This window comes from Psittacula echo (genome assembly GCF_963264785.1).
Source record: "Psittacula echo genome assembly, chromosome: 1".
In the NCBI taxonomy this organism is placed as follows: Eukaryota; Metazoa; Chordata; class Aves; order Psittaciformes; family Psittacidae; genus Psittacula; species Psittacula echo.
In genome coordinates, this window is record NC_137735.1 from 124683736 (window position 1) to 124744683 (window position 60948).

The window sequence follows — 60948 nt, forward strand, 5'->3', positions numbered from 1 at the left end:
CAACTACTTTTAATAAGAATTGAACTGAGTAACTCTTGTGTCACTCAAGCATACTGTAAACTATGACAGTTGTTACCGTTAACATCTAAAAACCACGTAATACTTCAGCCAACAGAACAGCTACGTTATACTAGCCTGAGTAATCTTTCAGCTGAATTAATGGCAAGTTAGTCATTGCAATGATAATCTCTTATTTATATCAGCTGTGTGTCTTAGGGTTTCCAGTCTTGGAAGACCCCACTGGTTCTTGACATTTCACATAGTGTAAGAGACTATTTTCCCAGTAAAGGTTATAAACTCTTTGGGAGTAGGACAGGCAACTGAATTAGTATTGTTTCCTCTTTACAGATGGGAAAATGATGCTTAATGGTATGAGGCTATTTTAACAAGAAAGCCTGATTCAGACCTGGAGGCAACACAATTCTCTTGAATTATACTATCCTAAGCATCCCTCATCTCCACATATATGCTAGACATTACCTTGCTAGTGTAAGGAAATAAAGATATATGTGAAATTCTGTAAAATTTTTATTTTGGTTTAAGGATGCTTTTGTCATGGTATGTTTTTTGTTGTTGTTTTAGGCGCTTAAGAAAAGAACATACTGGTTGTAAAATACCACTGTTGAGACACTGGGTCAGCTTTAATTTCAAGGCATTTACAATAAGGTTGTCCTAGGAAGTAGAAGGGAATTTGGTGTATGTCAGCTGAATTTAAAGATTATCTTTGTGGTTATTTTAAACCAGGAGACAAGAAGTTAGTGAAGTCGTTGTTAGTGAAGTTAAGTTCAAAAGGACTAGACTCAAAAAAGAAGTAATTGGGCTCTATGAAAGCAAGAGCTGCAAGAGTCATGCCGATTGCTCTGCAGAACAGATGGTATCTAGTCTTCCTAGTCATTTTCCTTTAAAAGGATAACTTCAAAGATGTTCTCTGCAATGACAGTGCTTCAGTGCCAAACTGCAGCAACAAGGAAGTATCAACAAGTTCTTTATAGGCTGGAGCAGTATTTGTACAAAAGCATCCTCCACTCAGTGCTTAAGGGAAGTCCTTAAAAACATCCATCACTTTATTTGTGCTCAGATGTTAGCAGATGTTAGTGCCTTAAGGTTCAGTAACAAGCATAAAAGCCACAAAACCTTAAATAAACCCATCAGTGGGAGGGAGAAATGCAGAGATGGACGCGCGATGGCTCTTTGAAGCACTCCATGAGCAAACTAACCTCCTGACCAGTGCTAGTTAAAATTAGTGTGGTTACCCTTCCTTTTTCTCCACTCTCTTGACTACGATTTCTTTTTCTAGGACAGACAACTGAGTGAATCCACAACTGTTTGCTATATAATTCATATTTGTTATTCTTGGCCAAGACCAAAGTTGTGGCTTCATCAAAAATACCTCTGGATTTTTTTACAGCTGTATTAGGTCAGATTCTCTTTTACTTTCTGCCTGAGGAAAGCATTTCATGACCAAAATTACAAATCACCACAAAGTTCATTGGAATAATTCCTTTACGATCATGAGAAATGAGCACTTTAAGTTCATTTTCTTCAGGGGTGGAGGGGGAAAAGGGGGCAATGGCTGGTTAAGACACTTGCTGTCATTGTATATTTGCAGCAAAGAGTGATGTTTCTCTATGCAAGAATGTCTCTGCCTGGAGAAACCATCTTCAACACACCTGCATGAAGCATTTACAGTATCAGCAGAGCAGCTGCTTTTGAAGGATTTTGTGTTTTTGCAGGGGTAGCTGAGTGTGACTAATAACAGCCTTTTAATCATCAGGCTTGATGACCAGAGCACAAACACCTCAAACCCTATTTGTTACCATTGTTTTTTCTCTGGTAGCAATTCCAAGTCAGCAATTTGCAAGGAGAGCCCCTAATTTTCCTGAGCCTGATTGATGGCCCACTGTCAGTGGGCTCAGGGTGTTTACATTCTGTTTGCTATTCAGGTCTTTTAAGTCACAAAGAAAAGTACAGGCTAGCCCCAAAACCCATTGTCTTATGCCTCACTTAAGCCTATGCTTATGATACTTGTCCTATCTTTCTCCCTGCTGAACGGAGGGTAGGACCAGTGTACAAACCCATTGCTACCTTAATAAGATACTTAAATTTCTTTGAATGGGATTAAGCACAGTATGTAGGATTGATTCCCTGCGAAGAAACCACCCAGCTGAGTGGCTGGAAGAGATATCCCCAGTATCCCCTGGCAGAGGATGTAGTTTAGTGACTCTTAGGGAAGATTATTTCCTCTCTCTTTTGTCATCTTGGGAAGCATGGGAGACCCCTGCAAGTTGGCTGCTTTATTCTCTTTGGGAAGGAGCCTGGAGGTTCCTATGTTGAAACAAGAATGAAGGGGAAGCACTGCAGACCTCCATCATCACCAGCACCATAGGGGCTGCAGTGGCAGTGCCCATGTGTCCCTCACAATCCCTTGCTGGGGAGTATAGCTGTACTGTGCAGCTGAGCCAGAGCAAGTGGAAGGTGTCCCCTGTTACATTGCAGGCATGGGTCAGCTCTGCAGCATGCCCAAGCTCTTTTCTCCCACTGTTGGGACTTCATGATTGTACAATGGCATTGCTAAAGGGATTAAATACTTCCAAATCATGTCAGCAGCACCTGACACTGCTTCCCAATGCACAGCAGCACAGTGCTCCCAGAGCACAGGACAAAGAAGAAGACATCAGTGACCAGAGTATTAAAATCTCTGTTACACGCTTCTGGGCCTGGTTGGTGAATGCACTGCGGAAATGGTGGGGAGAGAAATCTCAGAAAGGAAAAGGAGAGGATAGAGAAGGAGTGATGTTACAATTATTTTGTTAGGAGTTTTAGGACCCAACAGATCTGAGATGTAGCAGTGGTAACTAGATCATTGAGGAAATAAATAGGATGCTGTGGAGATATGAGTACAGAGAAGAAAGGAATTGGTCTTGTATGTTGTAGATAAACTTGAATAATGGGGTCACATGCTGCAAGCTTTGTAGTACAATTTTATTTCCTTCACACATCATTCAGTTGTGTAAAACCTATTAATCTAGTTATCTCATTCTAAATATTCTTCTACTCTGCTGCAGCCATTGATGGATGGTTTTTATCTCATTACCATATGCTTCTCTTTATCAGGAACGGTTCTTTATGAGCAAGATTACCCTGGTAACAAAACAAAAACAACCGAGAAGGGAGAAAGATTTATCATTCAACATGGCTTTTTCAAAGATAATACTTGATTTTATAAATATTTCCCCATCTAGAACAGTTTTCATTCTCTGCACTGAAGAAGAGAAGGTAGCTTCTGGTTGGGAGTTGTTACATGGTACAATTCCCAAACGAATATTCACAGAAAAAAGTGGGTTTGTTTCAGTAAGTGCAAGAAATGAAAGCTTGACTTTTCTGATGATTTTTCTTTCCTCCCCATGCAAAGGAATAATGAAAAAGAGACTCCGGCACCAATTCCTGTAACTACACAAAACATCGAGTTAATGCCACAACCCTTTTTTTTTTCCCTACCTTTTTCAGCAGAAACCCTGAGTCTATCATGTTACAGTCTGAGGAGTGTTTACACTGGTAGAAGTTCTCCAATGAAGGAAAAATATCAGTTCATTTATAGGCCAGGTAATTAGCAAAACCTGAATCTGATCTTGGCTAAACATCTACCCCATCAACATAAAATACCTTCAGATTTTTAAGACAGCAAGCTTTCAAAACAGAAACAAAGGAAATGTCAGTGACAATGTCCTTTTAGACAACCTTCAGGACTGAGAGCACCATTTCTGAAAGTCAATTTAAATTCCTGTAAGCACCTAAGTGACAAGGGGTAGAGCAGGCAGAGGGACAGATAGCAAAAATCAATACAGGCTTTTAACAAAGGACAGTTGCAAAGGAGAAAGAATGTAAAAATATTGTAAGGACAGGAAATTGCTGTAGCTCTAGTAGTGTTTCAGTCACTTTCACCTGGTTCAACCTGCTGTTCAACCTCCCCTAATTAAGACATGGGGTTGTTAAACCTCTTTCCAGCCAAGGGAAGGAGCTGAGTAGAGATGGAAGAAAGCAGCCTGCTTTCTTCTGTAAGCCTTTCAAAAGGCAGAGGACAATTACATTAAAACATTTAGTCATGGTTTAAACCAAGACACACTTCCTGCCCTTTTCAGGTTTCAAACAGAGGCTTACTGGGAGTGTCCGTGACTCTTCAGCAAGAGGAAGCCAGCAGTTAAAAACTACTGTATGTGTAGAGCAATGCATTCACCTTGTGAGGGCAAAAAATAACTAGTGGCTCCACGGCACCCTTTATACTGTTACTAATTGGAGAGCAGTTCTTGTCCAGGACTTCCTGAGCATTGACCTCAGAGCTCATGATGAAGAAGGCTTGTAGTATTGCATAGGTGTCACTTGAATAAGAATGAATCTGCTTTATAATGCAGTTCTGCAACTGCTTAAATACTTTAAATATTAATCATTCAGACCAAGCAGGACAGAATTGTGAGGGAGGTGAAGACATCTTGGCTTCTGAAAGTCCCTGCAGATGAACTCAGCGCCATAGGCTTCTGCAGCTGTAGGCTGCTGAAGCGCAGCCAAGTCCTGCTTGGGTTCAGGTGTCCATGGAGAAGACCATAAATTGCATTTATGCCACTGCAGAATCTTCCTCATCTTGGGATCAGATGGAGATGTCTTTAATCTTGGTGCTGCTAGTGAAGTAGACCTCTGGACTGACCAAAGTCAGCCACCAGTGCGGAGGTGCTGTGCCATGCAGCTCCTCACTGAGCATCCTCCACACTGGAGTGGGACGAGACCACAGGCAGGCTGTGCAGAGCTGTGCAGAGCCTCCCAGTAAATCCACTGCCTGGTTTGAAATGAATTTGTGCACTTCTCCTGCCAGATTAGAGCAATAGCCCAGCAAGAGCCTCCTGCTCTACCTTGTTAGGCTGCATGGGGCTGCTTCACTGTCGTGGCTGCAGAACTTTGGGCCTACCTCTGGAACCTGCTCTTACACCATGCTCAGTTCTGCTGCCCCAGCACTTCCTATGAGCATCACCTCCAGGGCTGCGTTGGTCTGGCTTCCACTGGAGCATGAAACCAGACTTGTTTTATTCCACAAGAACCAGTAGCTTAAAATCCTGTATAACATGGTGTGTGTGGGGCAGGGCAGGAAGGGTGGGCTCCAGGGATGTGGATTTTGTCTGCATGAGCAAGGAAAAAAAGCATTTTGCTCCATTAGTCATCCCATAATGAAATGTCTGGCCTCCAGAGGCATGGAGGATGTCATGATCTCATCAGAGTTGCAAGGTGGGCTTCTCCAAAGACAGTTAATAGGATCAGCACCAGCTGGAAAAATCTTACTGTACAGCCTGGAGAGCAAAGGCACTGCAGCAACTCAGGGGGATGTGATGCACCACTGCTGCCTAAATACATGATATAAATTGTCCCCAACACTAACCAGCCCTTCTGCTCACTGTCAGTCAGCCAAACAGAGAAAGAAATAATTGAATAGTTCCTGGGTGGGCTGGTGGAGCTGACCCCTACGCTGCTCATGGCCATGGCTGCATGGAGCAAGCCTCCCTGTGTGTTTCCAATGCGGGCCTTGTCAGCAAGATGCTGCAGGCTCCTCTCTCCTGCACACACTGCTGTGGGTGCTGTGTCCTACCTATAAGCAGCAGGCAAGCTTCAGCAGGGACTCCCTTCTGGTATACCACTGTTATTGATTTATTCTCACTAACTGTACTGAGAGCTGCAGCCCATGGGGTTCATCCCTCTCCGTAAGACTTCTCCTGCCTGCGGCTGGAGGGGCAGCATGCTGCCAAAATCCAGGCACCCCAGCTATTGAGGAGCCCATCAAAGGGCTTGGATGGTATCGGGATGGCTGTATGGTGGCACAGGGTAAGCCAGCTCTGGATCCCGGCTGGAAAAGGTGACAGTCCCGCTCTGGCTTTTGGCCATGTCTGCTGCATGAGGTCTGTGACAGGAGGACAAGGCAGCACCGTGGTGGACAATATGGCAGAGGCAGGTTGATATCAGGCTGACTAAGGAATCTCCAGTGGGATCTGTCAGGTTATTGCAGTTTGGTGCCAACAAGGAGATGTTTTGCAGGTTTCACATGAGCAGGCATACCTAAGTACAATTACAGCATCAAAAGGCAAATTTCAAGTTTTAAAATGCTCTTCATAGTTTGGAAAGCCACAGTTACCAAGCTCATAGCAAGCGCCAGAAGGATAAGAAGTAATCAGAAGAAAACTATTGCTAAGCATATGCAATTTCGTTTGCTGCATTCACACAGCAGGGCTGTAGCAGTGCTTTCCTATGAAATGTCAATAGGTGGTCAACATCCCTTGAGGAACAAAGCAATGGGGTGTTTTTATGCTTTAACTTCCTTTCCAGTGTTTCTCCTAGATACTTCCTTGTGATTAAGCATTCTCATTATCTAGAATCGATCCTTTGCAGAGCTAAACTTAATCTGTATGTAACCTGGTGCATTTGCTTATTACCATTCACTGACAGTTTATAGTTCAGTGGCAATGGATCTGCAGTTTGACAGAAGAGAAATTGGGAAAGAAGGGATCCCTGAACAAAAAGCCAGTGCTTGTGCCTGTAACAGAAATATGATCCTTTGTTTCAAAGCAACATGAAATAGATCTTAAAGCTTTGTCATCTTCCTGAAGGTTGCCAGTGATGTACAGATAGGAGAAACAGCAGACGAGGCACAGACAGGGCAGTGGCAGGCAGCAGACTGCATCTCCTGATAGTCCAGCTGCTGTTAAAAAACATGTAGTTAATGCAGCCATGCTCAAATCCAGACGCCTGAGGAGATGGGTGCAGAGCATCCTTCTGGGGGAAAGGCAGCGCTTCCTCCCAGGAAACTGTGGCAGGCTGGAAAAGAGCTGGAAGCCATGCTGAACATGAGCTGCTAGCCCAGCCCCTTCTGCCAAGTGATTAAAGGCAGGGGAATATTGAGTAAGTAGGATATATTACCTCCATGTCTGGAGGGAGCACACTGGCCAAGTAAGTCCATTACTGGTGTCAGCAATCCAAAGAGGATATTGAAAAATTGGAGGGGATTCAAGAAACAACTACCAGGATGTAAAAAACCCCAGAAAACATGAGGAAGCCTCAAGGAGAGGAGCCTGTTTATCCTATCGAAAACAAGGGTAGGGCATTCTGTGAATGTCTACAGAAGAAACAAAAATTTATTAGCAAATAGTGTTTCAGCCTAAGAGACTGATAGCATGATAGACTGATAGGATGATACAGCATCATCCACTCAGAAGAGCCAAAGACAGAAACACTTCAGATTAAAAATATGGTGCAAGCATCTAACAAAAAGAGCAATAAGCAATTAATCTCATTAATAACTACTGTAGATGGCTTTTTTTTCCTGGTGAAAGAGATGCTCTGGTTCCAACAGGGGTTAACATGGAAAACTGAGGTCCATGTTCTGCCAAATGTCAAACCAAATGATCTCGTTCATCTCTTCCAGCTCTGACACTGAATCTTGTAACATATTCTGTTCCTAGTTCAATATGGGAAAAAGGTTTCATTTCAGTATCTTTAATTTCTACCAAATGCTTTTTGCATTAATTTTCAGTATTTTCGATTTCCTGTAATGAAATTTTGGCTGATCTTTAGCTGTGTGTATAAACATTGCTGGCAGATAATGGGTAAGGACTTGTTTCACAATCGGGCTGCAACATCCAAAGCTTCATAGGAGCACTCCATAACATCACAGGCAATTATGAAAATAAATGATTAGATTATGAATCTGCTTCTGTGCCCTGAGGGAATTTCAGCCAAAATCCCACCCTCTTTATGAAAGAACAGTCAGGCCTTTTATCAAGGGCTTGCAAAGGGGATTGGAAAAACAATTGTTAGAGCCGTATATATCACCCCTAACTGTATTTTGTTGTACTTGCGTATTGCAGATGTGTATTCAGGAGTGCATACTTTAAAAAATAAATCTTTCATTATAGCTTGTGTGAGATTTTAATTTTTCAAGCCTTTAACTCCATTTCTTCCAGCAGCCACATTGTTACAGAGCTGAGAGTTCAACATAACTGTTGAGATAATGTGGCCAGATGCTGCATGTAAAATTTGAGGAAAGAAGGTTTTATTAGGAAAATTCAAGGTGTTTGTTTCATGTAAGATGTCTGTTTGTGAATGACTTGTACAACTCACTCTTCTGCTTCTGAGGCAGAGCAGTCAGAAGCTCTTCTAGTTTCCATTTTTAAATAGTCTGGTATGTGCAGGCACACACTGATAACTGAGATCAGGCTGATGAATTGGGGCACTGAATTCAAATGAACACATTTTCTCCATGAGTTTGGATGGGGCAGGCACACTCGTTTGACCTGTTAGCTTTGTATCTTTTTCAATGAAAATAGAAGTGAAATTCCAACGCAAACAGCACGGATTACTGCCTAGACTTTGAGGGCACTCACAAAAGCATTTGCTATTTACAGGGGCTTAGATTCAGCATTTCAGTGCTATCAGCTCCATTATTAAAGTCAAACATTGGTTTTGGATTTACCATGCACAAACATACCGTTAATACAAACCCTCTGTGTTTAAATAACAATAATGTGAAGCACCAGTAAGCACAGACAAATTCTACTGAGAAAACTTCAGATCCTTTTTCCATACTTGCTTTAGAAATCACCCCGAAGCCTCAGCTCGGACTTGCATTTCTGTTCCTTTGAGAAGCCTAACACACCATGTGTTCAAAACATCCACACCTAAAATGCAAATTTGAGGCAAATTTGGCCTACAGACATGTGGAAGCTGAGGCTGAATCTGCTCCCAGAAGAAAAGTCAGTTTGGCTTTGTCAGGTTAGCAGCCAGACCGGTTTGTGTTCCCTCAGCCCTGTCATATGAAGGCAGGTGTGGGTTTGGTGTTGCTTCCGTTTCCTTATTTTTTTCCTTATTTTCCTTCCTGTTTCGTCCAAGGTGCCTCATGTCCATGGCTGCATTTCAAAGCAACACTCCCCACTACAGGTCATCACTGAGAAAGAGGAAAAGCCATGGCCATCCTGTGAGGAAGGCAGATAATGATCAAATGCTCTTACCCCCAGTACAACTGACCCACTGGGAACTTAAATCAGACAGTCCTGTGCTCTTACTAATTCACAAGCAAGCCCATTTACTAGTAAACTTTTTCTAGGTCTAACCCTCTAAATGTTTTTGAGTTTCTAAGTTAATGCTAAGCTTTGGATGAACAAGTGTACGCTGCAGAATTAACAGGGGTAAGAGATAAAGTAAATAGCTGCCTGTGTTCATTCTGCAAGTTATGAAATACTGAATTCTGAGCTCTGCAGGATAAGCTGTTCTTATTTCTGAATAAGAAACTTATGGGGGTGTAAATTCATTCTCAGCCTGCCTTCCAGGCAGCCTCTCTGGTCTGGCCCTGGGCACTTTCAGTGTCCCTGTTATGGCAGGTAGCTTTATACAACTGCTTTTATAACCTTCATAATGCAATGATAAGACTTGCTTTGAGTTTGAATGTGTATGAGTCATTAGTCCAAAGCCAACAAGCGTTTGAAGGAAAAAGAAAATGCCAGGATGGGTTTTTGTATGCTCCAGCCATTGAAATGTGAAAGCAGGAAGAATAGCAGGAGCAAACAAAAATGCCATCCCAAGAAAGTCCAGTCTGAGAAACCCTTTCAGATAAAGTGTAGGAGTATTGATGAATGTATTTCTGAGGTACGACTTTGCACAGGACTTTGTTCTGCACGTGTGAAAATTGCTCTCATCAAATTTCTGCTGGAGATGCTGTCATTTGCTGTGAGGGTACCTGGGAAGTTAAGTTTTTCAGCCTCTTTTTTTCACTTGCGTCTTCCTAAGACTTGTTAATATTTTAGGAGTTAAATGTATACAGGATGAAAGTGGGGTTATTTCATCAGGACTATCACAAAAATGTCTTCTAAGGTGCATTTAATGCTCCTTGGAGCTTCCAAAATCAGTATAGGAGTATGATAACCAAAGCAACGATGCGGTGTCTGTAAAAACATGACTAAGCTGTTACTAAGAGGGTTATATATCTTAAAACCAGACAGAGTTCAGAAACATGGCTTTGCTCTGTGTTCGTGTTCATGTTGAAGGAGGCTGAGGTAATTCAGAAGGGGGCTTTATTTATCCAGTAACGACTCAAGACTAAAGAAGGGTCTTTTAATTACACCTCAGGGACAGAAAACTATGAAAGCACTATTCATGGTACCCTGGAGATCACGCGATATCTTGGTGGCAGTTGTTCTGTCCAAACAAAATTATACAAAGAAAACTATTTACATTTTGCCTAAATATGCTCCTCTGAGGATTAATATTTGCAGGGGATTTGGGAAAAATTGGTTTCATATCAAGACAGGTTATTTAAATGAGAAACTGAACATTACAGTAAGGGAAAAGGATCCTCAAAATACATAGGACCAGTGGCTGTATTTGCTAAGACAGAGAAATACAGGTGTTGGGACTCAGCCTGTAAGTAACAGGTAAGGACTCAGGGGCTGGGTTTTGACTGATGCTGGCCCCACTGAGGGTGCAGATGTGGCATAAGAAAGGTGGCTGAACCCTGGGGAAACAAGGGGCTATGGCTACCCTCTTTGAAGGTGCATAATGCTTGTTTTTTTGCAGTTTCTAGTTGTGTGGAGTTGCCTCATTCCTTTGTTTCAGACAAACAAAGATATTTTGAATGTATATACCTGAAATCCCATTGCTCATAATTACTGGCCTGGCTGGCAGCGAGCTGCAGCAGCCCACAGAGATGGGCATTTGTTTTGTCACAGGCACTTTTGGTAAAACACAACACCGATTTTCATTAAGAGAGGGGAAAAAATGATCAGTGTTATCTTTTATGTTCCTCCTCAGGTGTGCGCTCTGCCCTCTGGGGGTTTTGTATCTTTTTCATGGGGAAAGCTAGGACCGGTCCCTGCTGCAGACAGGGCAGCACTCTACAAGGAGTAGAGGGGTGAGCTATTTCTGTCATTTCCCATATTTAAAATGTGTAGCTTTGTCCATGTGGGTTTTTCTGAAGCCAGGGGGAGGGAGAGCAAGACAACCACAGCCTTTCAAGGAAGGAAAGCCAGTGGCAAATTTTGGTGTGCTCCCAAGTCATTAATTAGCATCAGCGGATGAGTAAGAAAAACGTGGCTGTCTGCTGACTTGTAACGTGTCTTAGTAACAAAAAAGGTTTCTGTAGCAGCAGTTCACCGTTACCAATGCAAAGCGAAGCCCTCTGTTAGCCCCACAGCCAAATAAGGGGCTGCCTTTTTGCTTCCCGTTTGCTTGCCTGATCTCTTGGTCCCCCTACCGACCTCTGCGGGCAGCCTCGCGAAAACACTGTTTATCAAACTCTACAACATGCTGTGTGTAAATATAAATATATTCAAAATGAGTCAATAAGGATACTAGATTGTGTCATATTCAGTGAATAAAATGGCTTTCTCCATGTTTAAGACTGTTTGACCCTCAATGCTGAAAACTGCAGGGGTTTTACAAAGCAGTTTCAGGTCACAACAGAGGGGAAGCACTAGAGGTCGGCACTGAAGGCATCCCTTACCCTAGCATGATGTCTCCACCAGCAACCTAATGCTAGTTCTCCCTGCCCGGAGAAGCAAGCAGCATCATCGACTGGGATATGCTGCTGCAGGGACCTGCCTGTGTCTGCTGGGAGGCAATCTGCTCCTCCGGGTCAGCTGTGAAGGAACAGACCTAGGGAAAGGCAAAGGCAGACGGCAAACAGGCTGATCCTGTTCTGAGTGCGAGGCTGGGCTATAGCAATGATATGCTGAGGTCCCTTCCTTACCCAAGTCACCCTGTAACCCTCTGTCGTGGTTTAAGCCCAGGCCGTAAATCAGAACCACGCAGTCCACTTCCCCCCCCACCTTTCTTCCCTCCACTTCTGGAGGGACGGGGAGGAGAATCAAAAGAATGCAACTCCCACGGGTTGAGATAAGAACAGTTTAATAACTAAGGTATAACACAAATCACTACTGCTACCACCAATAATAATAATGATAAAGGAAATAACAAGCAAAGAGAATACAACACCTCACTGACCGATACCTCAACCCCACCCTGCAGCGTTCTAGCCCTTCCGGGAACTCTCAGTTCTACCTCCTGGGCATGACGTGCTGTGGTATGGAATACCTCTTTGGCTAGTTTGGGTCAGGTGTCCTGTCCCTGCTTCCTCCCGGCTTCCCCTCCTCCCTGGCAGAGCATGAGACTCACAAAGTCCTTGGTCAGGGTAAACATTCTGACCAGCAACTGAAAACATCGGCTTTATCAGTATTATTCCCAGGCCGAAAGTCAAAACCACAGCACTGCACCAGCTACTAAGAAGGAGAAAAACTGACTGCTGCTGCTGAACCCAGGACACCCTCTAACACACACCAGGACTGCTCAGGATTAGATACCCTCTACCCACTTGCCTGTGTCAAATACTTGGCTCTCTGGCCTGTTTTCAGCTTTGGCTTCTGGCTACACATTTATATCTGTATCATCATTTTGTGACTTAAAATTCTATACCGCTCCTCCACATCTTCTGCATGTGCACAAAAGGAAAAAGACAGAGAATTTTAGGTTAGGGAAATTATCCAAGGCTGTGTTTTCTGGTGGATTTTTATGGTCTGAGATCCAGTTTTGCTATCTGCTACCAAAGCTGAGAGACAAGCTTGTCCTAAGAAACCTTAAGAACCAGGGCAAGAGGCATTCATGGAGCCTGAGCCGGCAGACACTGGGGTATTTGTCCTCTATGCTGGAGCATGCCACACTTTGGTGCCCAAGACACGAACTGTTGTGGCTACACTGGTCAGAGCCACACTGTGATAATGTCACTGTAAGAGGAAGGGCACAGTGGAGCTCCCAGCCTGGGAGCCAGCAGTGTCACACCCTTCCTTCCAGAGTAGCTGGGAGGTTGTGCTGCATGCAGGGGCTGGAATCAGGGGAGCACACCCACTTCAGGTACAACTCAAATCCATCACTCCTTCTCCCGTGTTCAAGCAAAACAAGCCAATGGCCTCTGCTTTGGTATTGCTCCCAGTGGTCAGAGTTCAAAAAAACACTAGTGTTTGTTTTTTCCTAGCAAACTGGGGACTGAAGGAGCTCGGAAAGGCACATCCAGGCACATCCTTGAAGCTGCTCTTTCACCTTCCCTGCTCTTCACCCAGAAGTTCCAGGATAGACTTTCTTGCACAGATGGGTTGGTGCAACTTGTGAACTATCCCCCCAACCCCAAAGTTTGCCAGTGGCTGAGCAGCTTGGACACCGACTCCTGGTTTCTGTACCGACGTAGCTGTTCCTCTTCCCAGTGGTCTCCCATGCCCCTCGGCTGCCAGTGTGCTTGGTCCCCAGCACAGTGCCTGCTGTGGAGAAACAGCAGACGGGGATCAGCGGGAACAGCCCCTGTGGAGCTGGACATCCCTGATCACGTGGCAGGTCCCAGTGTAGGAGTCCTGCTGTAGGAAGAGTTGGCATCAGCATCCAATGGCTGCTGTGCTGGGAGGGGGATGAAAAACCTACAGTTCCTTTGCGAGTGACTTTTAGGTAGTGAGGCTGATCGTTAAAGCCCCTTTTGGGGACAATCTCTGCAGAGCTTCCTCCTCCTGGGGAGGCAGCAGCTCTGTGCTCATCACCAGCTGCTGCGATGCAAGGGGAAGGGGAAGGGGAACCACCACCTGCCACCACCGCACTTGCCAGGAGGCATCTGAGCCATTCCCTTCCACTGCCTTCCTGGCCCACCAGTTCCCACCAGTGACACAGCCTGCAGGTAGCTCCTTGTCCATCACCCCATGCATGCCCACTGTTCCTCCTCCCAGCTACAAGCCCATGGCAGCCCAGTGGGCTTGCATGAGGTTGGGAGTGCTTTGGCCAGCAGCTCATCTCTCTTAACCCAACCTATCTGCTCATGGAACTGTGTTTCGACAGGAAACCACCTTGGCCACAGTTTAATGGGGGAAATGGAAATTTCTAAATCTCTGCCCACAAGGTACGACCTGTATTTCACCCTGAGATTCTGAACTGCAGTGTCCCCAGTCAAACAAAGTCGCCGCAAATCTGTTCACTCCTTCATATAGGGCAATGACTGCACATGACATATCTAAATTACTTAACAGCACCGATCAAACATATTTATCTGCTAATGAAATAAACAATCGCTGGGCCACAGCACCATAAGAGTGATAGCTTAGCAAAGATAGCTGGGTTTCAGGCACCTGCCAGTCATTGCTAAGATTGTTTCGAGACCTAACTGGCAAACGAATTGTGTTTTTAATGTGAACTGGTTTTTGTTGTTTGCTTGTCTGATTAGTCTTATTTTCCTCTTGGCAAAGTTCTTGCTATATGAAAGCCAGTTAAACTAAAAGTCAGCTTATGAGACGGTTCTGTTTAGCTTCATAAGTTTCCATCTTGCCTTTTTCCTAGCTAGCTACATATTTTTAATCACTCCTGTTTGACAAGCTCAAAGGTAAGGACCTAACTGCCTTTTGTTCACGTTCAGCAGAAACTCAGGCACATCTCAGTTTAATCATGATCTTTGAATCTGGTTTGGAGAAAAAAGGCTGCTCGGAATACATACAGCGTCATGATGTGTGGATTGTTTCCTGTAAATATAAAGTGAACTGGGGGAGAGGGCAGGAGGGACAAGAATGTTTTGACACAAATAGACACACAAAACATTTTTTTTCTGGTGGTTAATTTTCAAAACAGAAATCACTTCTACGTAATTAAATCTTTTGAGAGGTCCATCTGCATGCTTGTCCCTGCCGCGGGACTGGTGTTTTGCTGTCCATAATTAGGCACAACTGGTCCCTCCTGCAACTCCCCAGTGAATTGGTGGCTCAGTCAGCAGCTCCCAATGTGTTTGTGGAGAAGGCGGCCGCAGCTCCAAGCCGCCACGTGCTGGGGAGGGGAAGGGCATTGGGAAGAACCAGCTAAAATAATGACAGGAATCATCAATCCCCCGGGCCAGGGTTTCAAAGATAAGCATACAAGCCCTGTTTCCAGCAGGCGTGCACATGTAGCCACTGTTGTCCACCCAGTCTTTTAGCCTGGAAATACATTATCCTGACGTAAAGAAAACAGAAATGATGAGCTCTTACTGAGATTTATTGCCCTCTCTGCTTGTACTCAGGGTGGGGAAAAAAATATGCCTGCAAATATGAGTAGTAACAGGTTTTGAGCAGACTGCTTTCATATGTGCGCGTCTCCTCTTTCTTCCTGTTTCTGTCATTAGACTCCATGCACTTCTCTGCACAGCAGAGAACAACAGCCTGTTTTCTTTCAGAGTGCCTCGTGTTTAAGACCTCAGCTGCAGGTATCTTGGGTATAAATTATCCCAACACACGGTGCCAAAGCCTGTAGAAGCAATGCAAATGCCCCTAAGCCAAGCAGTCAGCATCAGGGTGATGTGGGAAGCCATTTGCTTCCATGGATGGGGTGACTGCTGGCAGGCAGCCCTCATCCCCCATGCAGTGGGGGGGAACAGTGGCAAGATGCTTGTGGAGGGTTGGCAGGACCCTACAGAGTTTTCCTGCATGCTCCAGGAAACACGTTCCATGCACTTAGAGATAGATCAGTGCTTGCAGGGAAGCTGGGGAGAGGGGAAGCAGCCCCCACGCCCAGCATGGTTTCCTGTAAGAACCTTAGACCTGGGCTGAGCTGCTGCAGGGGAGGTGGTGGCTTTATGTATGCAAAACTGCGTTGAGTGTTTCCTAGCGTGCTGAGTGCTGGACCTTCCCAGGAGGAGGAGAGCCCGGGTGCCACCAAAGCACTGATCTGTGCCAGTGTTGTGGGGAGGGGGAGCATCAGACAACCACAGTGCTGGAAAGCTCATGGAAACTTTCCAACATGGGGATGCCCTGGACACTCCTGGTCCCCCTAGAAATCTTCATGGAGTTACAGAATCACAGAATGGTTGGGGTTGGAAAGGACCTTAAGGTCATCCAGTTCTAACCCCCTGCCATGGGCACAGATGCCTCACACTAAACTGTGTTACACAAGGCTCTGTCCAACCTGGCCTTGAACACTGCCAGGGATGGGGCATTTACCATGCTTCTCTGGGCAACCTGTGCCAAGGCCTTACCACCCATCTTTCCTCAGGTCAGCTCCACCAAGGCGATGCCTCACTAGCACCACCACACACTGGCTTTCCCTGCTGTGCTCATGGGCAGGAAGGAGCTGCCCTAGCACCTCATGTCAGCGCAGGGCTAATTTTCACTGGTGCCTTTTACATGATCTGGGAGCTCAGGAGTAACAGATGGCAGTGTTTATGGCGCTGCGGTGGTGTTCCCTGCCAGCTTCACACTGATCCAAGCCCAGCAGGGCAGGACAATCCCTTCCATTCATAAAATCCTGGGATTTTTATTGTTTCCTTTGACATTAGGTTTTTGAATGATACTGATTTATGCACATGAACATCCTAGTGATCTTGTGAAATATCACACGGTGGCATGGGGTCAGGGGCAGGGAGGCAAAAGCATTATTCTTTTTGCTCCAGTTCTCTCCCAGCCTGGGTTTGAAATATGGTCTGCAGTTAATGATGAAGTGCTGAGGCTGCCAGGATATTCTGCTTACCCAACAAAAGGAACAAAGCACATCTTTTAGCAAAAAGGAATATTTCTTCGTATCTGAACGACTGATAGCACCCGCAAAGCACTGAGGCTTTGAAGCTGGTGTTTGGGGGGAGGTTAAATGCATACAGCAGTAAAGCTAACTGACAGCTTTAGAAGTAGGGACACCTAAAACCATTCTCAAATAGAACTGCAATGCATATAAACTGTCCTAGCTTGGGTTTTCATCTCTTTGTGTGCTATCCTTTTACTCTTGTACTTGGATTTGAAGCTTACAAGTAAGAAAATCACCTCTGCTGCCAATGCTTTTTAAGCAGAAATTAAAGATTATATTAACCATGCGTACAAAATATGAAGGCTCATTTCAAGTGTTTTCTCAGAGATTGCTTGAAACATCCTCTTTAGTAGTGCGTAGGTCTAACTCCTGCTCATAGATGTGGTTTCAGCTGAGAGTAAATGACTGACAGAATAAAATGCTATTATGACACAGTGTTTAAATGATCCCTTATGCAGCTACAGCACAGTTGTAACTTAAAGTCCTGGTGAAAAGGGGATTGTAAATGTCAAGACCAAAAGAGTAATATGACAATATAATGCAATTTCTCAGTACAAATGCTTTGTATCTGTCCTGGATTTCATAAACATGAATTGGTATCTTCTGGCATGGTAATTCAGAGAAACCCTAGGCCATCAGGCTTCTCAGTGGGTAGCAGGAGCCTTGGATGCAGTCAGTATCCCCTGTGCCAGCACCTCACAGGAAGTGAGCGTCTCACTCCCTCTGGGAAAGCTGCTTCCCCCCACAACATGATAAATCCCATGTCCTACTCATTCAGCATCCTGCACATGGTCCCTGCTGTTACTGCATATCCAACTCTCTCACAGCCAAACCCTGTCCTCCATTCCCTGAGCATGCTGGGTCATGAATTTCATTACATGGCCTCAAGCAAATGCAGTGGAGATACATAGCACTGTGACACCTACCACAGAGGGGTAATATGTAAAATCAAATATGATTTATGATGTAAGCAAATATGGCATATTGCTTACCAAGTAGTATTAAATATAATTTTCAATTCACGTATTTACAAACTCACTTTTAACTTCAGTTTTTTGTTTTCTTAAAATCAGTGTAGATTTGAAATTTAATTCACAATCATGATGCCCTATTTTAAAGTTACTGTAGGATATTAAAATAGCATGAACTGAATAAACACTGATAGATAATATTCAAACAATACTTGTTTGCTGTCAAAGTCCTTGAGACAGCTGGAGCTCTAGAAGAAGGTCACTCACAGCTGACCACTTTGAACCAGAGGTTTACTGAGGAGATGTACTAGCTTTTGGCAGCATCAGCCTTTTATTCAGGTACAGAAGGAATATCTGCTTTGCTTTGCTTTAGTTGTTTAAAATCCTTGACTATGGACAAGGCTGTCAGTAACAAGCTATTCATTTCCAGTGCATAACATAATTTGAGAAGAGTAAATGATACATATAAACCAAATCTACCCTAGTTTTAAATTTCTGCACTTTTATAAAATTTCACTTTCCATCCAGAAACAGCAGGATGCAAAAACCAGTTGGCTCTTTCAGTTCTCATTTGCTGTTCTCTGTTATACAAAATGAAGAACCTAAGCAGGATATGTTAAGTTGTGTAGTGGCTTAAATATGTCAACCATGTGTTCTCCTGGACAGCAAAAACAAACGCCAAATTCTGTGCAAAGACCATACACAACTCCAAATCAATACATCTTTCTGGCTAGTAATCTGCAAGGTCTTGCTGCTAATTCATATTGCAATTAAAGCCACTGATTCTAACCACTTTGGCTGAAATGAGTCTATTCATATGCCCTGCACTCTGAAGATGCCTCTCACTCTCTCCCACAGCTAGAAGTCACAGATCTGGGTGGACAGAAACTTTGAGGAAAAAGCAATTGCCCCTGAGCAATGCAAGTGGAATAAAGGACCAAATCTGAAGCAGGAACCACTGGCTAGGCAGGGCAGCCAGACCTGTCCTCATGAGAAGAAATGTTCTTGCTATAGGAGTGGACAGGCAGTCATGCTCTCTTCTCCTACCTTAAGGACCCAGTAGGAAAATGTTCCTGTGCCAAAATGTTGTCTCATTGCAGCTGTTGATGACTTCTTTTAGGCAGAGATAAGAGCCTCTGTGGTCCCTCTAGAAGAGATAATTGAAAGGGTAACATAAAATATCCTTACTGCTCCATTGTGTGCTACTGGAATTATTCATGAAGTGGTATCTGCTCAAAGGTTCCTCATTCCCCATAGAGATGTCACAGCCTGCTTGCTACCAAACACAGTCTCATCAATTATAAAGAGAGAAATTTCCTCCTGGAAGAGAAGGAATAAATGGCGCATTGCGGTATTCAAAACATGTAACCATGAAGAGATTTGTCGAATGGGATGATGTTGCCTCACTGAGATTTCATAAAATCCCTTTAGCAACTTGGGGTCCCTTTTCCAACTTGCATTGCTGTATGCAAAAATCAGCCCCATCCTGCCTCTTTGTTCACCAAAGGACCAAAAGATGCTGAAGTACTCTGGAGACTCAGTTACTGCTGGCTCTCCAGGACACCATTTCACCTGGGCTGCCAGTATTTGCCATGATGCTTATCCCTCTGATTCTGCAGATTCTGTGGTCTCATTGGCTGTGTGCATAATGCAGTGTCTGACCTGAAACATGATGCTTTCTTGGACTTTTAGGTGGGATACTCAGAGCTTTGCAAAGCTGTCCTAAATGTTGAACTGATCAACATCTGAAACCAGAGGAATTTTGCTTTGGTGTGGGAAGTAGCAGGGGCTTGTGAACATTTTGGATAAGGTTGTATGTAGACAGCCATGTTTCAGCCAAGCTACTGAAGGAGAATTTCTAAAACTGATTTTTCCTTTTAAAACTGATAAGCTCAAATAACTGTCACAGTACCTGGTGAACTGCTTCTTCTGATACTGAGCAAGCAGCAAGAAACTGCTGGGGTTTGTGGCTTAATGGGAGGCATTGCTTATGTGTTAGCAGTGAATAAGGGGATCCTTAAGATAAGGGAAGAGCATCAACCCTAAAGCAATACAGTACCTTTCCCTACACTACAATTTGGTTTTGCTCATTCTTCATTCAATTCTAAGGATTGCCTGATCTAAATAAACAGTTAAAATTCTTTGACATCTTTATCCCATTCCCATTTACTCTTTGATACAAGATTTTACATGTTTTGAGCACTTTTTATCACTATTGTTTAGCCATTCAGCTCCTATCATCTTTTGACCACCACCCAATTATAGTCTATTAGATTCCTGCAGGGTAGATTTTGCAAGTATGTTTGACTTTTCTCATTAGAAAAATGAACCTCTTTGCAATATTATCTTCTTTTTTATTTGTGTTTTATTCTGTGTGTGTGTGTGAGTGATGATGAAGCAGCCTGTGGTGTCAATACAAATGCTGTGACATTTATAGCAGTTCAGCTGGGAACATGCTGCCTGCCTGTTCCTTTTATACCTAATTTGCTGATGATTTCCAACAGGGTATGAGCACAAGCAAGCACTCTGTTCGATAGAAGTGTCTGCTGACGCCCTTTTCTTTTTTTTCCAACCTTTATCTAATTTTGGCAGGACCACAGTTCCTGCTCTTTAACCTGATAACAGGGTCAGCACACAGCCCAATCCTACAGTAAAAGGCTTTGAGACCACTTAGGTGGGATGTCTCAGTCCAGCACATGCTGAAACAGGGTTATCTGACACAGGAGATTGGCAATGTCTTCTGGTCCCGGTGAGCTTGCTGGGTGCCAACAGCGCTCATAATCCCAGCACTTACTATTGCTATTGGCGTGTCTCGACTTGCTTGCATATTCCCTTTGTTTCCTCTCTCCTGATTTGAAAATGGTCTCAAATCCTAAGTAAAAAGCGCTACTTAACCACAGTGATTTACAAGGTTATTTTCTACTCTGTGCAAGCATTAACGTGCAGAACAATGTGAGGAAAGAACTGGGAGAGCCACAGATCTGAAGGCAATAAAGGACAATTAGATGTAGCACAATCACCTGCAAGGAACAACTCACTAGATTTGTTTGAATGTCCATATACTGAAGTAAATAACTTGTGTTTAGACTAAAGCATATCACCCAGAAAGGCACCAAATCTTCAGCTGATGCCATCAAGAGGTGAAGAAACCATTTATATCTCAGCCCTTGGATAATCACCCTTCTTTCTGAAAAATGGATTTGTGTAAAAAAATGCATTTCTTATTCTTGCTATCTAAAACTGATAAGTGTTACCTTGATGTTGATTATGTTGGTAATTTGAATATTACCACTGAATCCTTTATCTGAATTAGTACCTCCTTAATACTAGGCATTTTGAGACCCTATAGAAGCATTCTCTACATATTTTGACAAGCAAATGGCATTATTTTTTTCTGAGCTTTTGGCAATTTCCCTATGTTACAATTCTTTGCTGGGTCTCTTCCACAAGTTAATTTTATTCTGCAAGAAATGTCAACACTAATTTGACACAGGTTTCCAGGATCACCTCACCAATGTTGTATATAAGCACCTGTATCACTGTGTTGCTCACTATTTTCTTGTCTGTATATTTAATATATTTTTATATCTTTTTATATATTTATACATATATTTATATATCTTTTTGGTTTGCTTTGTTTTGTTTTGGGGTTTTGCCACAGCATTGCTCAGAACACTCCAGTTCTAGTCCTTGCCCTCTTTTAATTCCCAGACTCTACAGAGTCATTTCTTTCCAGCATCCTATTTCCCACCACGCAAGTCCAGCACTCATCCTTTCCAGATGTGTTAAAATCCTTTGCATCGCCTTGTATTAATATCCGTCTTGTTTGGGTGACTTGAGCTGAGCAACTGTCCCAGCTCACTCCTCATGACTGCCATATCATAGCATATTTCCTTTGCAACCTGGGCATCTTCCACTCATTGGCTTTGTGGTGTTCCTGTAACTGCTTTCAGGTGCTGAACAAAAACGCTACCTTGGTCCTACACTGACTGAGTCAGAAATCTGGCAGCTTATTTCATGACTGTTCCTCATTGTTAATCTTAATCCACTGGCTGTGCCCTGTGTTATGTAATGGGGATATTTTGTTGATGTTGGTGAGGTTTTTTTGAGATAACACCAGATAACCTGTTTCAATGACTATGGGTGGCCTGGGTTCAGCAGTAGCAGTCATTTTTTCTCCTTAGTAGCTGGTGCAGTGCTGTGTTTTCGACTTCCGGCCTGGGAACAGCGCTGATAACACCGATGTTTTTAGTTGCTGCTCAGCAATGTTTACTCTGACCAAGGACTTTGTGAGTCTCATGCTCTGCCAGGGAGGAGGGGAAGTCGAGAGGAAGCAGAGACAGGACACCTGACCCAAACTAGCCAAAGAGGTATTCCATACCACAGCGCGTCATGCCCAGTGTATAAACTGGGGGACAGTTACCCGGAAGGGCTGGATCACTGCTTGAGTCAGGCTGGGTATTGGTCAGTGGGTGGTGAGCAGTTGTATTCTCTTCCCTTGTTATGTCCCTTATCATTATTATTATTGGTGGTAGCAGCAGTGATTTGTGTTATACCTTAGTTACTGGGCCGTTCTTATTTCAACCTGTGGGAGTTACATTCTTTCCATTCTCCTCCCCATCCCTCCAGGAGCTGGGGGGGAAGAAGGAGGGGGAAAGTGAGCGAGCAGCTGCTTGTTTCTGAGTTATCAGCTGGGCTTAAACCACGACAATGGGTTAGAAGTCTGTGATGTGTCCACAATTGCCTTTCATTAGCCAAACTTGTAAACAGGAAAAGTGAAAGATAGGTCAAATTATGCCAGTTTGTTCTTATAAAACACTGGTGCCAGTGGTTAAACGTACATCTTCTTTATCAATGAACTAACTGCACATCAAGCTTGTCCGTAGTTTCACCTATCATGGAAATGAGCCAGTCAGTCTACAGCTTTCAGCCAGGGACTTCCTACTTGTCCTGTTCAATTAGCGCGTCACTATCTTGCTTTAAATTTTCTGTAATTCTCCTGGAACTTAGGAAGCTACTGAAAAGCCATTCCCTTCTCAGCCAGCTCTTCTGGGACACTTGGGATGCACAGGACACAGTCTGCTCCTGTTACAGAAGCCAGCACCCTGCATATTCCAAAAGTAGAGAAAAAAAGCACTTTACTGGATTTTATGCCCTTTTTTTGTCTCATTTGAAACATTCTTCTATCCCCAAGTTTTGAATATATTTACATGTAATAATTTTTCTTGAACAAATGATAGATTCCCAAAGTAAGAAGATGGACCTATCTAGCATTTGCCATGAGGTTTACTACTGCTTGCAGGATGCCTGTCCTTCTCTGAGTTTCTGGAAAATCCTAGCATGTCACTCATGCGGCTGTGGGATGATGGGACTAATGTATTGTTTTGGGGTGGGTGCAACTGTGACGCTTTGCATGGGAATCTGTGTAAGGTCCTCCCTTCCCTATAACCCACAGGTTGTGCTAAAGGAAGGCTGGAGCCCAGCATCCGCTGCCTACCCAATGCCCACCAGCTCATTCCTCGCTTTTTGTTTGGAAGCTGCAACAGCAACTTTGTGCTTTACAAGTGTGAGTTCATTTGAAAGATTTCCAAAGCAGCCTGCAGCTTTTCCAACCTGCTCAGACTTGGAGTCTCCTTGTATGACAGCCTTTTGAAACGGCCACAAATATGTTTTCTCACTACCCATTCATGTATTAAATAGTCATCTCAATGATTAAATGCTTGCCTGGGTCTCAGTGAACAAGTGTCAGATGTTTAGCACCGGTAGACTTTACTGCTCAAAGGCAAAAGTTTCTTGGAGCTCCTCTCAGTCACTTCCAGCCCTGTCTGACTGAAATAATGGGGAGGGGGGTGAGAGAAAGGAAGAGGCTGTCTCTGTCAATGGGATTCCAGCTGGTTTGTATATGAAATCCTTCCAGGACACCCAAAACGCTTCATTCAGAAGCATTGGACGTCATATTCTAAATAAAACCAATTATTTGGTTGACATCTACAACCCTGCTGAGGTATGTGATAATGGTGCCCCTTGTCTGCTAAGACAAACACACGCATTCTCCCCGCAGCGAGCAGCCAAGTGGCCCTCGCCAGCCTCAGTGGCAGAAGAATGCACCCCTATTCCCTGCTGCTTTCCTCTGTGCCTGCCTGTCCCGGCAAGCCAAGCCCGTGAGAATACCCTGGCATAAATTCCTGGCGAGGACCATCATTTTTATGTTGCTTTTGGGTAAACTTCAATGACTCATCTTGTATTCATGGTCCTCTATGGTTGGCTTTTTTTATTTATCTGGTTTTTTTTAACTTTGAATGCTCTGATGTGCCAAGTTGCAAGAAGTTTGCTTGACAATGTGCAATGCTTGGGGAACAGATGGGCTCTTTCCTTCCACCCGGTGGCATGCAAAAATGAAATGTTATCCATCAAACTTCAGTCTGTGACATTTTATTCAGAATGGTTGTTTTAACACCTACTGTGCCACCCACCAGCTCCGTTGTATTTCCTTCCGCATTGAATACAGCTTTATGACCAACTCAGTGTTTGTCAACTCCAGCAGTCTGCATTGCACCAGTACCTTGCATAGGATCATCTCAAATTCCTCTCCTCTACAAACACATACTTGGAGAAAGTCCCTGCCCTTGAAAACTTAACAGTTTAGGCAAGGAAAGTGGTTTGTCAAGCTTAATAGCAGCTCTGGTAATGGATAGAGCTAATTACACCGTCTGACCTTGCCTTTGCCAGGGCTGGTGCAAACTCACTATTATTTAACCTACAAACTCTATTTAAACCCAGACAAAACATCTGTGGGAAATAACGGTTTGTTTTTCCATATACCGTTTCTTGAACAGCTGAGCAAAAAGATGAGAAGGAATGTTTCATGCTCTGCTACTCCACTTGTTCAGAGACGGCCTTTCCACAAGGTTGACTGGTATCATTTTTTTCACTGAAACTTTGCTTGCTGCCATTAGGAAGCAAATGGCACATCACTCAAATGCACACTGCCCATCTCCATGAAATCCCAAGGGGAACAGCTAACGTAAGACACCACGATGATGCAGAAAGTCAGATCAGTGACATACACTCAGTCCAAAGGCCATCTGTGGAAGAAGAAAGGGTTCACTCCTTGGTTGACTGAAAGACTTATCTCCCTGTGGATAAAAGAAAATGCATGTAAGAGTTTGGACGTTCCTATATGGAGCTGGTGGAGCTCAGCTTCTTGAAGCTGTTGATGACTGGCACAATGCTTGCCTAGAGCAAGATCAGCACACGGACATGCTAGGCTTTTGCAAGCTTTAAAGATGGATTAAAGCGGAATATTCACAAAGGCTAATTAAGCAACAGCAGCTGCTCTTCACAGGTCAGTCTGCAGGCAGTGGAGGGACAGAAGGTCCCCAGGGAGAGACTCAGAGCACTTCCCTGCATTAAACTCTTGTTCTGAATCACCTCCTGGGAGAGCCTCTGACCCCTCACAAATGCCCCTCTCCACTATTTCGTATGTCTTACCTTTCCAGCTGGGTTCCCTGGGCTCCTCTGCTGGTACCAGAGATACAGACCAAAGGAAATTGCTGTAAAATCTGTTGCGGGTGGAAGGATAAGCATGTTTTAAATGACTCCACAGGCTTGAATGGGGTTTGATCTTTCCAGTTATAAAACACAGCTTGCTAAATTCTGAGGTTTGAAGCTCTCTGCTAATATTTTAAAGTGAAAAACAATAACCAAATGGGATTTAGCAAGTCACAAGCTGGGTTATGATGAGCTGCTTGGTTTGTCAGTTCCCAGCTGCTACTTTGATAAATCACTGGGGGATTTCCTCACTGGCTGTGCTGCCAGCTCTCCCAAGATGAATACAGAGAACAAGAAGTTTTGTATTAGATTTTATGGGCTGGAGCCTTCAGCATACCGAGTTCCCTCTGAGCCACATGGATGTGAACCAAGGACAAGCTGACTGCGCTGTATCTCTGCATTTATGGGGACAGGGTTCCCCATGAGCATAAAACTGGTGGAAACGCTGCTCCAGCTCTGGATTTCAGATACACTTCCTCTGGCACAGAGAGGTAGAAGCAAGGGAGATACATGGGAATAGGGCTCCTCGGTGTCCATCCTCTCCATGCTGGGTTCCTCTGAGCCTGAGTTACAGCTGCAGCAGAAACTGCAGGTTTACAGCTGCTCTTACCACTCCTAGGGCCAGCTGGCCAGCACCTACAGCTTTGCATAAAGACATTCACTGATACATCTAACTAGGACAAGAACTGAGGTCTTACATGTTCTCTGGCACAGAAAGTGTGAGAGTATTTCAGGGTGAGCCAGCTGATTGCTATCGTGCCCTTCGCACAAGAGAGCCTTATCAGACTTTGCCCCCTGAAGCATCTGGCACCGTTGGTAGCAGTGAGCTTGCCGCAGAGCTCGGTTGGACTCAGTGTGAGGAGCAGCCCTGCAGTTGGCTGTACGAAGCTCTGTATCTCAAAATTAATTTGCCTGTGGTTCTGCTGACACCTTCTGATTATGCTGCTGTCCCAGTAAAGTAAAAGGCATGCTGAAATCAATTTCCCGCCCCCTACTTCACTGCAGATAGAAGACAAAAGATATATTGCTAATTAAAATGTTCTTATCTGCTGGAAAGCAGTTTTTAGGATTGATATGAATAAAACTGATGATGCAGCCCACTCAGATCACTGGGAAATGACCTCTCTATTATGAAGTCCCAGAATAACACAGCAAAGCAATCTTGATTTCCTAAAATCTGTCAAAGGAAGAACTTCTCAGTTAGTTACAGCATATAATATGGATATTCCTGAAATGTCCTTTGCTTAATGAACAGCTGATATTGGCTAACCTCATGGAAATAAGAGAGAATTAGTACCAGCTGCAAAATGTATTCACTGGATAGTGAAACTGGCAGTTGGTATTATGCCTGCTATAAATATTTTTAATTAAAAACTGTTTTCTGTCTCTTCAATTGGTATAATAACGATAATGCTTACTGAGAGTTACTGAAGATGTAATAGGATTCCCCTTCGTGTACAGAAAAGCTATTTATTCTGCTGTAATATTGCTATAGTGGAAATCTGCATAATAATGTCCAGATTCTAGTACAAGAGAAAAATCAACTGAGGGAGTGTTTTATCTGTGCATTGGTGAATAGCACACACAAGCAATGTTGTGAAATCCCACAGGAAAGCTGTGCTCAAACTCTGGTTGTTAACGTATGACTCTAAAATTATTTTAACAACCTTTTTGGGGAAATTCCGGCTTCAATCCACCAACCCATGGTGTCGTTGAGATGCCATTGAGAAAGGGTCTGCTCTTTGCAGGTTTACAGGGAGCAGCACAGCAGATGCCCTTCCGCTGCTCTGGAAAGGCCCTGGCACAGGGCTGTACCAGGGAGGACAGGGCTTGGGGGCACTTCTCCTGCCCTGATTCAGAGAGTAGCAGCCCCTTTCCCCAGGGCTCCCCAGGCACCTACTGCTGAGAGGCTGGGAAAGGAACTGACAGAAGGGACCCTGCAGTGCTGCCACAGACCTGAGCCTCCAGGCACCCGGTGCCCATGTGGTGCTCTCTTGCCACAGCTATCCATGGGTGAGGAGGGACACCTTCTCCTCTGGGGAGCCAAGAGTCATTAGACCAGCTCTGCCCTGGCAAGCACAGGCCATGTTAGGCATTACCTAAATAGGATGGAGACTGAGACAGCTGGAGAAATACCTGTTAGCCACCCCTGCTGGGCCTTTGGGAACATGTGATTGCTCTCTGTACTATGTGGGATACTTTCTAAAGCAGGTGAGAGCAATCACTTTGTAATCCTCCCTTGACTCTCTTCCCCTCTGAGGCTTTAGAACAATATTCTAATTCAGGCATTTCCTCCCACCACCTTCCTCAGCTTCCTGATGTCCTTCTCCCCAGCTTCCAACACACCTACCCTGACCAGCACTCACCTTCACCCTCCCATTTTTAATCTCTTGTGTGTGGCACAACTTGCTACGGTGTTTGTTTTCTGACAACTCCCAGAGTCAAGACAAAAGCCTCATTCTGTCAGTCACTGCATGAATACATGATTAGGCACATCCTTTGCTCCAAAGACCTTCTGATCTAAACCTGCTGCTTTGATTTCATAATGATACTAAATTCCTCTCCCAGCTTGGCTGTCATCGCTTTCTTGTCCCCAAATTGACAGCAATTTTATTGCAAGCGAGTTTTTCCCCAGACAAAGCCATCATTTTTTCTACTCATTGGTTCTTCCTTCCTATCTTGGGTTTTTTCTTCTGCCATAAATTATCTTTGTTTTGCTTTGCCAGCTTGCCCTTTGAGATGCTTTTTGGTTTGCAGTTCTCTCATTTTCCAGCTCTTTTTTCCTCTTGGGGTTTAGCACGTGCTTTCTTCTCTGCTCTCTTTCAAAGGAACGCCGTTATTCTCACAAACTCAGCTATCCTTCAGCTGAGCTGAATTTATGATGGCCACCGTATCCTCTTATCTTTCCATGCCTAACTTTACAAGTGTCTTCACGGTAGCTATATCTGAAAGCTTTGCTACCACATCAGTGGTTTTCCTCTCCATTTCTTGCAAAATCTTCTTCCTGTCTTTCCAGCTTCAAAATATGAATAGATATCTGACTGGGTGAGTGTTTGTTTTCCTTCTAGGTTTTAAGCTCACTGACAGCGCGGGTGAGTTGCTATTCATCCTGCATGTCCTTGTGGTAAGATTCAGATTTATTATATGGTGAAAAGATCACCTGAAAGGATGGGAATTAGCATATGATCCTGTGATGATAGAGTAAGTCTCTTTCTTTCTTTTGAGATTCATGTTTTTTACTCCCACTTACCTGTTCTCACCTCTGGTAAGCTCTGCCTGCTTGGGTATTTCCCCAATTTTCCACAGAGAAGGCAGCAGCACTACTGCAATGTGGTTCTTGCCTGACTGGGTTTGCAATGGGCACCATTACCTTCATCTATCAGCACTTCTGCACATCACTGGATTTGACAGCAAAGACAAAACAAAGCCAGAGAAGGGACTTACACTGCTGCCCAGGGAGAGAAAGGCAGAGGGAAGGAAGGAGAGAAGAGAGAAATGAAGACCACAGCCCCATACATTTGAAGACACAGAGGTCACATTTGCCAGATGGGGAACGAAACGAAAGGGGCTTTTCTGGAGGTAGCTGGGCACGGCGAGCTTCTGTTTGATTATTTTCATTCTGCCAGGGTACCTCCCAGTGTCAGGTCACTCACAGACATAATTTTGTTCCAATAATGAAAGAACTCTATATTAACAGAAAAAAGGAGGACAGATCTGTGATTATTTTTCCTCCATCCAGCCCCATTAATAGGCTTTGGTGGTCAGTGTGAACTATATTTTGATCACTTCAAAGGTTTTCTATGAAAATTGTATATAAGAGCCAATCTCATTTGCTCGTGTGCCTGTTTCCTGCCCTGTTGTAAACTAAGAATTAACAACACTGTATGCTAAGATAAATTTGAAATACAATTCTCCAGTTGTTTGAATCAAAAGGCAGTATTGATTATTTAATTACATAGAAATGATCCAGATGCTGAGCATTTACCACAGATTAATGACTGTCCCAGAGCAGTTAACGGCCCTTCTCGCTGCCATCAACACAAGCTGCTTATTAATCCCTGGAAAATGGCTTGCATAACAATCATAACCTGCTGTTAAAAGTTTATAAATAGATAAAAGTGTCACATGGATTTACGAGTGCTGAGGCTGAATGGGATCTGTGTGGCGTTTCTAGTGAATGAATGCCATGTGCATGAGCTCATCTGATTGCTTGAATTATCACAAAATCCCAAGTTGCTCTTTTGGATTGGAAAATGGCACGTTAAGAAAGTGCCAAGTGGCTGGAGTCTTATCTACTGACTGGGAAATAATTTGCTGCATAATAAAGAGGCACCTTCATTCTAACAGCAGTGTTCTATACTTTTCATCATATAGCCTGAAATGCATGTAAGGGAGGATGTGTGGCTGTGCTGTTTCACTCCTTTGCTTTATTTTTAAGAGGAATTAAAAAACACTTGCATGTATGCACACACACAGAGCTGATCCAGGTCCACTGAAAGCCCAGCGATGGGTTCAGCAGGCATAGGGCTTTTGCTAGGGTAGGATCTGTATTTTTCACACAAAGGTCTTCAGCAGAGCCCTTCACACCTGAGTGTCTCCTTCTCATAGTGGGCTGCTCTAAAATGAACACAGTATATGCTGCCAGTGAAAGCTCCTTTCAGAAAACACATTGCCTCTTGGTGCTGGCAAAACTGGGAGTGCAAACAGACCTCAGGGTGGTGGAGGGCAGGGAATTGCAGTGGCACTGTGTCCCACCGGCTGTGCCCCACTGCCATGCTGGCACTTACACTCCTCTTCTGCCTGGGAGCTCAGCTGCCAAACCAGCATGTGGGAAATGCCGCTCCTGTGGGTCTGTCACAGCACAGCTGGAGTCACCTGGGCAGCAGCCTTTAGTCCCCAGTCCCCTTAGCAGCCACTGTCTTTAAGCTAGCTGTCCTCACTCTCCTAACCCCACCAGGCAAGCAGTGGCTGGTTATTGCCTTTGAGTGGTGACTAATTAAAAGGCTATGGCTGGAGCCTGAGAAGTCTTGCCCAGAGGAGCAAAGCAGATCTGTGGGAGCATCTTGTCCCTACCAGGAATTAGGGAAGTGGCTTCCCCATACCCAACCAGACCACAGATCCCGAGGTAAGAGGAAAGATGAGCATTTAATGTCTCCTTTAAAGAATCAAACAGGAGGAGACATGAGGGACCTTCCTGAATCAGTTTCCAAGCCTGTCAGCATGACTGCCTCTGTTTTCTACTACTTCTAGTGGGTCTATCTCAATTGGGCAAACACATGCTTCAGTGCAGCACTGCACCAGTCATGGATCCTTTGAATTGGAGAGGTTGGGTGCCACAAGGCCCTAGTCCCTTGCCCTTTACACCCTGCACAATACACCTCTCTCCTTCTCCAGCACAGAGGATTGGGGCCTCTGTGACCCCCACACAGCAGCAGCTGGCACAGACTGTGACGCATGAGAGAAGTGGGCACATGGGCAGGCTGTCGCTGCCACTGCAGAGGTGTAAGATATATACCTAGAGCAGAGCACTGCCCAACGGGGCAGCAGCAGAAAAAAAAAGATGTATCTCACCCGAGACCTTTTCTCTGACCTTCAAAACTGCTCACAGACAGAGAGCACACTACTGCAAAGACCTTCTGCCTCATTGACTGCTTTGGCCGTGACACCTTCTCCCTGAACCTCTCCTTTGGGCTCCCTCTTCTCTCTAGCTGCAGCCTATAATTTGTCTTCTTTTCTCTGACGCTTCACAACCTACAGCCTCCCCACCTCTCTCCTCTCATCCCAGTCAGGAAGCTGCCAGCATGCCACAGCCCATTCCTTTGATTTTTGGTGGGTTGCATCTTACTCATAGGAGTCAGGCTACAAACAAGTACTGAACTAAACTACTTATCCTCCCTTAAACCCTTTCCAAATCTGCTTTGCTGCACTTCCACAACACTTGGCCAGTTTTCAGGTAAGATTAGCACTGTGTACTTCGTGTGCTACCTCTACAAGGCGAAACACCTCCTTGGGTGGCCCATCCCTGCCTTCGCATGGATCGGGTGCCTACAGCCAGGAAGGACCCCCATCCCGAGCATATAGGCAGTGCAGCGCTAGGGGATATCAGCGCAGAAAGCAAGAGCTGAGAGAATGCCTCCCTGTGCGCGCCGAGGGCACTGCACCCTTCTGTCAATGTCATACAACATCCAAAGCCCGCTGTCGGCGAGGCGGGAGAAGGACCTCGGTCTCTTCACACAAGGCAGGGCAGCGGGGCAGCGGGAGCATGTTCCCCATCGCTTCCATCTCTCCCCATTTCCTCCTTCAAGCAGAAACCAAAGGGCGGGCTGCAGCTCCGTTGGGGATGCTTCCCTTAGCATAGCGGTCCTGCCATCTAGCGGTATCGGGGATGGATAACCCAAAACGGCCGGAGGGACCCCCCAGCACCCTTCTGCTTTCCCCTCCCCGCTTTTTTCCCCGTTGTCCTCAGAGCAGAAGGTGAGTCCTTGGAGTGCCGTTCCGGAGCAGAACCCCCGCAGCCCCACGGTGGGATGCTCTGTCCTTCACAGGCCCGCAAGCGCTCCCACAGCTGCCTCCCTGACTGAAGTACATGGGCAGGCAGAAATTGCAATAAATGTCTAAAACCATGCCTGATCTCGATGGCAAACTTGCATGTGGGAGGGATCCTGGTGTCCCATTCACTGTGGGAGATGGAGCAGCCTAGGAAAGACAGCAATCAGTTTCAAAGACAAATTTGGGTGAGGGAGGGGTGTAAAAAATGATTTCTGAATTAATACTATATTTATGTGTAGATCAGATGATAGGAATTCCTTTCTCATCACGATGGTAATTAAACAACCTAGAGTGCAGGCTTTTATAAACAGTTCTGATGAACACCTGCCAAGGACAACACCGTCCTGCTGCAGAGATGCAGGTGTTTTTCCCAGTTCTTCACTCTATTGGCTTTTCATGATCCCTGTAAAAGAGTGAAGAAGGCGCATTCTTGCTTTTTTTACTGAAGAAAATGCTCAGTCACACGTACAGGAAGGGGGAGAGAAGAGGATGCAAAGCATCCCCCTTAGGACCTCAGATTCTGTTATTCAACTGCATAATTAGGTCTCATCAGGAACATGTTTTATTTAGTTCTGCACACTCAAGTACCTCAGCTATTTATCACTGTGCTCCAGAGTACGTTTTGATGATGCTGAATCTTTTTTCCTTTACCTTGCATAATAGTGATAGAAATTGAAATCTGAAGAATGTGGCTGGAAAAGATGTTTCACATGAAAGAGGAGGAGGGTAAGAAGAGACTTGGTATATGCCTCTCACCTCAACCAAGGCATTGAGTTTCTTAGGGCCTGTGCCTGTAATGAGTCCAAAAGGTGCTGCAGAGGCCCCCTGGGGAAGCAAGAGAGGTCTCCATCAGTATCAACCCCACCAGACCCGCTGGCTGGCAACAGACCACGCTGCACTCACAGGAGCCGCTGCTGCCCAGGCGCAGGCACAGCTTGGGGTAAAGCGACCCTGAAGTGAGCTGCGGCAATCCTCTGTGCTCACAAGCAGCAGCGGCCAGCACTGCACCTCGCTGGGGGCAGAGCGCATCCCTGCCTGTTCGCACCCCCTACATTTCCACTCTTTTGCTCCCAGAGAAGAACAGCCCGGTAGGAAAATGCGTGTTGTTCTGCATGCAAACCGTAAAGCCACTCTCAAACCGTAGCAGTTGCCACTGAGCCACTGCAGCGCGCCCTGATCGCCCATCCCGTTCTCCCTCAGGCCAGCTGGGACTACCGCTCCCGGCATGCACCGCAGCCACGGTACCCGCTCCTTCCGGTCACGCTGCTTCCGGTGCCGGGTGACGGGAGGCAGCGTGTGGTCAGAGATGGCGGATGATGATCCTGAGGTGGCCGCGCCGAAGCAAAAGGAAAAGCCGAAACATAGAAGCAAAAAGAAAGCAGCCGCAAGTAGGAGCGGGGTTAGCGGCCGCGCAGGGCTGGTACCTGGTTTTCTGGGAAGCCTGAGGGCTGCACACCCCGTGGCAGCGGGCCTGCTGCTCTATCCCGGCGCTGGGGGTCCCTCCGGTTTCCATACACAACCGGGGGCTGAGGAGCTTGACTGCGGTTTCGTGTAAGCGGAGAGGCAGCGTGGGGAAGGCAGGCTGCTTCCCGGCCTGCCTGGCACAGAGGAGGCTGTGGGTGTAAGGGCTGCACAGCGGTGGGGCCTTTTGGGGATGTGCCTCTCCTTATAGTGCTCTGGTTGTTCGCTTCAGCCTAGGTCTCCTTCTTATGTAATATGCCATCCACAACGCGCATCTCAGCTGAGAAAATTCCTCTGTTAAATAAATAGCTTAAAGCAGTAACTTAACTTTAAGGTCAGAAGAGATGCAAAACAACCTCTTTTTTTTTTTCTGTACTTATAGCAGTTGATGAGTCTGAACTTCTCACTGTGCCAGATGGATGGAAAGAGCCAGCCTTTACAAGAGAGGATAATCCCAAAGGGCTGCTGGAAGAAAGCAGTTTTGCAACGTTATTCCCAAAGTACAGAGAAGCGTACTTGAAAGAATGCTGGCCACTGGTCCAGAAAGCGTTGGGTGAACATGTATGAACATTTACTCATTGTGAGACTATGTTTTATCTTTTAGGAGATACAGGCCTTACTTAAGCTTATAAAAATAGTGCAGGTTGCTTTTCTGATGCAGTATTTGTGTATATTTCTACTATGCTTGCATTTAGAATTGGTAGTGTAATTTTTTATCGGCATCAAGATCAGTGAAGGTCTGTGTAGCCATACTTGCAGTTCTTTACATCTTTACAGATGCTGGCAGCAAAGTTTTCTGAAGCAGCAAGTGTCTCAGCATCCAGACACTGACAGCTTTGTTGTACCTGAATTCAGAGAGACAATGGAGGTGCTGGTTTGGGCCTTGTGATGCCTATGTTTGGTCTTTATTCATAGAATCACCCAGGTTGGAAAAGACCTTTAAGATCATCACGTCCAACCTTTACCCTGGCACTGCCAAGTCCACCACTAAACCATGTCACTGCGGGCCTTGCCTACACAGTTTTTGAACACTTCCAGGGATGATGATTCCACTGCTTCCCTGGACAGCCTGTTCCAATGCCTGAGCACCCTTTCAGTGAAGAAATCTTTCTGAATATCCAAACCTAAACTGCCCCTGGTGCAGCTTGGGGCGGTTACCTCTTGTCCTGTTACTTAGGAGAAGAGGTCATCGACCTTCTCTCACAAGGAGTGTGTGCGAATTTCCATAAGCTGAAAGTCATTTAAGAAATTTTGGAAAATGGATCTATATTCCATATGTAGCGTTCTGTTTGTGAGCATCTTACTGCCAAAGATGAATTCTGAGGTTCTTATTTAGAGGCTGACTCACTGTTTCTGTTCAAATATTGCAGTATGTGAATGCAGCGCTGGATCTAATTGAAGGAAGCATGACTGTCACTACCACTAAGAAGACTTTTGATCCATATGCAATTATCAGGGCTAGAGATTTAATAAAACTTCTGGCAAGAAGTGTTCCATTTGAACAGGTCTGAGTTAAATCCTGGAAGCTTGTATCAAATTCTATTATAATACCTATAAAATAGTATGTTTTCAAAATGTGGGATTTTTCAAGTGAGTCAAGTAAAATAAAATACATATTTAAAGTAAATATATGTGAAAGCAAAGTGAGAAGAATAAACTGAAGTATTCTTTTGACTCTTCTGAATGATACATTCAGATAATATTGCCTGCTTCTTGTCTCTTCAGGCAGTTCGTATCCTTCAGGATGATGTTGCATGTGATATCATTAAGATAGGCACTCTGGTGAGGAAGAGAGACACTTTTATAAAAAGAAGAGGACGACTTCTTGGGCCAAAAGGATCTACTCTGAAGGTATTTCATATAGGTGTAGTAACCAGACAATTCTTAGACCCAAATTTGAGCAAGGTCTTTAGTTTATACTTAATTAATTTCTTTTTTTTTTTTTTTTTTGATAGGCCCTTGAACTGTTAACAAACTGTTATATTATGGTGCAAGGCAACACTGTTTCAGCTCTTGGACCCTTCAGTGGGCTAAAAGAGGTAAGGGGAGGCAGATGAGCCATTTGTGTAGCAGACTTTTGTTCCAAGCTCAAGGACAAAATCTGGCAATCTCAGGAATATCTCACTGACTTTTCAGATATGTGTGAGATACTTTTACATGAATATGTGTAGTCTGAGCATCTTAGCTGCTGAATTTTGCTTCAACTCTGAGGTCTTTCTGTCTTAGAAGTAAAAAAGTATTTGTGAACTACTGTTTTGAGATTTTTTTTTTTGGCAAGACTTTTGGTAGTTTTGGACAAGAGGTGTAAGAATGGAAATACTGCAGAATTCATGATATATAACCTTAAAATATATATTTAATAAAAAAAAAATTTTAATAACTATGTAGGAGAAAAATGCTTGTCAAAACCAAGTTTCTCATGACACCATAAAATCCATGGTAACATGGAAGTGATGTTTGTGGGGTGTGCTGGAGTGTATTAGAAACATGACAAGATTATTGATATTTCTGAAGTGCTGTGCCTTCTGGTTAACCATGTGTGTTAGCTTTTTAAATCTACCTACTTTGAAGGGTAGTGGCTGGGAGAGGAAGAAAGATCATATACCTGGTAATTTAACTGATTAGAATGCAAAATACTTGCTGAGTTTTCTGTTCTTTTTTTTTTTTTTTTTTTCTTAAATACAGGTCAGAAAAGTTGTTCTGGACACAATGAAGAATATACATCCCATATATAATATTAAGGTTAGCATGGTCCACTGTGCATCTTTGCTTACAAGAAAGTACTGTTTTTTCTCAGAGAGTTGTATGTTGATAATTTCCATGTTGCTGTGTGGTAACCTATTTTTTGAGACTTGTACCAGGATATATTACCATAATATCATTAGCAGCATCTCAGAAAACGTCAAAGGAATAGCATCTATAAACTTTCCTCCCTTTGATTGTTTGCTTGATACTTGCTTATTTAAACTGAGGCACCTCCTCCAATGCGTTCCGTCCCTGCTTTGAGACATACCTGTCTTTCTGGGCCTGGTGTTCATAATTAAACCCCTGTGCTTATACTGAAGTGAGAGATGGAAGATTTGGATGTAGAGTATTCATTCTAAGAAAGATTAGTAAAACTCGTAGTTTGGAGCTCTTGGCTACTACTATAATACTATTTTTTTAATAACTTCTTTGTGACATTCTAAAACTACTGAAGACTTTGATGATCAAAAGGGAATTAGCAAAAGATCCTGTACTGAGGTCACAAAGTTGGGACAGATTTTTGCCAAAGTTCAAGCGGAAGAACTTGAAAAAACGCAAGGAGCCGAAGAAGAAAAATACCAAGAAGGAGTACACGCCATTCCCACCTCCGCAGCCGGAAAGCCAGGTCAGATGAAGCTTTATTTGGTTATAAATATATATAGGGCAATATAAATATATGCAGTAATATAGCAAAACTTGAAATCATGTTCTTGTTAACAAGAGGTTGGAAGGCCTTCTCCATCTAGTTCCGATTTCCTGAGCCTGTACATCTGGCTTATAGTGCATAATAACCTAAAGCTCCCTGATACTTGTCTTACACAGATTGATAAAGAATTGGCAAGCGGTGAATACTTCTTGAAAGAAAGACAGAAGAAACGAAAGCGAGTGGAAGAGATAAAGGTAAAGTTGTTCTAACTCACTGTTCAGTTAAAGAGTATTTGACTGCTTACTTGGTTTTGTTTTGTTTTATTTTGTTGGGGTTTTTTTTTTTTTTTTTGAGTGTCCGTTTTGCCCTGCTTTACTGATAATTTGACCTTTTTATTGGTAACTTTAGGCAAAGCAAGCAGATGCACTCAAGAAAAGACAAGAAGAAAGAAATAAAGCTTTTATTCCACCAAAGGAAAAGCCAGCTGTGAAAACAAAGAAAGGTAACCATTGGTTTCTTCCCCCCTCCCCCCCCCCTTCTAAAACCTCTAAAATCATCTGCTGTTGATTCCTAGGCTGAGTGAATTTTGCAGAGGTATAGCTGTAGGAAATAAAAAAGGTCATGCAAAAAAAATCCTAGTGGGTAAATCCATGCCTGTAGATGCCAGGGACAGAAGGTAGATCATGCAGGCCATAATTCTATATCTATAAAATGATGGTTCCCCATAGAACATTTTCCTGATGGAGATACTGGGATGGCCAGCTTACTTCTGGTTACATCAATTTTTTGCTTTCAGTTTTGTAGTGAAGCTGCCATAACTTTTGCATTCAAATAGCTTTTCTGTTAAGAAAAAGAAACCCAAAAGCAATACTTACTTGAAAACTTATGCCATAGGTAAGTGTTGGTATAAGACAGGGTAAATAGCTTTTCTAAAAGTTAAACCAAAACCACTCTGTATGCAGAGTGAGAACTTGTGTTCTCAATGATTTGGGTTTTATGCACTAAAGATACAAGTCTTCAGTTTTCCAGATTCATTGATTATACTACATACTCATTCATTACATTAGATATATGATGTATCTTTTGTATTAGCTATGCTACCTACATATTCTTACAGTGTATATTACACGGTTTCTTATGAACTGAAAAGTTCACTTTTATCGAAAAGCCTGTGTTCTGCAGTACTTTTTTTGACGGCAGTAAATTTTCAGTCATCCTGCAAAAGACTATGCTGCATTTCAAATACTGTGCTTTTCTAGCTGCTACGTATTTTGACCTGAAATCCTTAAGTCTTCCAAGAGCAAGTAGTTTGTAGAGAAGAACTGAGATCAAAAGACTGTGTAAGACAGGAGAGTTGGATCCAGATTCATGACTTACGCCCTAAAATAAAATTGCCATCGCTTAACTATAGAGTAGGTTATTCATGTTGCTTGGCATTAAGTGCTTAACTTGTAGCTTAACCCTGGCACTCCTTGTAGAAGTCTCTTACACAGGTATTCATACATCTAGCATGTGGCATCTCTGTTCAAATGCAGCTGTATAGGGCTTTTTCTGAGTTTTTTTATTTTTATATGACTGTTCTCTGAATTCTGTTGAAAGAAATTTTTGTGTATAATACTGTTTTCAACAAAAATTATTATTAGAATAGTTCATAAAATCAACAGTGAACATAAAATGAGTCCCAGGCAATGCTGGTTCACTGGATGCGGTTCACTGTGTTTATGTATGAAGTCATCTTGTAGACTGTTAAAATTTAGAGAAAAGTAAAATTCATGTCTGTTGTCTTTGTATTTTTTACTATGTAGCCTCCACTGAGAAAAAGATTGATATCGCAGCCATCAAGGAAAAGGTAAAGAATGCAAAGAAGAAGAAATTAGGAGCACTTCCTATGGAAGAAGTCAAATTAAAAATGGCAGCAGATGAAAAGAAAAAAAAGAAAAAATAATTCACCACCCCAAGATTTTCTCACTTTTCTCCTGTGTTAATGAACACTTTCACACTTGGAAGATTTGAGATGTCTTGCTATCAGTATAATCTGGACAAGAAACGACTAGGTAGAAAGAGCATTCTCTTCATAAGTAAAGTTTAATTAGTGCACCTGAAGCAGCTATGCAGAATTGCCATGGTTGGTGAAGAAAGTCTGCACTGCTCTGTTGTTTGAGAAAATAAGAGAGTATATTTGGATAATACCTGTCTGCTTTAAGGGAAGGTTTGTGATAGAAACGTTCAGGAGCTTGGTGCAGGATGTTAAAACATTAGGGTCAGAGAACTCTGTGGAAGTTCAAGGTAATTCTTCTATGAAAGACTACCAGACTATATGCAGCCTTGGTTATGGTGATAACTTTTGAAAATGGGTAAGATTTATTACTATATTATGCTTTTGTTTCTGTAAAAGCTGATTATTTTTGCGTATTTTGTCTTGGTGTTAATAAATATTTTAATACATTGTTCTTAAATCCTCTAATTAGTCATCTGTTGCATAGCTTGCATGTTGTTTTCCAGGAAACAAGCTTACAGCTTCGTGTGAGAATTAGATAAACCATAATCTATTAAGATTTGCCATTAATGCCATTAATAAACGTCATTTACTAGCATTATCCTGGAGGCTGTTAGACAGAATGTGGTACAAAGCAAAAGCAAGTGGCTTTCCACACGGAATGTGCTGCAGGGAAAGCACAAAGTCTTGTTATCTTTCTTTAAATATATTCTTAATTTATTTGTTGCTTGCAGGAAAGTCTAAGAAATTGTGTTTCTCTTTTTTCTTTTTACTTTTTCTTCCCTTTTTTTGATGCCCTTCCCCTTTTTTAAAGGAAGTTTACTTTTTAAAGGAAGTTTAGAGGGTTTTAGTTTCCTGAAAATGCAAATTGTGATGAAGTTCACTGGAAGAGCAGATGTTGCTTCTTTCATACATCTGAGATTAAAGAAGCAAATGTAATGATTAGGAGGTGGTAGAGCACCACCAATTTAATGATTGTGTTGGAGTGCTTTTGCTGGGTTTTGGAATTCTGATGATCTGTACATGCAGTGGAAATGATTATACTAGAATACTGCAGCTCTCTGCTCTTAGTTTCAAATAAAAGGTCACTAACCTAGTAAGGGAAAACATAGCTATTTCCTTTATTACATGTATAAATAAGAATTTAGAATACATGTGGTTAAATAGCCAGTACGTGTGCATTGAGAAATAGCTGAGATGCTTGCCCTTTAGGGCAGGAGATAACATTAGCTTTAGCATGCCTCTCAGTTATGTGATCATTTATTGGGACATAATTGTTAGGGAAAAAAATGCTCACATTGCTCTGCATATTCATAAGTACGAGTTTAATTACTTGTGGAATCAGGAAAATACTACTTTAACAGATACTTCACTGAGAATATCGTATTAAGAAGTTACAAACTATTGAGCTGATGGTTTTCGTGATAAGCTTTTTACAGCACTGTGAAAAGATTTTTAGAAACACCAACTAAGCAGTAGTTTACTGTGTAGAGGGGAGATGGAAGTTAAGTGTCAGCTTGTTAGTTCAGATCTCTCAAACAGCAAAAGGACTAATTTCAGCAGGAGGTGCTGCAATACTGGAGTTTAAATGCCTGTTCTCACAGTGCGAATGGGTGCTTCAGTAGAAGAGTGCAGAGCTAGAAGCCAGTATGGAGGAGTCTGACCATAGCCAGGGAAGGAGCATGGGTGTCTTAGGGGAGGGAGGGTCCTTGGTTTTCTAAATTGGACTGGAAGAGGCCCCTTTTACTGCAGAGGACTGGCACAGGTGTTCCCTTGTTGGTTGTTTAAAAAGTTGAAAACAAGTGTAGGACTGGTTGCAGGTTGGCATTTCATTTCAAGAGCCTTGATCTAGCTGAAAGTACCCTACAAAAACCTGCATCTGCTAGGTGCCTGGTTGTCTTGAGTTGCAGTGCAGGAAAAGATAGCTCAGCTTGGTGGCAGCCTAGCCTTAAATTATATATACTTCCATGGAAGTCTGCTTTTTTAAGTTAGAACCCACAGCTGAGGCACCTGAGGCTTTACCATCAAATCCCATCCTGGTAAAACTCTTAACAGACTTCAGGAAGTCTTGTCCTTCTGTTGTTAGGAGGTGAAAAGGCTTCCCATTGCGTTTAATCTTTTTCAGTTGTTATGGTTGACAGGTTTCAAGGATTAACTTAAACTGGAAAATCAAGCAAGCTTATTCATATTCCTCTAGACAAGTTAAACCAAACCTAAAAGCCCGTATCTGGATAGTAACTGGCTTCATGGTCTCACTGTTGGTGCTTTTGTACCAACTGTGGCTTACCGGTTCTAACACTTGTATAAAAAAGTAAAGAATAGAAAATAAAATGGATTTGGAAGGCTTTAAAGGTTTTGTTGGTATTTCCAGAACAGCTTGACCTGTTGCAAATTATCTCCTTAAACTGACTTTAGAGTTTACGGACTTACAAAAATGTACCCAAAGGCTGTATTTTGCATTTATCGCATGGAATTCATGGGCACAAACTGTGAACAACTCAGAGTGGTTTGATCATCAGAGTTAAATATCGGGATTTTTGCATGTGCTTAAAATGAGATGCAGTACTGGTTTAGCTTTGGATCCTTGACTTTCAGGCTTTTTTTTGAAAGATACCATGTTGTAAAAGATACCATGTTTAGAGATTTTTTTCCCCTAAGCTCCAGTGATTTACAGGTTTCTTAATGAAGCTTTTCTACGGTATTTCCTTAAAGCTGCTGAAGAATAGTTAAATGATACTGCTGTGAATGTTTTGAACTTTAAGGACTTTCATACTGTTTGCTGTCCCGGAGACCATGCATAGATTAAGCAGGAGAGATTCCTCCTGAGCTCACTTTTGGTCCCCGGACACAGCAGTGTATGCTGTTTTCCTGTCCTGTGTCTCACTTTGCAGTAGCAGACTCTAACTGCACATGGCTTCAGTGGGGCAGACACTGGCAGGCTCCCTGCTCGTGAGGGAGCCCTGGGCAACAGAGTGTACAGAGTAGGTCCTGCTGCCTGTGTGCTGCTTGCCATCCTATTTTCAGATGGGACTTTGAAGTACACGGAGCTTGAGGCTTTGTTCCCGCACGAAAGAGTGGCAAAAAGACAAGTGGGGAGGAAAATAGCTGCTCTTTTTAAGAGATATACCCATGTTCTTACTTTTGCAGTGGGGATTTTTTTAAAAAAGCATCCTGATCTGCCCAGTTTGGAAGAAAAAGCTGAACTTGGCTCTCTCACAGGTAGGTCATTTTGGGTACTGCCACCATGGTCACTGGAGTGTGGAAAAGAAACTGCTTATCTGTCTGCAACTGTGATGTCTTGTCTATGGAGGCTCTGGTAGCCAGCAACCCAAATATAAAGATAGATGAAGGGCAAAATTCATGTTTTTCCTCAGCCATATTTGCATTTTGAAAGATGGTGTATTCAGGGAATGCTGTGAGGCTGAGATGGTTCTAGTGCAAGTGGTTAACCTGGAAGTATAATGTGAGAAACTTTGGGGCCCAGTTCCAGCATTTTCAGTTAAGATCCACCCTAGTGGTGGGCTCAGGAGTGGGTGTGCAGAAACACTGACAGGTGTATACCAGGGCAGTACCCCAGACAGGAAGTGGCAAGGGAACTTTTGGCTTCCTTTACAGCAGAGCAAGTCTTTCCTGCACAGGGGCATGGTGCAGAAACATCTAAACATGTAGACATGGATCACGACAGTCCAGCTGTGAGGTTGTGCAGCTCTGCTCCTTCCAGCCTTCCTACAGCCAGTAGAGGACATGCCCAGCTGAACACAGCTACTGTCCTCACTGCTTTCTGCCTGCTCCAGATGTGCAGCTTCCAGGAGACTCATTCCTTGGCAACTGTTGAACCAAAGGTGTGGCTAAAGGGGCAGCATGATTTTATTTGTTTTATGCCATGGCAGGGGGGTTGGAACTAGATGATATTTAAGGTCCCTTCCAACCCAATCCAGTCTGTGATTCTATGCCATCTTTTCCAGCATTGTGTTTCTCAGCATTGTGCAGGTCAGAGCTGAATGTGTTTTATTTTATGCACCAGCAGTTAAGCTTTAGCTCATGTTGCAAATACACAATTGCCATACATGGGAAGCAGGAAATAATGGTTTATTGTTTGAAACAGCAGTCAAAAACTATGATCAGAAAAAAAAAAAAAAGAAAACAAACAGGAAAGATTGCAGTGATATCTAATCATGTGTAAACACAGGTGAAACCATATCTTGACATGGATGACGTGTTTAAAACCAAATCCTAAGCAAAGAGAAGTGCCAGTGGCCCCAGTGCAGGGCAAATGGGAAATACATAGCCTGCGCCAGGATGCAAACGACAGAGCTCCCAAAGGCCCAAAAAGTCTCTAAAAAGAAGTTTGAATAAAAATCTCTCCAGGCTGCTCTGCATCTTGCTGGAGGAACATCCAAGGAAAGAGGGCAAGAGGAATGAGAGAGGGGAGTGCTCTGCCTGGGGCCAGGCTCCTGAGCTGGGCACCCTCCAGCCCTCTTTAAGAGAGTGTGTCGGGCACACTGTGCCTCAGTGTGCTGCCCTACCCACCGGTTCCTGTTCACACCACTCAACTAAATACATGAGGGATTTAAAACCAGTTACTGGCTGTGAGCAGTGAGAAAGCTGCTTATCAGCTCTCCCAGCTGCTGCCTGCAGCAAAGGTGGTATTTCTGTACCTCTAAATCACCTGTGGAGGCAAACAATGTCTCTACCAATCTTTGTGCTGCTGGTAACTTATGTGCATGGAAGGGATGAGTTGACCCAAGTACTCTTGTGGTCTTCTGCCTGTGTCACTCACTGGCAGGTATTAGAGACCAGTATTTTGGTAGGAGCCAGGTGGCCAGAATTGTCAGTATAAGGAGTAACGGCCTTAAAGCAATAACGATGATGCAGTACTCATCACATGGAGATCGGTCCCACTCTGGATACCACTTGGAATCACCTATGGACAAAACAAGTTACTTGTTTTCAAGTATAACTGTACCGAGGACAACACTTGGAAGCAGTAATTCTGGTGGTACTTACTAATGACTTTGTCACGCTCTGCATTTCCTGGAGAGAGAAAAGAAGTGAACGTAAGCAAATGCACACATTAAAAGCAATCTGAGCCTAAACAACAGGGAATGAAATGTGAACATCGGGATGGCCTCACAAAACAGCTATGGGAGCTGTGCTTATTTCCAGGAAGAAGCAAAAACCCAGTGACTTCGTGAGAGCCCTGCAATGGCTCCCAGCCTTTGCTGAGGAGCACTTGATCACACTATGCTGACTTCTCCCACCACTGGCTGGCCTAGGGAAGACTCACTCCCCAGGGCGTGCTTCCCAGGATCACTTTGCCTTTTGCCCAGTGACTCGTATGTAAGATCCTCAACCTGCAGCTAACATTCAACAGCCCCGTGTGTCAGGGACTCCCCCTCATTCCTGCAGTGCTGGTGTTTTAACGTCACCTTCCCACTCTGTTAGTTCACCTGAGGTCAGCTATTGGGAAATGTGTGACCCAAACCTACCCTCGGCTCTCCCCATCAGATGTCCACAGCACAGTGCCTTGTCCTTGTGGGTATTGCAGAAGGTCTTCTCCCCTCCCGACTCCACCCAGCCATTGCAGAGCCAAGTGGAGGAGATTCAGGTGGGCTGCTAGGGACTCAGGCTGAGCACTGTGTCCCCATGAAGGGCATGTCAGCCTGGCTCTCTGCTGGCGCTTAGAGGAAAGCAGATGGCCAGGCTGATGTTCACTGGAGCGAGCAGCTTTGCCAGTGCCGTGGCAGTTCTCCCGTCCTGCAGTGACACAGCGGGGGCAAGGCTTGCCTGGACTTGCACCAGCACAGGCCACAGCTCATGCACCACATAATAACCTGGAGCCCATAGGAGGGGATGTGTATCCCCTTCTGTGCTTCCCATTTCTGCAGGCAGTAATTTTTTGCGGAGTAATAACATCTTAAACTGCAGCTACTCTATCTCCTGTAACATACCCTCCAGCACCCAAATAGCATACCCCATCCTGTCACTCCCTGGTGTAGAAAACAGGCTCTTGCCAGCCTTCTCCCCTCTCTTTGTGCATCACTGCTCACTTGGCTTCTGACTGCAGTTTTTCAGGCTATCTTTAGGATCAAGAGGGCACTGTGCCTGCCTCCCGCCAGTTTTCTTTTTGCATGCTCTTCCCTTTCTAGGTGTGCTTGGGGATGAGGGCTGGTTATCTCCTACTTACGACACAGCTGGTTAGTGCACTGCTCGCCATTGCAGTCACTGCATGCTGCTCCTGTCTTGTATGGGCGCACTGGGTAATTCCCACTACAAAGGAAAGAAACACTGCTGTCAGACTGCCCTTGGGAGGAAAGTGTGAACACCTACTACTAATTAGTTTCAACCTGGGTTTTGCTTCACTTGTGTTGGTATGGAGATGGTTTTTGGATGGTCCCTGTCTGACTGCACAAGACATTCAGTGAAGCAGAAGAGGTTAAGTGTAATGGGGCACCATGTCGTTTCAGAACCTGGAGACAGCAGTATCGCAAACCTGGGGGTTAAAACAGACTAAAAGCTGGGTAATTTATGTGTAGAGACTGCAGGCTCTCAGAGCTGACTTTGGCTATGGGAACAAAAGCAGGTTTAGTTACCTGTGCATGTGCGTATTCAACCTTCCAGAGGAATCTCTGGTGCTGGAGAATCTTTCATAGGTATTGATTTCATCCATTTGTTGGTAAGTTTTTTACAAAAGATGCACGTCTCCCCCTGCTTCCCACCTCTGCCAGCAGCATGAGCGGCACCAGCTACCATCCCAGCTGGGTAGCCTGCTGACTACGCATATGAAGGACCTCTGGGTAAGATTTTGCCTTGAGAAGCCCCAGCCCTCAGCTGCTAAGATAGCAGCTGTGAGCATTGCACTCTTCAATATGTATCCAAACCATTGACCCAGAGGCTTCATTCTACAGGCACACATGGAAATGTTTTCAGACTTTAGGCTTGCACCTTAGCTGGTACAATCTGTCTGGGGCCATCTTGGCACTCAAGAACAAGAGATTCATTTTCAACTGATCACTTCAGTATTTTCATGTCAGCATCTTATGTTTAACCCTTTCTACCAGTGCCACTGCTTTTTGGCTCCAATATATAGCCCTCAACCAGCAAAGAAAAAGCTGGTTGGACAGAGGTGTACCTCTTTCTCTACTTTGGGGACCATTTCCTACCACAAAACACACAAGTAGATGGACTGGTCTAATAAAGTTGCATGTTGTGGGAGGGAAGGGCCAGGACCCAAGCCCTGTGAAATGGTATTTGTAATGAAAACCTTACGCTGGCCCGTAGTTGCAGATGAAGTGTGCTGCGTTGGTTACGGAGGAGTACGCCACCCTGGGACAGAAGTGGACAGCACAGCCAACCTTGTAGCTTGTAGCCCAAACAATCTGCAAAGACAGATGGGTACACTGTTCACAAAGGCTTTGCTTCAGCATCTGAAGCTTTATGGAAATGACTTGCCTTCCTCTGTGTCACAGTGAATCAGCTGAGGAGCACTCCTTGGGCAGGCTTCATGGGGAAAAGCAGCAGTGATGGATCTCGAAATTATAGCTTGCTCTGAAAAATGCCTGATTGTTTTGCCCTATTTACTAGATATTGTTAAAATGAGTCTGAAAGGAAGAATAACTGTAACAGGCAGTTTTCCTTTCTTTTAAAGGAGAAGGTGAAGTTCATCTCCTTTGCTTCAAGGTAGTCCATTAGCTTTCTGTCTTTCCTCCTGGGGGAGATCAGATCAAATCTGTGCAGAAAGGCTGTGTGATCTGCTATAGCTCCAAAGAGAGCTGATTGCCTCTGTACTAAATTCAGTGAAGACATACAGGCAAATTGGTGGAAGACATTGATGTTATGGGAGGAGCAGGAGGAGCTGCATGTCAGGGCTGCAGACCTGCCTTTTAGCATCACGGCAATGACTAAGATAATCTAGAGGCATCATCTAGCTATCCTCTGTCTACCAGAAGCTGTGCAGTTCAATCCAGCATCTGGATTATATACCCAACTCAAAGATTACAGGGCAACCAAATATTGCAGTCCTGGAGACAAAAACCCCATGACGGAAGCAGAGGGGAGATGAGGGCACAGCAGTACCTGAGGGTGATACAACAGCAGCAGTGACTGACTATGGCAGCACAAGAGATGAAGACACACACTCACATCTCCGCTGACTCAAAGGAGAGGCCTGGCCTTTCTGTTTGTGCCTTTTTGGTGCCAGATCTGGGAAAAAGGAACAATCCTCAGGCTCCTGAGGGTGTTCTCAGTGCAGTGGCAGAGCAGAGGCTGCATCCCCAAGGACCATGACCGACCCTCCCCATCCCAAGTCACTACCAGCTGAGGCATATGCTGGGCAAGTGTTTATGGTAACTGCAGTAATTGTACCCGAGAGAAACTTCTCTTTGCCACAGCTGGGAAGGAGGGAGAGGAATCAGGGGTTCCCTGGAGGTGCGGACCCAAGGATGTCTCCCAAAGCTGGCAGACACACAGTTTCTAGCTACAGTCACTGTACCGCTGACTCCAACTGAGAATAACCTTACTTTCTCATTCTCACCTATGCAACCGCCTGGGTTGGTCCTCTACAGACAACATTGTAAACAGCCCTGTGCCTTAGTGCCAGGTAAGGTGCATTTCACAGGAGTTTCCAGATGCTCAATCTTGCCTTGTCCTTGTGACCAAGGTTAAAAGCAACACACTGTCACCTCTCACACCTCCTGCATCCACATACTTTCTCTGCATACAAGTACCTGCACGTGTTCAGCCACCCCACTGGCTTCAGCTCATCTCTTCAAGTGCTAAATGTGTATGTGTGTCTCTGCAGAAAGTACTAAATAGCCTCAGGTCAAAATCTAATCCCTAGAGCCACTGTTGCAAGCTGTCCTGCTTTCCCATGGCCATGGTTAGCGATTGCAGGGTTGCACGGCAGTGGCACTCCTCTCCCTCACTTGTCCTCTTTCTTTGGGAATCATGGTTGGGAAAAATGTGCATGAAATGCTTGCAGAGCTCTTTACATGCTGGTATTTCCCCAGCCCTTGGCATGTAAAGGCTGCCTGCCAGAGCTGGGACCTTGTCTCCCCATGCATTGCAGCCCACAGCCATTGCTATTGCCTGTTGTTTGGCCACTGCTTGGCTGAATCTGACTGCTTGATGGCTGACCTGTTTTCTTCCTGGAAACAAAATGCAACTGTCATATTGAAAATAATAATAATACAGTGACAGTGACTCTTTTCCTCCCTAAAATGGGGACATGAGAGCATCTTGCGAGAATATCAGATTTAACACAAGACTACAGCACATGGAAAACAGTTCATTGCCTCTTCAACAGAAATTGAGACTTTCTTTGTCAAAATGGCAACACTGGTTCCTGGTTTAGATAGACAAATGCAATGCCTACCTGTGTATAGTGGCCACACACTCCTCTGCATCCATTGGTGGCATAAGTGTAGGCACTGACCTCGTTGTACCAAGAGGTGATGGCTCCTTGCACAGTAAAAATAGAAAGTGAGCCAGTCCAGAGGTTTTCTCCAACGGGGCTAAATTTGGGGTGAGCCTGCCCTGGCTCTTTCAGGTACGTGTTATGTTCAAACACGCACTTCTTTGCCCAAGCTTTTGCGGTCTTTGCCAAATCTGGATCCCAACTCTGCAAAATAAAGACAACTGAAAACCACTTTGGTACCTTAGCAGTATGGCAATTCAGAGCAACTTTCAGGAGAAGCTGGCTCTCAGAAGCGTGCATGCTTTGGGTTTATTTGGTTTTTTGTCTCTGCTGAGACTTCCAGAGCTACATGGCAAATTGTTTTGTAGTTAATTTCTGATTTGAACTTACTCATTAAACTTGCAGAAGTTTTTGGGGTGGTGGGTGATCTTGGCTGACTGGTTTGGTGGATGCCAAGAACTGTACGTCAGTCAAATACAGTGTTTGGGGTGCAATGTGCATTTCCAGGCTGTGCTGACCATGAGGGAATGTTATTGTAATTTGAACAGTGAATTTACAGGAAATCTGGAGATTGGGGTGTATGCTTACCACCAATGAGACTGGAGTCTCATACAGTCTCATGCATTAAGGCTACTGCTTTCAGGTCAGTTCACAAGCACACGTGGATTTTTGAGACAGTTTAAACTCAATCACCTGGTTTGCATCTTTGTGTTCAGTGGCTTCAAATGTTACTGATGAATTCATATTTGTGGAATGACTAACTCACTTGCTATTCAATCCTACAGAAAGCGCTCATTTAAGCAATTGAGTTATATAAATGTCTTTTGTTTGCATTGGAGGTGGTGTCTGGTTTTGCTGTGTTTTCTTGTACACACAACTTGATTGAGCAAATACAGAATTGTGTCTCCTGGAAAATGCAGTACCACAAGTGCATGTCTGTAGCTCTTGCTGGAATTTGTGTAGTGTAAATGAAGTTGTTCAGCACTGCTGAACTATTTTAGATTGGACTTTGTTTTTAAAAGACACCTTTTTTATTTCTCCTTTTCTATATGGATCAAAATATCTCCCTTGCTTCTGGAAACAATAGAATGACCAGAGAAATTGCTTTGAATGGATCAGTAACAATGACTAAGGAAAAGTTAGTTATTATTAGTTAATAATAATTTTAAAGGTAAGTTAGTAAGTTTAAATGTACTTTTCTGAGTGAATGCTTAAAGTGGCTGAGAGTTGAAAAAGCAGTGTGCAGAAACTGATACTTCAGGGTGATCTTTAACTATTTGCTTATGAAACTTCATTTGTGCAAAAAGATAAGACTAAACTGATGCAGACGACAGGGACGTTTGCATACAGATATCATTGCTATTTAAGAAAATAGTAATTACAGGTTTTTCTCCTAATGAATTATTTCTCAGTTTTGGTTGTATAACTCAGGTGAGTTCCCTTTTGAATTAGGCAGGGAAAATTGAATGTGTGAAAAGTGATGTGAGGCATCTCCCAAAGCAGACTGTAGTGAAGCCCTAATGAAACTGGTGAGACTCTTTCTGCTGATTTTGATGAGCGTTGGAACAGACCTAAGCAATGATTTGGGTGAATGGGAAAGGGGTCACATTGGTCCGGTAAAAAAAGTCAGATCAGCATTCTCATAATAAATGTATTATGAATACAGATGGTTGGGCTTTGTTACTTGCAGTTAAAGGAGTTTCTGACCTGTATTTTCTTTCAAAAACTGTTTTTCCAAAAGATGGAAATCCTCTGAGTTCGCATGGAAAGGCTTCATTTTTATATATCTAGGTGGACAGCTATCGGCAGCAAACAGAAGTTCCCTGTGAAATAGAGACGTCTTCATTTCATTTTCGATGTGCTAAAGGCCACTCAAAAATGGAGAAATCTGCTGTTTTCAATTCCAATGCTTTTACTTTCATAACAGATTTTATCATGTATTATACTGCTTTCTCCACGTTAAATTCTTCCACGGAGAGGTCATACTTAAGATTAGGGGGGTTTGCAGTTTAAAAGAAACTTACCATGATTTCTTATTTTACTTGTAATAATCTTCATATGTTGAAGCTTTTTTCTTGTTATTTTTTTAAGATTTCAGTTCTTTAATTTTTCAAAAGGAAAAATTAGGCATAATTTAAAAATATGACTATTGCTTTTTAAGTACATCCTTACATCCTAGCAAGATTTTGTTAGTACAGGGCTAGTAAAGCAATCCAGAAAACTGAGTGTGGAGCTATATGTACTGGAAGTTCAGGATGCCCAGCAGAAGAAAGCTGAAGTAAAAGATACATTTAGAAAAGAAACTGAATTGTTTCCTCTCAGGCTTGTAACTAGAGCTTGCTCACTGCTCACTTACCCCTCCCTAATGGGCACTTCTTTGTTAGTGTTTGACAATCAGAAATGGTAAATGACCTTTAACTTCCGTTGGGGTGTTGCTAATTACAGATGTGGTTATGTCCTCTTCTGGTGGTGACCATGCGAGATAGCAAGGAAAAGGAGCAGAATGAAAGAGATCAGAATTAAGACAGCCACAGAATCATAGAACCATAGAAAGGTTTGGGTTAGAAGCAACCTTGAAGATCATCTACTTCCAACTCCCCTGCCATGGGCAGGGATAATTGCTATGGTTCTTATGAGAGATCTGTGATTATCCCAAGGAGAAACAGAAATCTCAGGTATTACCCAGTCAAAGCACAAAAGGTGATGGATGTTGCAAGAGGCAGCTCCCAAGCTATTGGAATTTAACATCTCACAAATCAGAGCTGGGCTTCTCAGCCATAAGCCCAGCTTTATGCACACAGCTTCCTGCTCGCTGGGTTTTCCATGTGCCACCCAGCAGGAAGACAAGTGTCACGAGCCATCTGACATTAGAGGTGGCCACTTTTGGGTGTATTTTGAATTACAGTAGGCTTTTTTTTTGCATGGTGGCTGCAGATCTTGCCTCCTGATGTGGCCAGGGAGAAGGCAGGGGTGTAGAGCAATGTGGGACCTGATGCCTCCAGCACTTGCTCCTGATGTATGTTGCTTTTTGGCTTCTCCTGTGGCCCCAGTACCTAGGAAGAGCTGCTCTGTTGGCTCAGCCCGTGACAGCCTTGCAAAGAAAGCTTAAAGAAAGCTCTCCAAGAGACTTTTTGGCAACAGTCTGTGCCCATGCTGACTCAAGTATGAAAGGTTGTGCTTAAGTCTGCACATAAATTACACCATGGGCTGTCAAGGCTTTTCACAGCACAAAACACTGAGGGTTGAAATCTTGGGTTTCAAATGAGGAAATGAATCCAGGCAAAATTATACACATACCCAAGTGCATAAAGCCACCTGATAATCAGAGCCTTTTTCTCTGCTTTAAAAAGCAGTAGCTCTTCTTTTTATGCTCTATGATCTATGGTTCTATGATCTATGAGCTCTATGATCCCAGGAGGTTGCTTTGAGAACTGTAAGCACAATCAGAATGCTACACACTTGCATATAAGTCATGAAGATCTCCTTACCATGTACAGCATGTTGCTGGCCGATGGATTCACTCCGGACCGGAATTTGTTATGGGTTTGCACACATTCCTTAATAAACTCTGCATCTCCAACATCAGGCAATGTCTGTGGTCTGTATGAGTCAGAAGAACGACAGAAGTGCAGTAAAGCCAGCACACAAGCAGAAAATCTGCTCATCATGATTCTCAGCCTCTGGTCTGCCCAGCTTTAAGAGCAGAATGCGTCAGAGGTGGTTTTAGCCCCACAGCAGCATTTTGCTTGGATGGCTTGTGGGCTGGACTTATCTTAGTCATGGTAATTGAATATGGCTTTGTTGCAGCAAATGAGTCACATTTCACCAGCGCTGCTGCAAGAATGAGGAAATTAAGCTACAAGTTCACATCAGAGCTGTAGCAGCTTTGTCTCTTTTTTCTTCTTTCTTCAGCTGTGATGGGTAAGCTTCTGTCCTGTCTTTTGGGCTTCTTTGTTTTTGTTTCATTGGCTCCCACCATCCCATCCGTAGCAATCAGTATGGATTTTGGAAAGTTTTGGATAAATTTTCTGGTTTTCATTAAAATAGCATTGCTGTTACGGCTGTTACTCTTACCCAAAATGCCATGAGAAATAACTGAACTTTTTCTACAGTATGAATAGTCACTCCACTGTACAGACAATAGTCACTCCACTGTACATGGAGTTACTGGAGGGGTCTGTTTGGCTGAGAACCACAATTTAAATATGCTGCACTTACTGATGGGTTTGTCCTGTGATCACATCCTTGTGCTATGTGCTATCAAGCTTCAGCAATTCGTAATTAATTTCCTGTAACCCAGGTCCCCAGCCGAGCTGGCTGCTGTGAAAGTTGGTGCTGTCTCGTGCTGGGTGCCCAGTACCCACACTGGGTTTCACAGCCAGGAGTTAGAGCCGATGTCTCATGCGTGTTGCCTCAGGTGCCCAACAGTCCCTGCTCAGACCCACCACCACCACCTTCCTCTTCTTCACACTGCCCTTAACTATCACCTGTCCATCAAGCTCAGGCCCCTTCCCACAGTCCCAACCTGTACATCTCTGTGGGAATGAGGCTGTAGTTCTTCTCACTCCAGGTTCATCTAAGGCACACCTTTGGACACCTGGGTGCAGGTCTCAGCTATCACTTCTGCACATGCATTCCTGTGGGTGCTGGGGCTGGTGGCAAGGCCACATTCAGCGCAGGTCCTGTGTGTCACACACTGCCAGCTGTTCAAGGGGAGACTGCTTACAGACGAAAAGACTCTCTGAGGGAATCACGGATGAGAAATGCTTTGATCACATCTCCCCTACAGATCCCTTTTTAGAGCAGAATAATGTGGTGGGTTGACCCCTGCCGGCAGCCAAGCGCCCACACAGCCACTCACTCACTCCCCTCTTCCCAGCAGGATGGGGGTAGAAAAGAGGAAGAAAAGTGAGAAAATTCATGGGTCACGATAAAGACAGCTTAATGTGTGTGGAAAGAGGAGGCGGGAAACAAGCAAATAACACCCCCCACCCCCCCCCCAGGTGATGTACAGGCAATCACTCATACCCCCCAAGGGCAGACTGATGCCCAGACTCTGAGCAGTGGACACCCTGGAAGCCAGCACCCCCCCCCCCTTTTTTCTTCCTCTATGGCAGGTTTTGTTGTGTGCGTGTGTGGTTGTTGTTTCATTTGTTTGCTTGTTTCTGAACACCGTGTTATATGGCATAGAATACCCCTTCAGTCAATTCGGGTCAGCCATCCCAGCTGTGCCCCCTCCCAAACACTTGCCCAACCCCAGCCAATTTGCTGTTGGTACATATAAAAGATGGCAGCAAACAGGAACTGACAGTTGTGAAATTAAATATGTATCTTCTTACATGGTGGCATTTTGCAGCATATGACAAAAGCCCAAACATCTGGAGCTCATTTTTATTCTGTGGGACACCATGCTCCTTCAGAGCTGCTGCGTTCTTAAAGCGTTAGGACTATGATAAAGGAGGAGAAACAGCTTTAAATATTGATAGCAGAGTTATGCATTGCTAATACCAGCCAGCATCTCTTAGCTTGAAAAACAGGTTTGCTTCCCTTACTAGCAAACGTATATAGGAATAATAGGGGTTGAGGGTTAAATGTCTCTAAACCCAAAATGAATCTATCACTCAACAGTTTGGGCTTTTTTAATGAGGCTGAGATCTCCCATTTCTGAACCAGAGGCTGTCCTGGGCTTATTTCATCTTCCCCTGCTGTTTTTCCTCCCTGCTCCCCCACCTTCCCTGTCTGCAAGCTCAGAATGGCTGTCATCCAGATTTTGTATTTCAGATTTTGTCACCATCTCACATCCTAAAATTAAGCCCTCCCCATTAACACCCCGTCTTAGTCCTTGCTCTATTAACTTCCCCTAGTATTGTAGCTATGGAGGACAGAGCTTAACTCTGGGAGGAGCAGAACAGAATAATATACCTGACAACAGAGTAACTTTAATGGAGACTGATACATACACATAGGCTAAATACAGTAAAAGACAAGCTTTACTCCTTCTGTTCATAAGTAATACATATAGTTAGATCTCCAGTATCTGGGGGAAACAATGTCTGGGATAATTTAATGTTAATGGAGATGAGTTAGTGCTTCTTTTTGATAGTGTGTCACTTCAGACATATCTTTGTGATGCCCCAGGTTTCCAGGAGGCTTGTTAGCATGTATAGTAATATATAGTCTATGTGGTCCCTCTATCAATCTACTCCTGAACCAGATCTAAGTGGCTTGCACAGACATAGAAGTGTGTGCAGCTACTGCCAATAAATTATTCTAACTCTGCCTTGAGTGGAGAAGAAGCCTTTCCTATGGTGGATATACATCACTAGGATAATGGAGAGATGACCAAATGTTTTCTTATACGTATGCCATTCTCTGACAGTAATATAGAAGTAAGATCACTATTAGTTCCTTAATTGATCATTACTCATTAAAAAAGTATGTGGAAACCACTTTTGTACTAAAAGAACAGCACCAGTACTCAGTATCAAAAACAGTGGTCTTAAAATTGAAACACTAAGACAGTATTGGTCACAAGAGGGATGCGGCTGCTCAGCAGGTGGGATGTGGGGTGGTGCTGGAGGCCTGGGGGGCCGGGGCCGGGGCCGTGGTGGCTGGGGCTGTGTATCCCAGTACGGATGCCAGTGGGCATAATCTAAAACAGTGAAGAAATAGGCATTAAGTAAGACTCATCAAACCTAGCCATACTTACAGGAAAGCAATTAAGAACAACTTGATACGTACTTATCAGCTTCTCACGTTCTGTATTTGCTGAAAAGAGACCAGAAGAGGAAATGAATGTGAGTATTGTTAGGTGGTGGCTCTTAATGTAAAGAGTAAGCCATTGCTAGTGCCTGGCTCGCTGCAGTGATGATGCCAGTTAGTGCCTAAAACATCCCGTGAGGAGGAAGCATGCCAAGAAGAGCAGGCTCCCGGCTGGCATGGGGCTCTTATTTTTTATTAAATTACAAGAGATGCAGGAAAGAGGCAGTTGTGTCAGGAAGAATTTGTCTCATGGGAAGGAGGGAATAGCAAATAAAAACAAACCATGGAATTTATGTAAAATTGATAAACCAAATTCAAATGGTTACAGACAAATATAACTACTAGGTTTTTTCGCAAAAGTACACCTTTACTAAGAGCTTTGATGCATTTGCAGGATTGCCTATGTGCATCCTATCGGAATTGCTGATTTGCCTTATAGAAGAACATGGTAAAATGGGTTGTAGGATCTACCACTTCATTTTTAAAGGCTCTCTTCCTCCTCACCCTCCCCCTAGTCTTTGAGATGTTCCTAGTTTTCCTGTGATGCATCAGTCTGAGACCTCAAGATGAGTCAGCCAGGATATCACAGAAGGAAATATGAGTATCAAATGCTCAATTATTTCTACAGCTGAAGCTATTTGGAGCCTGGATTATAGAGACCATCCTCATTAAACCTCTGTATAGAATTCATATTTGATTTAAGACATTGTTGCACGTCCTTTAATCTCTGTTTATTTAAAACACTATTTCTGACTAATCTGGGACTAGGTGTATATAAAGGTCATATGTGGACATAAAGCTGCAAATTGCTGTGGAAAGCAAGCTCTCACTGCTGTAGTTCAGAAAATTGCAGAAGTTAGAAATAAGCGTGCTTTTCAGTATGGTGTTGTCATTGATTCAGAGCTATAATCGCCTGGAAAACGTGACAGGACAAACTAAACAAGCAAGAAAGCAGAAGTTAAATATACAATTTCTGCTAGGAAAGAAGAAACAGAAGGGGAATATTTGTTGGGGCTAGAGTTTTAGCTTTGACTTCCTGATCAGATAAAAGGCAGACAGCGGTCTACCTGATACTTCCTTTCATCAGAAACTCTGGTTTCTACCTCTAAGAGCCTTCAACAGAAAAGCATTTCAATTAATTCCTTCTTATACTATTCTTACCAGGGTTATGGTACAGCTGTTCTGTGCTGCACTACAGACCCACTATGTACTTACTACAAATCATCTCATCGTCATATTTCCACTCACAATTATGCCACTTTTATTTCTATTCAACTTTCTTAGTTCAACACTTTGGTCTTACCACAGAGCTTGTCTATGCACTTATCACTGCTGCATCCACTGCATGGTTGCCCTACCTTATATGGTTTTCTTGGGTAATTCCCCCTGCAAAGCAGAAAAACAGTATTTTGCTAGCTCAGCCATTTGAAAAGCAATTTAAATACATGGTTTCATCAGACTGTTAGAATAATTTTTCATGAACAGCTATTATGGGGGGAGGAAATCCCTTTATGCAAAACCTGATCATTGCAATTGTTTGAAATTCTTTTAGATCAAAATAAAGCTCTCACTGGCATGGGGAGCAGCTCCCTGGTGCCTCTTGAAATCAGTGAGACTTCTCAGGAAATACCGTATTATTCACTGTAAGCACACAAGAGTCTGCCTCCAGTCCCTCCTTTCCCGGCTGTGTTTTAAAAGCAAATACATAAAAGGTAAGCCCAGAAATTGCAGGGTATGAGATAAACTAGAAGACTGACACTGATTTCTTTGACTGAAATGTCTTGTCTGAAGCTTGAGTGGGGCCATAGGAAGATGCAATCTTGCTGAAGCGGAAAGCCTGCACCTTTTCCTGCAGAGGCTGAACTGATTTTATTCCACCATCTTGGCTATGGTGAGTGCTCTCAGCTATGTTCTGCTCTCCTGCCTTTTTAGAAAGGGATTTTCTGCAGCTGATGCTATGTCCAGCAGCTCCTGCTCTCAATGGCTGGGGGAAGCTTCCCTTGAACTGGGGACATAAGAACGTAGCTTCTTCTCAAGTTTGTTACAGCTGCTCCCATCATTGTTCCATCTGATACCAGGCCAATTCTAGGATATTTAATAATACTAACAATAACAATAGCAATAATGATAATGTTACAAGTAACTTACGCTGGCCCATAGTCACAAACAAAATGTGCTGCTCTGAAAAGCCCTGGAAAATTTTCAACTGCATTGCAGAAGTGAACTGCACAGCCAACTTTGTAACTCTCTGCCCAAACAACCTGAAAAGCAAAGAGAAATGTAATGCACCCATTCAAAGACTGAAAATACAGCAGCATTAAGGGAGGAAGGAGAAGGGGAGGACCTTGTGGTAGCTCAAAACAGCCAACACAGGGGCAACATCAACAACCCAAACAGCAGCTGAGACAAACGACTGAATGATAAAAGCTTTTCCATTTATTATCTGGTTCCCCTGGAAACATGAAATTGTCATGGGATAATCCCTTTCACCATACAGGAAATAGGACTTGGACATCCCTGGGACTTGGAATATTTATTTCCAATCTCATTCAGCAATAAACCAGGGGTTGTAAAATCCTGCTGTAATTCCTGTTCAAACAGTCTGTTCCATGCCTGTATTTGGATTAGCGGTGTAACCATGAGATATAAACCATTGGGCACGTAAGACTCACCTGGGTGTAGTGACCGCACATGCCAGTGCACCTGTTGCTGTCAAAATCATAGCTGTTGACTTCGTTAAACCAGTCACTGAGAGCTGCATCCACAGAGAAGATGGTGGCTGTGCCAGTCCAGATGTTTTCTCCAACAGGGGTAAAGGTGGGGTGCACCCTCCCAGGCATTTTAAGGTAAACGTTGTGCTTAAACTTTTACTTCTTTGCCCATGCTTTGGCAGTCTTAGCTAAAGCAGTGTCCCAGGACTGTAGAAAAGGAAAAAAACCCATAATATAACATGCAAAGCAGTGACTTAGCTGAATTCAAACATTTTTAAACAGAAACGTGTAAGGATTCTTTTCCGCTTTTCTGCTTCCCATCCCTACATTCACTTTCTTTCTCTGCCTTGACATTCCTACTCCCATAGCAATTTTTTTTCTTCTTTCTTCCTTAGATACTGCAGGACACGTAGGATCTATCCACTCACCTGTGGTATATGGGCTGGACTGCAGTCTGTAAGCTGCTGCACCTGAGAGTAGGTAACTGGGTGAAACTCCCAGCTGTAGAGGGGCTTGAAGGGCTTTGTGTCCAAGGATTAGCCCTTTGCCTTTAACACTAAACCAGATATGAATTCTGCTGGCCAGGACGGAGAGAAGACTCACTCTCCTCCCCAGCCCCCTTGTGCCTCTTTGCTTTTCATTGAGAAGTGTGGCCAAAGCAAATAAAAGGCTCACTCATCTCTGCTGGGTTGAGGAGGAATCATTTCCGTCCTGAGTGGCACAGTGAGAATTTGAGAGACCAGTCTGGGAGACTTGCAGAAAGACTTCATGCCACCGACTGACCGGGCAATAAAATAGCAGGTAAAAATGTAAAATTCAGTACATAAAAAGTAAGTTAAGGGATGTGTCAGGAAAAAAAAAGAGCACAATTTTGACTTCGTGTTCATAATGGCAAGATTGGAGATGGTTACTACCACTTGTAAATCAATATTAAGGAGTAGTCTAAAAAGCAAATGAAATGTTAGACATTCCTTGAGAAGGGATGGAAAATAAAACCAGATATATAATTACACCACTGCGAGAAGTCCTGTTAAATGCTGTGTGCATTAAGAAATGGACACTAGAACTGGAAAGGACAGAGAGAACATGGAGGGTGATGATCATCCTCAAGTATGTAGGGCTTTCATAAAGCAACAAAGAGTGCTCTGCAGCTTTGATCAGAGACAGATGGACAGCTTGTGTGAAGTAGGCAAATAAGCAGTTAATTAGTTGCTCCTTCCAATACAAAGACCTATCAAATGAAACTGAGAATCAACAGGTCAAATCAAATGGAAGGAGATATCTTCACATAACTTGTGGTTAGGTTGTGCAGCTCTTTGCTACATGATGCTAGGATGATAAAAGCTTGCATGAGCTCAAGGCTGAAGAAAAAAAATCATACAAGAAAAATCCATCAAGAGCTTTTAAACACAATGTGATACCTTTGATTCAATAGGTTTCTATATATTCGTCTTGCTGTTATTCCAGGCTTGCTGGATCTTTGGTCTGAGCAGCTGAGTTTGTTCTTGTGCAGTAGCATTAAAATAATGAGTAGTCCAAGCTACCCCTTTACTATGAACTTCCTTTCATAGAAATGATTCATACTGTGTATGCGGTTATGCATTTAACTTCCTTTGCAGCTATGCTGCTGCAGAGCTCAGAGGAATGACATGAGCTGACTGGGGCTACCTCTTTCAGCCTCCTATCTACCTTCTTTCTTATATATTCCACCAAACAAGCTTTAGACTTATCCATAGTCTGTTCTACTATTCACTGTATTTATAGGAAGCTCTGTCTTCCAGCCCAGATATTAATATCCCTTCTCTCCAAATGCTGCTACAGCAAATTGATACAAGCAGGTATCAAGACGGATGTCCTGGCAAATCCCTTTCTTCAACATATTCTAGATTGGAAGAAACAAAAGGAGATGCTAAATTTGCAACAAAACCTTTTGCACCGGTTGCCTATTCATGAGCTCTTTAATACCAGCTTCCCTATATGAAACCTGGACTAACATAAAACAGATTACTATCTCTCTTAGAAAGAAGCAAATGAAATGCTGAGAACTGAATACCATTTTTTTTTGCAAGACAGCCCTTTGTTCTGTCTTTTCTTCTGAAGCTTAAAGTAGCAATCCATCCCTACAAAGGGGGTATCCTTTAAATTATTAAAACTTAACAATACTGTGAAAATAAATGTCTTTTATATTTCTTATGAAGTGCTAACATATATAATAGGTAAGCCATTGACAAACACGGAAAGAAGAGCACAAAACAAATGAAGAATAAAATGGGCTAAATCAGCAGCACAATCTCTATTGATTTTCAAACAGATCAGGAACACAGCCTTACCATGCGAAACATGTTGCTGGCTGGTGGATTCACTTTGGATCGAAACGTGTTGTGAGCTCTCACACAGTCTTCAATGAACTTTGCATCTTCTATGTCAGGCAAGGGATATTGTAGATAAGCATGACAGCAAGCAAAGAGATCCAGTAAGAACAATGCAGCAAAGAAAAATGCGATTTTCATAATTCTTCAATGCTTTCAGTATTGTTTTTAAGTTTCTAAAAGAAATCAGGTGGAGATAATACTGGCAAGCAGTTCTTCAGAGGGTGTCCTCTGGGTGTGGAAGCACTTGAAACTGTCAAACTAACAGGAAGTGAAATTGCTTCATAAGGTACAGCTCTATCTGACATTATCTGATTGCCTGAAATCACTGGAGGAGCTTCCAGTGCTCCTGGAGAGTGGCTATGGGATTAGCACTTCTGTGTTAACATTCCAGGACAGATCACTTCTTGAGGCAGTAGGGTGGCCTGGGCTGGGATTTGTATTGTCTCACCAACTGTTCCACAAGCTGGTTGAGGCTTTTTCAAACCAAACTGTATAAACATGCAAGAGCATAGGAACAGCCATGTTTTAAAATAAGGTCTTGTGACTCAGATATAGGTAGGTTTACAGAGAAAATATGTTGTAGATTGTAAACTATTCATGAGTCTCACTCCCTGCTCAGTTTTGCAGGTCAGGTCTTATCCTGCTGAACACTTGTGGAAATTATCATTCTGGTGTTGCATGATGGCTCTTCCCTGTTAAGTAATACCCTTGATTTGCTTCAGAGAGTCCTGTAACAATCTGTACACCTTATTCAGGCAGGGTGAAGGATCCATAGCCCCCCAGCACCATCACAGCTACATCTGTTTAGGCTATTAATAGGAGGCATATAATGAATTATTTCTGTGTATATGTGTTTATGGATGACCATGCATTACTAACTCTCCACACCCTCCTCATTGCCCTGCCGTGATTTTTTGACCATTTTCATGAAGGTAGGGGCAGCTGTAGGAGGCAAAAAAGCTGAGGGGGAAGAGATCCTGGTGCTTTGGATCTTCTGGGGAAAAAACAAAAAGAGGACTTCCAATTATTTTTGTTGGACAGGCTTAACACAGCCCTTACCAATAAGCAGTCCTCACAGGCACAGGAGACCTGGACAGAGAGGAAACTGAAAAGTATTATCTTCCCCTTTTCTTTTACAATAGTTTCCTGTATTTTGAAACTCTGTCAGTAAGGTCACCATTT

General features: G+C 43.6%; 3 protein-coding genes across 3 annotated transcripts; 1 reads left to right on the plus strand and 2 right to left on the minus strand.

Annotated features, from left to right (window-relative positions):
* Nucleotides 1–32947: 32947 nt before the first annotated feature.
* KRR1 (KRR1 small subunit processome component homolog) lies at nt 32948–38929 on the plus strand. The gene is made up of 10 exons (XM_080623145.1): nt 32948–33046; nt 33502–33680; nt 34490–34624; nt 34845–34970; nt 35075–35158; nt 35805–35861; nt 36319–36489; nt 36687–36764; nt 36919–37012; nt 38316–38929. The coding sequence occupies exons 1-10, from the start codon at nt 32965–32967 to the stop codon at nt 38453–38455; spliced, it is 1146 nt and encodes a 381-aa protein (XP_080479271.1). The 5' UTR covers nt 32948–32964; the 3' UTR covers nt 38456–38929.
* Nucleotides 38930–43278: 4349 nt separating this feature from the next.
* On the minus strand, nt 43279–51589 carry GLIPR1 (GLI pathogenesis related 1; the record flags this gene model as incomplete). Its single annotated transcript, XM_080627129.1, has 6 exons — nt 43279–43430; nt 43514–43540; nt 44694–44776; nt 45776–45885; nt 47880–48125; nt 51410–51589. 6 exons carry the CDS (start codon nt 51587–51589, stop codon nt 43279–43281), a joined length of 798 nt encoding a protein of 265 aa, XP_080483255.1.
* Nucleotides 51590–54322: 2733 nt separating this feature from the next.
* LOC308217202 (glioma pathogenesis-related protein 1-like) lies at nt 54323–59904 on the minus strand (the record flags this gene model as incomplete). Its single annotated transcript, XM_080610126.1, is given in 7 exon segments — nt 54323–54573; nt 54663–54689; nt 55987–56069; nt 56832–56944; nt 57356–57550; nt 57554–57601; nt 59725–59904. Coding segments are annotated over 7 exon segments (897 nt in total).
* Nucleotides 59905–60948: the final 1044 nt, after the last annotated feature.

Coding starts and splice junctions, on each gene's coding strand:
- KRR1 (XM_080623145.1), top strand. CDS start 32,965: ATGGCGGATGATGATCCTGAGGTGGCCGCGCCGAAGCAAAAGGAAAAG. Junction 35,862..36,318: donor ATCCCATATATAATATTAAG/GTTAGCATGGTC, acceptor AAACTACTGAAG/ACTTTGATGATCAAAAGGGA. Junction 36,765..36,918: donor AGCGAGTGGAAGAGATAAAG/GTAAAGTTGTTC, acceptor TGGTAACTTTAG/GCAAAGCAAGCAGATGCACT.